This window comes from Cornus florida, unplaced genomic scaffold (genome assembly GCF_030987335.1).
Source record: "Cornus florida cultivar Cherokee Brave unplaced genomic scaffold, ASM3098733v1 CherokeeBrave_3.0.0_Hap2_Chr03, whole genome shotgun sequence".
Lineage (NCBI taxonomy): Eukaryota > Viridiplantae > Streptophyta > Magnoliopsida > Cornales > Cornaceae > Cornus > Cornus florida.
This window is the reverse complement of record NW_026775573.1, coordinates 38,053,971-38,119,640: the sequence shown is the minus strand read 5'-3', so window position 1 is coordinate 38,119,640 and position 65,670 is coordinate 38,053,971. Positions and strand designations below refer to the sequence as shown.

The 65,670-nt window shown below is 33.9% G+C and overlaps 1 protein-coding gene across 6 annotated transcripts; it reads left to right on the top strand.

Annotated features, from left to right (window-relative positions):
- Window positions 1–25,168: 25,168 nt before the first annotated feature.
- On the top strand, window positions 25,169–59,582 carry LOC132300297 (uncharacterized). Of its 6 annotated transcripts, none has more exons than XM_059797319.1 (6): window positions 25,169–25,236; window positions 52,760–53,006; window positions 53,094–53,341; window positions 55,203–55,415; window positions 55,719–55,859; window positions 59,023–59,582. In XM_059797319.1, the coding sequence occupies exons 3-6, from the start codon at window positions 53,234–53,236 to the stop codon at window positions 59,110–59,112; spliced, it is 552 nt and encodes a 183-aa protein (XP_059653302.1). In that variant the 5' UTR covers window positions 25,169–25,236; window positions 52,760–53,006; window positions 53,094–53,233; the 3' UTR covers window positions 59,113–59,582. The 6 variants fall into 6 exon arrangements, 3 of the variants coding, with proteins under 3 accessions (XP_059653302.1, XP_059653303.1, XP_059653301.1); XR_009480390.1 differs by lacking the exons at window positions 25,169–25,236; window positions 55,203–55,415 and adding exons at window positions 50,948–51,334; window positions 51,438–51,525 and having other exon boundaries at window positions 51,625–53,006; XM_059797320.1 differs by lacking the exon at window positions 25,169–25,236 and adding an exon at window positions 51,013–51,334.
- Window positions 59,583–65,670: the final 6,088 nt, after the last annotated feature.

Genomic DNA, 65,670 nt, shown 5'->3' with positions numbered 1-65,670 from the left:
TCTCCAAATACACAACACTTGTCTAAAATCTTGTTATTTGTACACATGTAGCTTAATGAAACTTCATGCTTTGACAGATTGTGTAATAGTGATATTAGTATTTTTTATTGTTGGATTGAAAGGAAATGCTTATGTTGGACATGTTTCAACAATTTAATTGCAAAATACTGATGCATTGTGTTATATACTTGGCAGTTAACATATTGTTGCTATGTAGCATGCAATGTACATCAATAGTCTCTGTCTATCATATCTAATTGTGGCTTGAATTGAATTTAGGTTTTCAAATGGGTAGGTTGAAGACTGTAGCGCGTAGCAAAGGGAAAGGGAAAAGGAATATTATACCGGTTCTAAAGAAGATAAGTATCCCGAAGAGCGGTGAGGTTGGTGAGAGTTTGAGAATGTCGTCTGAGAGCGATTCTGATTATGTGCCATGTGAAGAGGAGGTACATGAAGAGGAATATGAAGATGATGATAAAGAATTTGAGTCGAAGGCAAAGACTACTACATCCTCCAAGACCAAAGAAACTATGCCGCGTCGTCCTGCTGGAGTGTTCGTTATGTTCAAGTATGTATGTATTAATGTTAATTTTGCAATTGAAATTTGGTTTGAAGTCTAAAGTCATGGAAAAGTAGGAACAAATTGGGAAGTTATATGAAATTTTTAGTTTTCTGAAAATAGAAGATATATGAATTTGAGAGTGGAGAACATAAAAAGTAACTTGTGATGTATATGTATTTAAATCCTTATGCTTGGTTTACTAATGGTTGATCAGAGCGGCATATATGAGGAAATACCGAGAAGATCATGGATTGACGGATAAAATCAAGATGTCTCTAAAAAGAGAAATAGAGACTGAAGCTACGCATGTATGGAAAAGAAAGAGCAGTGAAGAGAGGGCCTCATATTTTGAGGAAAAAAGTAAACTTAAAATGGAGTTCCAAAGGTCCGGATGTAAAGTTGTAAATAAAAGAAGGAAAAAAGGTAATGTGTTAAATCGAATTATTTGTATTTATTTCATTTAACATAGACTTGAGAATTGAATTATAATGTTATTAGTTTTTCAATGGTATAGAAGAAGGCAGAATACAAGATTAAGACCGGTTTCCACATAAGCTCCATTCAGAAATTCATAGAAATAGTTGCGAAATTGAACTTTGAGAAGAGGAAGGATGTGGAAGATCTCGATTTTGGATTTCTGTTGGACCTCAAGTGTTCCCATTTGTCGACCCCACTCTTCAACTACTTGATAGAACAATTTGACGTTGACAAATGTGGCATAAAATTGAAGGGTAATCAGTTGTTGCCCATAAATGCGTTTGAGGTGTGTTGCCCAATAATTAACTCTAGAGGGGGGTGAATAGAGTTAATGGCCAATTTTCACAATTTATAAATATGATTACTAACTAGTCTCTTAAAAGAATTATGTAATAACCAAATAAACTTGATAATCAATTCAAAGCATAAAAGTAAAAGAGATAGGGAAGAGAAATTGTAAACTTTGACTCGGCAATTTTAGCGAGGTTCGGAAACTCCTACTCCTCGGCTCAAGACTCCTCTTGAGACTTCCCAATCTACTATGGCTTCTCCTTATCGGTGGAGAGCAAACCTTTACATAAAGTGTAACAACCCGGTTATTTGCCTCCCTTTCCTTTTTCCTGAAATTTTACGAATAAAATTTTTTCGTTTAATTTTCCATTTTGAACTCTGTTTCTTGTCACTTAGTGTCGTCTTGAGTGCTTGAAAATGATTTTTCAGACTCTTTTCCATGGATTGACAGCGTCCCTTAAGGACCGAGTTATTTCTGCATTTTCACTTTTCGAACACTATGCACTATTTCGTCATTTTCCCTATTCTGTCTTTTCCCCATTTGTCACATTGTTGGCACAACCTCACTTCTCATGCTCGGAGTTGGTTTTTGACTTTACGTGCCTTCATCTTGAGTGGTTTCCTCGAAATACGTATCTTTACTTTTGCAAGAAAGTATTCTGGTTGCTCCCGGTGCCTATAGGGGCATGGATGCACAATTCTTTAGAATCTTTTTTTATTTTTTGGGGTGTTTTTCATAAATATATTTTGAAGATATTTTTATTTTAGGGGTATCTAAGAAAATATCTTTTGGAAGATATTTTCATTCTGGGGCAATTTCGTAATTAACCCTTTTTGTAAGGGCCATTGTGCAATTAACGAAAGTTATTGCAAAATGCCTCGTCTAGAGCCTGGATCCTCGTACGGGATTCATTTGCACATTTTGTCAAGTCATGGACTCTCAGAATTCCGCTCTGGTCGTTTTTCTCCGGTTTCAGAGTTTCTGAACCTAGTTGCTGCCGAACTTATTCGAGGCGTAACTTTCTGCTCGGGACTCAATTTTTGATGCTGTTTCTTCCGTTATTCATATTTTCTCATTTTGAATCTTTTTTGTTCATGGAGTTTTTCCGTTTGAGCGCGCGTTTGCTTAAATTCCACTTTTTCAAACCCGGTAGGGCCCTTTCGGGGCACTTTTTGAGACTTAATATAAATAGGTGCCTTAAAGAAGAAAAATCAGATTTTCTTCATCTTCTTCCCCTCTCTTGGCCGGCCATCCTTGGCAGCCATGGCTGCCACCCTTTGACCTTCTCCTCCACTTGATTTCCTTGGTAGAAATCCTTCGGCCTTAGCATTTGTTGTTTGCCTCGTCGTGCTTTACCATTACCCCTTATTAGAAACCATTTCTGACCAAATTTTGAATTCAGGATTGAGGTCAAGTTTGGATTTTCATGGGGATTCTTGGGGATTCATATAGATCGTGTTATCCCCGACAAAACTTAAGAGTTTCGTCGCATTCGGAGCCGTTTCAATTCGGTGGGGATTTGGGATTTTCATCTCAAATTGAGGTAGGGGGTGTTATAATTTACTTTCTTGCTCTATTACATACTTGTGATGCTTATTCAACTCAATTGCATGCTTGGATATTAAATGTAGAATTTTTGATTATTTATTTTCTAGTATGAAATTTAATTTTCCTGGTGAGTTATAGCATGTTTTAAACTTGTGGCTTAACATTATGTTACACCTTGATATGTTGATTAACATATATTAAAATTGGAGCATTTGGATAAGAAATGAAGATTTTATTTAATATTTATCTTGAGTAAAATATTAATTCATGTGGCCTTAACTAGCTTGAAATTAATGTGTGATACCATATTATATTTGGCCTTAGCATGCTCTTCAACATAGTTGAATTTGAAAGTAATTGGAGGTGTTTTGAAAATTAGTAATTTTTAATTAATTTGATTAATTAATTTACCCCAAGTGCACTATTCACTCCATTTGAATTCTGACTTGATATTCTTGATCTACATGCCATATAGCTTTACATATATTTGATTTAGAATATTCGGTGAGGTTTTGAAACCTTTTATTTAATTAATTTCCTTGTTTAAGATTTAATCCTCATGGTGATATACAACTTAGAATTGAATTGTGGCATGTTAGACAATTAAGCTTTAGTATGGTTGTTCATATATATTAAATTGGGATTAATTGCATGAGAATTGCAACTTTTATTTTATATTTAACTTTAGTGAAAGTTTAATTCACATGGTCGTAAATTGAATGAAATAAACTTGTAATGTGATATTATATTAGTCATTGGCATGTTCTCTAAGATATGTTAAATTGAGAGCATTTGGTTAAGTTTGAAAATTTAGGGATTTTAATTAAAAGAATTAATTAAAATCTATTTAATGGCCCCCTTAGCTTAATTAAGTTCTTAACTTGATAATTGTATTGATCATGACTTGTTTACTAGCATATATTAATTTGGGACTATTAGAAGTTGTTTTAGAACATTGGGATTTAAATTAGCATGATTTAATTAAAGTTCTTCTTTATTGTTCCAACAACCTAATTGAGTTTTAGAATGGATATAGGTGATGACAATGCCATGTCCTTTAACATATATTAAATTGAGGTTATTTGGAATTGAATCGGAATCTAGAAAATTTAATTGTGTTTATCTATTTAAATTCTATCAAATTGCTCCATAATCTAGTTGTGTTTTAGAAGTTGTTTCTATATTTAAATCATGGACTTGGACTTGTTGTATATTCATTTGGTTATGTTTTGAACATTGGATAACATAGTAGTTATGTTTATACTCATGAGAATATGTTTTCCTTATTGAATATATTGTTGCCTTGTGTAATAATTTGCACACTTCGTATTTAACATCTTTCATGCATAGCGTGTAACGAATCGCACACTGAAGATTCGACATTCATCATATCATATTAGTTGTGGACTTAGAGCATGTATTGTATAGGTTTCCAAATTTGGTTGTGCTTGGTAGATAGTTGATTATCTTGTATATTCCTGTTGATATATGCATTGTTGCACAACTTGTTGATTTTGGAAACTTGGGGATGTTTGGCTATGGCTAGGACGTGGTTCTAGTACGGGGGATAGTCCCTCTATGTAGTCTAGTGCGTATATAGGGAGGTTTACCATGGGCTAGTAACCCTAAAGTAACCAAGGTGTCAGCCTAATCCGACTGATGTCCGAGTATCCACTTTGTTTGATTTCGCATTTCATTTTCAAGTTGATAACTAGATGATGTTGTAACTTGTTGTTCCTTATTTGTCTTTCCATTTTAAGTTACATGATATTAACTTTGCGAAATTGGGCTTTATGCGTTACATTAGAAGTTCCAATGTTGGTTAAATTGCATAAGTATTGTAAATTGTGTTTTGATGTTCTAATATAGCGTAGGAGTGATCCTATAGATACATTGTGAACATAGAAATTAGGTGGCATGACCCACTTCCGTTAATTTTATGCTTTAGATTTTAAGTTGAAGGCTTTAAAAGTTTATACTTGTTGCATTGTATAACTTGCTCTTAGGTTGTTGAATTGCATTGATAATATGATTCTTGTTAACTTGTATTCAAATATGCTTTTGTCATGCTGTATGGATTACTCTAGACCTAGTTCAATTACATTGAAAATGTGATTCATGTTAACTATAAACTTGTTGTATTAATTGGATTATTCCAATCTTAATTTGTTTCACATATGTACATATATCATGATTCTTATTGATATTACTCCATGGTAGCTTAGGATGCTCCCTGAGTCTAACCTTTGACATAGACGTTAGGTGACATGATCCCTTTTTGAAATGATTCATGTTGTCTAAAATTTTTGAAGAAATCGAGTCATGCATGCTCATCCCCTATGAATAAACTTGTTAGACTTATTTATTCACCCTGAGGTTACTGGGTGTTTTGCAGGTAAAGAAGCTTTGTTGTGGGATACACAACACTTTTAGATATGCTAGAAGTCTTGAAGTATTTTTGATGACATTGAATATGCACATGTTAGCATATCATGTTTACTTTTGTTTATTTTGACAAAATTTGTATTATTTGATTCCACATATGTAAAGTGTACATAAGTACACTCCTTTTCATTGTATTCAACATGTATAAGATGAGGCCGGAGGCCAATGACATGTAATTTGTATTCCATGTATTTTTCGACTTCATGAAATATTATGAAAATATTGAAAAATGTCAAGTATTTGTCTCACCAAGGTTGCATCGGGTGTGGGAATTCCATTTTCATTCTTTCATAGGGTCTCATTAATCATGTATGAAGTGTGGCCAAGGGCTAAATGGTCATTTGAAACCATTTCCAAATTTTGGTTTTCAATTTTCTCATTTCAAGTCCATTTTTGCCTTTTTGGCCTTTGGGGGGTTGGATTTTGACTCGGCCATTTTTGGGAGCCGCGGACCATTCCCACGCACTCAAAATCATAATTTACGTTTGTGTGAATGATCGTTTCCATGAAAAACCCTTTCGTTTGTGTTTTGAGCCTCCTATGGACTCATTTCACCTTTTTGTTGAAAAACTCGGCCCAAGGGCATTTTGGGGATTTTCTTTAGGAAATAAATTCCATTCTTGACTTCGTCACATAGAAAATGTGATTTTAAGGGGAGTTTCTTCACGATATTTTTCCGAAAAATGTCATCTTGACCTCAAAAATCGCACTCCGAACTCATTTTTCTGCTAAAACACTGTTTCTGTTGTTTAAGTTCAACTCTGGTCAAGTTGAACCGGTTCAAGAATGTTGAACTGGTTCAAGGTGTCATTTTGGTTCAACTTAGGCATTCTGCCAAAGTTAAACCGGTTCAAGTCTTCCAGAGTTTTCAATTTTGGACTTCCAACTTCAATCTGACGTAACTTCTTCGTTTTAACTCGGAATTGGTTTATTCTTAAGTCTAAACTGACCGCATCAAAATAAGCTCTCCAATGGTACCAATTTTAGCTTCAGATTCTTTTCCTTACTTAAGATATCCTCATTTTAGTGAGAGGGTGTCGGATTTGGTTCGAACCGGGATAGGGTTTTCGAGATTTCTCATCCTTTGGCCTTAGGACTTCATCTGAAGTTACCAAAGGTTGTTTTGGAATGTTTTTTTTTTATCTTGTTTGACTTGTTGGAAGTTAAATTCCTTCCTCTTAGGGTAAAATGACCATTTTACCCTTGGTCCTTCCTTCGGTAGGGTTTTCATACTCTTTTCTTTGTTTTGCTTCAACACTTTGTTCCTTCGGGTTCCGTGACCTCATGGAAGGTTACCAAAGGGTCTTAGATGTGTGCTATGCCTTGGGAGATCATTGTCTTGTTTCTTGCTTCCGCATCTGGATCCGTTAACGGGTCAATCTTCGGTTCATCACTGTAGTACCGGGTTGAATCAAAACCCGGGTCGTTACATAAAAGAAGACCTTGTTTCTTTTCCTTGCTAAGAGAACAACCTTCTCTTAGTTTTCCTTTGGGTCACACCAACCCTGTGGGTCAATCCAACCCTTACAATAGATAGTAGCAAGAATAATGAAGTACAATAGATCTCTCAAAGATAGTAGTACAATTTTCAGCTCACAACTAGAGTATTGATGAATATAAATGAAGCTCAAACTCTATGAATGAAATGAATGAGAGGAGATGACATAAGTGAAGAATATAAGCTCTTATAATCTCTCAAGTGTATAATAGAGCAAAAACTCTATGAAGATTAAAGCAAGAGCAAAAGCCCTTTGAGTGCTTAATTAAATCTCTCAAGATTTGAATATGAGTGAATGAGAGAGATAAAGAGAAGATTTGAGAACAAAAGCTCTCTTTAATGCAATGTGTAGGCTTTCAAATGATGTCTCTTGATTATTAAGACATTCCCTACTCTATTTATAGAGTTTGCAAGCTCAATATAGCTGTTAGGAGTTAAATGCACAAAGGTCGAGGAGAAAAGAGCCGTTACATTTTGAAATCTGCAGATTCGACAGGAACCGATCGACGTATAGCATAAACCGGTCGACGTCTTTGCATGAATCGGTTGATGTATGCTCCAAACCGGTCGACGTATGCATTAAACCAGTCGACGTATGCATCAAACTAGTCGACGTAAATGATATGTCCCTGAAATTTCAGTATTGCCTAGATACCAGTCGATATGAAGCTAGAACCGGTCGACATGTGTATCTGGTGCATTGACAGTTTTGACAGATGACAGCTTACGCATAGGACTTTCAGTACAGGACATCTGCACACAGCTTATTTCCATTGAAAACATTTAAGTAAATATCTTTACAATATTTATATGTCCATTTACTTTAAGTTTACAATGTAAATAAGGAAGTACCCCCCATTTGGATTCAATAAAAAAAACTAAAAAATTGAAATCCAACTAAATCAAAATATAGAAATTCTGTTTTAGTACAAATTTGGATTTCTGACAGTTTTGGTAAAAATGAATCCTTATATAGACCAATGAAGACTTGGTCAAAAATTCTGATAAAATCAGTTTAGGCTAGTTGAAGTATAAAGAGTTATTACCGGGAAAAATTATTTTGAAATAATCATTATTTCAAAAATCCATTTTTCACACTTAGCCAAAAACACAGTTTTTCATGACGTGCATTTTGGGGTCCTAATGTCTGTTACCAACTCATGGTAATAAAGGCTTCTAATGCCTTAATTGTTGACCAATATGAATTTTATGATTGATATGCATGGTTTTAGCATTTCTAGTACAAGTTATGAGTTCTTTCAAAGCTTATGCAAGCTTGAACTAACTCACTCTTTAGCAAAGACTCCATATGTTAATTGTATATGAATGAAGTGCACAGTCAATTGCTAATGGATATAGGGGCATACGAATGATGATATGATATGCATGGTCCTATAGAGATGAGCTTCAAATGGATTCATAAATACTTTGACATTGAATCCTAAACACTCACCATCCTATCTACCCCTTTCTTCATGCTTTGCATGATCGTGTAGGCTTTCAGGTGGACTCGCTTTCTTCCTTTCTTTAAGTTTCTTTCTTGCTCGTTGTAGTCTAAGCTATCTTTGGATGGACTTTACATTTGGTTCCTTGCAACTTCAAGTCTTCTTTGTATCCATTTCTTTCATTGATGTGATTTTGAATAATGGAATACTTGGAATGATCTTTATAGCTTCATTGAGGTCATTCTTTGAATGTGAATAATCTATATAACACTCAATGTAAACATTAGTCCTTAAACACCATTAATGGTTTGTTATCATCAAAACAACAAGATTGTTCTTGGATGAAATCCTTAAGGTCAACAAGGTGCAAAACATTTTGGGCTTACCTGCCGGTATAATGCCAGTGCCTACATCCTGTTAGTTTTCTATGGACTGGATAGACAAGGGTGGATATCGGGAGTCGTTGTCTGTAGGCGAATTGATGAAAAGGCTTGTAGAATGTCAAGCTGGAGATGACTTCAAAAGGGCCTTTGTATTATTCGCATGTGCAACTGTACTAACCCCAAACAGTCGTTATCATGTGTATGTACAAGAATTATTGGCGGTTAACAATGTCAAAGCAATAAGTTCTTATAACTGGTGCCTGTATGTGGTGGACCATGTGCTTGGTAGTTTGGGTGATGGCAAGCTGAAAAGAGAGTATATTGGTTGCTTGATTTTCTTGTAGGTATACAACTTTTAATTTAACTCCATTTGCAAATTGAAAGTTATGAATTTAAATTGTTTTGTATATAATATGTATCATGTCTAATCTGCTGCATTTTGTTTCATACAAAATAACTACTTTATTTGATGAGATGTCAAGTGAAGTACCCATGTTATCCTAATGGAGATAAAAACAGCCTAGGTTATTGGGATGATGGTCTCGTACTTGATTGATTGAAATGGGAGGAACAGATGGGAGGGATTGGAAATGGTCAGGTAATGTAGTATTTGTTAGCTATGTTGCAAATTTAAGTGCTTGTGTATCTTGATTTTATCATTCCAGCATCAGGTAGAACAACAGTTTCACACTGTGCGTAATTTAAATTTGGAACAGTTGATCACAGCTTGGGGCATAGTAGATCTGAGCAATGTCAATGTTGGCCCAACTACATGTCGTCCGTCCCAATCTTGGCCAGGCTCGTCCAATGCTGCATTGGAGGTAAATAAATATTTTAATGCTGCAGATGATGATGTATGAATGAATAGACTGCCCCGTAATTGTATTTCAATTAGTGTTCACCAATTACTACATTTGTATGTAGCGTTGTATTAAAGATATGGAAAAGGAAATAAGAAAAGATGCAGAAAATACAAAGACGTTGAAGAGAAAGGTTAAAGAAATAGAGACTTTAATGAAGAAGAAGTCAAGAAAGGATTGTAGAGGTGAGGAATAACAGTCTGCTGATGAGCTAAGAGATGAAGAGTATAGGGAAGATAGGAAAACAGGTGGTGAGGGGGAATCAATTGATGGAGATGTATTCGAGAGAGATGCAGGCCACCTTACTCCTACCACCAACCCTAAAATGAATGACCAGCAGGACTTAAGTGCAGCAGCAGTTGCAGCTTCCAGTAGTCAGCCAGACTTAAATGTTGCAGGGCCTCAAAATCCCATTAATGTTACGGATATAGGAGAGGATGAAGTCCTGGAAAAACTGAGACGAAGTAAGAGGACAAAAAAGCTAACAAAATATTACTTCTCTCCGTTTGTGCATAAGGGAGGTAATAAGATTAAATTGGGCATGAAGCAGAATAAATTGTTGAGTTATGCGGCATCGCGTGAGCATGATGAAAAGTAATTGCAACATACACTTGTTAAAATCTTTTGCACTTATATATGTGTCGTGATATGTCCATCTTCATATATTTTTAATTAATATAATGTTACATTGGAATGAATATTTTATTTTTAATTAATCTGTGCAGGGAGATATTGGTAGAAATGTATGGTGGGGCCCTTTCAAGGAGGGAGATAGCTCAATTGTTTGACTAGAATTGGGTGTCTAACTTCGTGAGTGATTGTAATCGCATGTTATTTGTAATTAATATTTATTGTTATGAATATAGTTAGTGAGTATAAGTGTTTACTTATTTCAGGTCATAAAATTCTGGGCAAATGTTTTGAACAAACAACAAGGAGACCGTATGACGAAGTACTACTTCACAACTACAGCCGTGTAGTTCTTTGTCGCAAAATAGTTGGTGAATTTGAAAAAGGTTAAGGAGCGGCGGGCAGCCTTAGAAGTAGTGTGGGAAAATTACAGAAAGTATGCGAAAATCAATGTAGACGTGGTGAAGAAGTGTGATTTGGTTTGTTTCATTTTTTCTTATTAATTTTATTTCAGTCGGTTGTATGTGCTATCTTTTTATGTCCTTACTTCATCTCTATTCACTGTGACACAGTATTTTTTTACTGCACTTGTCAAGAGTCACTGGTTTTTTCTCGTCGTCAACCGGTTAAAAAAGTCAGTCGATTACCTATGTTCGTTGGGCCGACCATATAGATACACTATATAAGCCGACTACGTGGTACAACTCTATGCTTACACCTTCAAATTTTTTTATCTATGTCTTCTACTGGCATTACTAATCAACACATGCTTTTTGAAACATCATATTGAATAGAATCGTAAATGGGATCATGTTATGTATGATAGAAAGAGTTCCTTGAGATTACATTAGGGGAAAATTGGCCAGCATACAAAACAAAGGTTGCAAAGAAAATATCAGTTCAGAATGATGGGTATGTATAGTTTAAATTTAAATATACCTTTCATGTGATAATTATTGAATGAAAATTGTGATAAAAAGTTTCATATTTTAGTATTCTATAAGTCACTAAATATATATGTAATTTATTCATTGGATGTTAGAAATGCTTGTGGATTGTTCGTGATGAGGTACATGGAGTTGTGGAATGGCAATGAATTATCAACTACCTTTCATGTAAGTTGGGTTATATTTTTGAACTTTATTCCATGCGTCGTAATGTGTAGACTACATAACATACTATTGTATACTTTTGATATGATACAGGAGGAGCCTAAGCCCCTGCGTTCGCAGTTCATCTTAGATTTACTCGACGATCCCAGGAATGCAAAACGAGATGACTTGTACAAGCTCGCGAACATTGAACAAATTTTAAAATGCATCTTAATGAGAGTTGGTTGGACAAGTTGCCTTGTACTAAGGCTTTGTATAATACTGCTTCACGTTGTGATTAGTATGAAATTGCTATTCAAATCTCCAAAGATTTTGCAGTGGGTCCTAAACCTTTGAAAATGGTGAAGTTATGGTGTATGCAGGTAAAAGTTGAATTGATCAGGTCTACTGTCATTCCTATTTTGCTCTATTGGTGTAATATTTACAACATTCCTATGGATGTGATTTAATCAATTGCAAAGACTCTGTATCATTAAAGTTTTGAAATTGGAGAGATACCGTCAACATTTGTATGCTGCTGTCTGATCACCCTCACCCTGATGAAGTGCGTAAGGCTTGCAGGTACTTTATGTATGTCTATCGATTCTTCAATCTTAATTATCCATGTTGTTGACTTAATTCATAATCCATCAACAGTAGGGATAGAGTGAAAGTGTCAGTAATGCAATTTTTGGTCTTTCATCCATAATGGAAGTACTCGTATGTAGATGGTAGAGTAGAGTATGTGACTTTACCCTTTGTTTGTTTTGACAATCCAAAGTGGGTTGGTCTAATTATGTTACGATTTGCTGATTTAATATTTGACAAAAACATGCACCAATAGTTTATTTTTAACGAAAATTAAATTGAACTACATACTACGCATAAGCAACTAGAGAACCGAACAGAGAAATGGTGAAAAAGGAAAATATGTAGTTGCAAGTATATTCCATATTCGTAATGTTTGACGCATGAAAGGGGTGCGGAAAATCATTATGCAAAATAAGCATAGAAGTAGATGATCTATTTTACATAAATTGGTGGTGGGCCTATGCTTGTTAGTTACATAATTGATGCATGATTATAATAATGTCTGCATATGTGGAAAATATTGATCCTAATCACATCGCAATTGTTGTCTCTGGTTTTGTAATGGGGGATTCAAACTTGTTCACTTCCATATGTTATGTATGATTATAATGATGTCCTTGTGGAATGGCGGTGAAGTATGAAGTACCTTACCCCTTACTTTATTTTCCAATCCAAATTAGGTTGGTGTAATTATGATACGAGTTCCTGATTTGTACAGGTTAAGGTTGATAGGTAAATGGATAAAACCTTTTTGCAGGTACTGTCGATGGATGATTAACAGCTGAGGTGAGGGTTTTATACATGTTAGGAAATGACACTGGCAAGGAAAAATAGTTACAGCAAAGAGAGGGAATTAGGAAGGCAATGTGTACCAAGAAATCAATGAAAAAAGCAGAGTATTGAGGGTTTTAGACATTCGGGATTGAATGATGTATTAGTAAAAGTAAAAGTTAAAAAATTCAGTAAGCAATGTTGATGTATTAGACTTTATCCATGATAAGCATTGAAAAGTGCGTATTTAAACCCCTTAAGCTTAAGCATTCTAGTACCTTTATCTATCTTTGTCGTTTTAGATTGATTTCGTATTATTTCCATTTTCAGGCACTTATCCAAAAAATAAGATAACTCAGCCAAATAAGAGCTTAATTGAAACAATTCTGAGATTAAACAAAGAAAGGAGCAAAGTGGAGGAAGAAAGAAGCAAAATAAAGCAAAGCAACAAGTTCGATCGATCTAAGTCCAAGGTTCGATCGATCAAACATTGATCGATCTCAGCACTTCAAGATAGATCCAAGCCTTAACCCAAAAGCACTTAAGTCCAAAAGTTTGATCGATCCAACATCATTCTTCGATCGATCGAACACCATTGTCCATATCCAAATGATTGATCTTATCCATAGCTGTCCACCCACTAACCACCTTTGTCCTTTTCCCAAAAGTATCTCCCAAAATATCTCGGATTTGTCTTTTCCCAAAAAGCTCAGCCAGTTGGATTGATCCAGCCTCAGTTTGATTGATCTTAGCCAGTTCGATCGATCCAAGTCCAAGGTTCGATCGATCGAACTTCTTCCAAGTGCAAAAAGTTAAAATTCTAGCTCATTGAAATTTGTCCTTTATCCAATCATTGGAGAATATTGTGTACACGACCCTAGCTCATTTGGGGAGTGATTTTAACCTACCTATATAAGGATAAGGATTGCTTTTTAGTGAGGAGACATGGGGGATATACTTGAATTTTTTTAGATATACCATCTCTAAGGAAGCTTGGAGGAGGAGGCTAAAGACACCGTTGGAGATCTTCATCAACAAGGAGCAAACTTCTTCCATGGAGTTAGCCCTTGAGGGTTAGAGCATCCTCATCATGATTGGCTAGACATCCTCTTGGGGCTAGAGTTAGCCCCAAGCATGCTTTCTATATCTTAATCTTATGTATTATTGAGGGATTAGTGTTGTAATTAATGTTTTGACACTTTGATATATATAGATCTTGTTTAATCAATGATTTGTGTGGTTTAATGCTTCCAATTGATCATTTCATTCTATTCATATGTCTATGTATACTAGAATAGATGTTCATGTGCTTATCTCTAGATTTTGTGTTATTGATGCATGTCTGTGTGTATTGATGCCATAAATTTAGAGGTTGTCAAAACATAGTGCTTAAAGGAATGTTCTTGTGATTCTCTAGATGGTTCATGCTCATTTCTTAATGGATTGTGTCTCCTTCTTAGTTAAATTAGTTTAATTTCAATGGCTTAATTGTAGTTTAGTGATAGTATAATATTAGATGGGGAGACAATCCATTCTAGTTGTTTGATGCTCCATACTTTTGAATGCAAGTAGCATATGTCTCTAATTTTGTGTTATGCATGGTTATAAGTTCAATAAAAAGGATTAATGACTTGCTAGATATGTTGTGCTTTTCACATGCTATTTAGACAATATATACTTAATTGCTAGATATATTGTGCTTTTCACATGTTGGTTAAACAATGTATGCTTAATTAGTTACCCTTGCTATTTGAATTAGCCAACACACACACATTAGTATTGTAACACACTAATTGCCCTCATTGGTCACTTGTCAATGATATAAAAATGCATTGCTTGGTGGTGATATCTAAACCCCAAGATCTCTCTCTCTCTTACTTACTCTCCATTGCATTCAATTACTTAGTTTAATTTAGTTGCTCTCTAATCTAATCAACCAACCAATCAATTGTTTGATCACTCGACCTACTAACCCTAATAGCGATTCCACAATCAACTCCGACTCCAATCCCTTGGGACGATCCCTACTCGCCCTAGCTATATTTATAGTGAATGGTAGTAGTGGCTTTTATAAATGTAAAACTTGGCCCTCGCCTAAATTACACGCTTCTCCAAGCTTGTGGTCACCGCGACCTAAAAAAGGACCAGCAAGTTTTTGGCGCCGTTGCCGGGGATTAGGCAACGTCGTAGTTGTGGAATCAATTAGGAATTAGTACTCTTTTGATCGTGTCTTTACTTGTTTTATTTTTCTTTTGGTTACTTATTGTGTTTGTTCATATTTGATAAGGAGCATTGAGTAAGAAGGCAAGCAAAGGAATATCCAAGCAAAGAAGCTAAGCAAAGAAAGGAAAAATGCTAAAAACTTAAAAATTGCTAAGCTAAGCTTTAAATTTGGAGTTGAAGTGCTAAAGGACCTTTGTGAAACTTTCTTTACTCAATCCCTTAGTTAAATCGTCGGCCCGCGTAGAGGCTAGTTTTTAAATTCTTAGATAGATCATGAGCCCGCGTGGAGGCAATTTACTTTTCTTTGCATGTTGTTCAAGCATGGGAGTGTGGGTACAATGTATGTGGAAGAAGTTTGTTGATGGTGATTTGTTGCAAAGGGGGAGTGCTTGCTTGTTTTGTGGTGATTTGTGTGTTATTTGTAGTCTTGTGTAAACCTCGCCATACCATTCCTGCTAGGCATTCACATGGAAAATATAGAGGGTAATCTTGGTTACTTAGACCCATGTTTCATGCAAAATCCACCTCTTAATCAACATGGTCTCGGAGTCCAAGCTCCAATTCCTCCAATGGTCCTTCGTGATCATTATAATCTTCATACATACCATACACCTACTTGCATTGTGTTGCCTAATTTTGAGGCTAATCAATATGAAATCAAGCCTGAGACCATTCAAATGTTTCCACTCTTTTATGGCTTAGATGAAGAGGAACCATATAGGCACCTTAATGAATTTCTTGAACTATGTTCCACCGTGAGGTACATGAATGTCCCGGAGGAAGTTCTTAAATTACTCCTCTTCCCTTTCACACTTAAAAACAAAACAAAGCATTGGTTCAATACTTTAAGGGTAAATTCAATATCATCTTGGGCGCAAATGCAAAATGAGTTTTTAAAGAAATTTTACCCCGTAAGTTTGACCAATGTAATGTGTGCTTCAATTAGAGAATTTTCTCAAAGGGAATGAGAGTTGTTGCATGAGGCTTTGGAGAGATTGAATGACTTGCTAAGAAAATGTCCACATCATGGCATTCCAAAATGACAAGTTGTCCAATACTTCTATGAAAGCCTATTCGATATGCAAAAGGACATTGTTGATACCTCATGTGGAGGCTCATATTTTGGGAAATATGAAGATGACATTTGGCACCTCTTTGAGAAAATGAGTGAGAATTCTTTGCACAAACATTACATTTCTTGGTTTGATCATCATTCTAAAGAGGAAAGTGAAAAAGTTTGCCAAATTGAAAGTTCAAGGGAAATTGTAGCCGAAGTCAAAACTTTTTCTCAAAAACTTGATCAATTCTTGTTAAGTCAAAGACCGGCTACCAATTCATCCCCTCTTTATCATTTTTCTCAATCTTGTGAGCCTTGCATGACATGTTCAAGTGTTCTACATACTACTTCCAATTGTCCCCATGGACATGTGTTTAATGAACATTTTGAACAAGTCAATGCTACATTTGCTCGACCTTATTCAAGTGCATATGTTCCAAAGTGGAATGAGAATCCCAGTCCTTACCCAATCAAAAATTTTCAAAGCAAATACATTCCACCTCATAAGAGGAATGGAGGGTCCCAAGGAATTGTTTCTTCTTCTCATCACCAAAGAATGAACCACTTTTCACATCCTCAAATGTATGACTCCCAAGTTGATATTTATTATCCTTATGCATTCTCTAGCAATTCAACATTTGAAGATAAGGTTTTGGTAGCTTTGGATAGCTTAGAAATGAATACTAACTTATTGCATTCCCATTCTCAATCAATTTCAAAGTTTGAATCCTAAATCGGGACTATAGCTAATGCATTGAATACAAGAGAGGTTGTGAAATTACCTAGTCAACCCGAGAGGAATCCAAAAGCCCAATTTTGTATGGAAGCAAACTCTACATCGGGGTGTTTTTCCCAAGCTCAAGCACAAGCCATCACCACTTTGAGAAGTGGCAAGCAAGTGGATAATAGGGTTGAACTACCAAAGGAAGATAGTGAATCGATGCAACCTAAAGTTGTCACCCATCCAATTCCTAATCTTAATCCTACTTCCTTGAATGAAAGTGTTCCTAACCGGAATTCTCAATCTTCTCCATCATCCTCTCAAATTATAAAGTCTTGTGAGCTAAAAGCTCCATTCCCTTATGCTTTAAAAGAAACTTCACCTTTAGGGAGGCAAGAAGGGAAAACACATGACGTGATGGAAGTTTTTAAGCAAGTCAACATCAATCTTCCTCTTTTGGATACCATTAAGCAAATCCCACCTTATGCAAAATTCTTGAAAGATCCTTGCACACAAAAGAGGAAGAGCAAGGGTCCAAGCCCTAAAAAAGTGTTCCTCACAGAGCAAGTGTGCTCCATTCTTCAACAAAACACTCCACTTAAGTTCAAAGATCCCGATGCTCCGACTATTTCTTGTGTAATTGGAACACATGAAATTTGTAGAGCTCTTCTTGACTTAGGTACAAGTGTCAACTTGATTCCTTACTCCGAATATGTCCAATTAGGGTTGAATGATTTGAAGCCAACCTCTGTGGTACTTCAAATGGTCAATAGATCCGTCAAAACACCTAGGGCATGGTAGAGGACATCCTTGTAAAAGTGGATAAATTCTACTTTCCGGTTGATTTTGTAGTTCTTGATACCGAGCCGGTTGCCAATCCTTCCACCCACATCCCAATCATCTTGGGAAGACCATTCTTTGCCACCGCAAATGCAATAATTAATTGTAGATCCGGGATCATGAATCTTTCTTTTGGCAATATGATGGTCAAACTCAATGTTTTCTATGCAAGTCGACATCCCACAGATGAAGAAGAGTGTTGCCTTGTTGATGTGTTAAATGAGGTTGTTGCGGAGTCAATTCTAACAATGATTATGAAGCAACCAATTGAGGATAGTCTTTCATCTCTTTTATCCGATGATCCTCTTGCTTCTTGTCTTCTTGAAATATATGGAAATTGTAGATTTGATGATGAAAAATCAATGAATGAAGTAAGTAATTCATGGAATCGGTTGCAAGCTTAGATTGTCCATCTTAGAGAACTCCAATAGAACCCCTTCCTCCACTCTCTAGCACTCCACCGGTCTCATCTTTAATCTCTCCACCAACTCTTGAGCTTAAAACTCTACCTTCCAATCTCAAGTATGCATTCTTAGGTCCAAAAGAGACTCTTCCGGTTATCATTTCTTCAAGTCTTGAAAAAGATCAAGAAGAGGCTCTCTTAAGTGTGTTTAAAGAAAATAAGGAAGCCATAGGATGGAGTGTGGCAGATCTTAAGGGAATTCGCATACTTATGGAAGATGAGACAAAACCCTTTAGGGACGCCCAAAGGAGACTTAATCCAAAATGAAGGAGGTAGTCAAGAAGGAAGTAGTCAAACTCTTAGATGCCGGAATCATTTATCCAATCTCCGATAGCAAGTGGGTGAGTCCAACTCAAGTAGTTCCCAAAAAATCAGGGATTACGGTGGTTGAGAATGCTAAAGGTGAGGAAATCTCTAAGCGTACCGCCAATTCATGGCGTGTATGCATTGATTACCATAAATTAAATGCCGCCACTAGAAAGAATCATTTTCCTTTGCCATTCATTGATCAAATTCTAGAAAGATTGGCCGGGCAACAATATTATTGCTTCCTTGATGGCTATTCAGGGTACAATCAAGTAGCCCTTGACCCATTAGACCAAGAGAAAACCACCTTTACATGTCCATTCGGCACATTTGCTTATAGACGGATGCCTTTTGGTTTGTGCAATGCACCTGCCACATTCCAATGATGTATGATGTTAATTTTCTCGGACATGGTGGAAGAGTATCTAGAGGTCTTCATGGATGATTTTTTTGTTTTTGGCTCCTTATTTGATGCATGCCTTAAATATTTAGATTTGGTGCTTAAAAGATGTTGAGAGACAAACCTTGTTCTTAGTTGGGAAAAGAGCCATTTCATGGTTTAAGAAGGCATTGTTTTAGGTCATGTCATCTGTGAGAGGAGGATTGAGGTAGATAAGGCGAAAGTTGAGCTCATTTCTGAATTACCTCCACCTTCAACGGTGAGAGAAGTTCGCTCCTTTCTAGGTCATGCCGGCTTCTATTGCCGTTTCATCAAGGACTTTAGCAAAATTGCTCGACCTTTATGCAATCTTCTTGCCAAGGAAACCCCTTTTGTCTTTGATCGAGCATGCCTAGATGCCTTTCATAAATTGCGTGCTTTATTGTCATCTGCTCCTATCATGCAACCTCCCAATTGGTCATTGCCATTCGAAATCATGTGTGATGCTTCTGATTATGCCATGGGGGCAGTTTTGGGGCAAAGAGTGGGTAAGCTTCCTTGTGCCATATACTATGCAAGTAAAACTTTCTCGGGAGCTTAATTGAATTACTCTACTACCGAGAAAGAGTTACTTGCCATGGTATATGCCCTTGATAAATTTCGATCCTACCTCTTAGGGTTAAAAGTTGTTGTCTATTCTGATCATGCTGCTTTGAGGCATCTTTTGACAAAAAGAGAAACAAAACCTAGGTTGATTAGATGGATTTTACTTCTTCAGGAATTTGACTTTGAAATCAAAGACAAGAAAGGCACTGAGAATGTGGTTGCCGATCATCTTTCTAGGTTATCAATAGAGCCTTTCCCTAGTCTACCAATTTGTGACTTATTTTCGGATGAACAACTCTTTCAAATTTCCAATGGGAAAATGCCTTGGTTTGCTGACATTGTGAATTATTTGGCAGTGGGCAAGCTACCAACTTCTTGGTCGAAGAATGAGAAAAATCGTTTCTTTGCCAACATCTGGAATTACTATTGGGAAGACCCTGTCTTGTGCCGATATTGTCCGGATCAAATTGTGAGGAGATGCATTCCGGAGAGTGAAATTCTGAGTGTCCTAGTGTTTTGTCATACTCTTGCATGTGGTGGGCATTTTAGTGCAAAGAAGACCACCTTGAAGGTTCTTCAAAGTGGGCTCTTTTGGCCCATTATTCATAAAGATGCCTACAATTTTTGTAAATCGTATGAGAGATGTCAAAAAATGGGGATAATGTCTAGAAGGGATATGATGCCGTTGACCAATATACTTATTATTGAAATCTTTGATATATGGGCATTGATTTTATGGGTCCATTTCCTATGTCCTATGGTTTTCAATACATTCTTCTTACCGTTGATTATGTTTCCAAATGGGTGGAAGCATGTGCTACCAAAACAAATGACCACTCCGTGGTCATTCAATTCATCAAATCCAATATCTTTGCTCGTTTTGGTATGCCAAGGGCTATAATAAGTGATTAGGGAAAACATTTTTGCAATCAATTCTTGAGGCACTTATTTCTTAAGTACTCCGTCACTCATAAGGTAGCCACTCCCTACCATCCTCAAACAAGTGGGCAAGTTGAAGTGTCTAACTAGGAAATTAAGCAAATTCTTGAGAAAATGGTTAACACAACCTGAAAGGATTGGTCAAGGAAGTTAAATGATGCTTTGTGGGCTTATTGGACGGCATATAAGACCCCCATTGGCATGTCTCCTTATAGGCTTATATATGGACAGCCTTGTCATCTCCCGGTTGAGTTAGAACACAAAGCCTTTTGGGCGGTTAAAAAGCTCAATTTTGACCTTGATAAAGCCGGAGAGAATATGCTTCTTCAATTGAGTGAGTTAGAAGAATTGAGACACAATGCTTATGACAATGCCAAACTCTACGAAGAGAGAACCAAAGCCTTTCATGATAAGCATATTATGAAAAAGACTTTGGAACTCGGTCAAAAAGCTTGGCTTTTTAACTATAGACTTAAACTCTTTCCGGGGAAATTGAGAACCAAATGGGATGGTCCTTATGAAATCATCTCTGTTGCACCTCATGGGGCGGTTGAAATCAAAAATTTGAAAAAGGGAAACATTTTTAAGGTTAATGGGCAGAGGTTGAAACCTTACATCGAGGGTCAAGTCTTTCAAAGACATTTTGAAGCTGCACATTTAGTTGACCCGGTGTATGAGCACATAGAACATTGTATTGACAAGGAACCAAAGACTCCTTTTGAGCTTAATCCAACAAGTTCTTCAAAGAATCGTTTGTTAGGAAAAGTTCAAAGTACTCATCACCCCAACAAGGAGGGGATGCATCACAAGATCTTTAATCCGGGCTAAAGGAGCCCAACATCTTGCTAGAGACGTTAAAGACTAGCAAAGACATTCGTAGGGTGTCAAAACCCTATTCCTCCCCCATTTCTATCTTTCATTCTATTCCTTGTGAAGTCTAGATACCTGTTTTTGGTTCCCATATGCATTGCAACGAACTTTGGTGAGGAATGCATAAGCTTTTATGTCATAATTGAGCATTTGGCAAAAGTTCGATCGATCTCACATTGGAGTTCGATCAATCGAACTGTGGATTGCACTCAACACTTAGAAAAATTTTCGACCTGCATCCACCTGCATCCAAAATCAGCTCTCGGTCCCATCGTTCGAACTCATTCTTAGATCGATCAGATATCTTCGATCGATCCAACTTCTAAGTTCGATCGATCGAACTCCATTCAGGACTCAACACTTAGAAAAATTTTGAGCCTGCAAAAACCTGCATATTTTAGCTCTCGGTCCCATCGTTCGAACTCATTTCATGATCAATCTAAAAAAATCTTCGATCGATCTAACTTTAAGGTTAGATCGATCTCAAGTTCGAGCACCTAGCCATTTTCTGAACCAAAAACCTACATACTCTTGCCTCTACTGGATCGATCGAATTATTGTTTCGATTGATCTCGGTTTTGCATTTCATTATTCTGACTTTATTTTGATTTTTTAAATTTCAAAAATCCAAAAACATTTTCATATTATTTTATTTTATTTCCATTTCAATTGTTTATTCAATAAATAAATAAATAAATAAATAAAATAAATAAAAAGTTCGATTGATCCAACACTACCTTTCGATCGATCGAACAAATGAGTAATAGTTTTTAAACAGAATTATACTATTTCATGCTCTCTCTTCTTGGATCTTCCTCCTTTTCACAGTCCATTTCTCCTCTCTTCAATTCAAGGTAAGATCCAAGACCCTAGAGCTGTCTTCACACCTTGCTTTGTTAAGAATATGCTTTCAGTGTCTGATTTGTTCAAATTTTCATGAAGATTATTGGCTATGGATGAAGCTTTAAGTCTTTCGTGTACATATGTCTATATCTATCTTTATGCCATGTCCATTGTCATGAGTTTTTCTGATTTTTGGGAGTGTGGACCATTCCAGGTGATTGGAATTGATGTTTATTGTGTACCTGGGCCCTCGAACATGTTCATGTGGGTCCCTTGCTTCCACAGTCACAGATCTGTGACTCTTTGTTTTTCACAGAACACAGTTCGATCGATCGAACTTGTGTTTTTGATCGATCGAATCTATGAGATCGATCTCACTTCTTTTCTGATCGATCGAATTTCACAGATCTCACATACACACTTCATTCATCTAGTATTCACTTCATACTATCATATTTTTGCCCAGTGCCTGTGATATTCCACATTGGAAGCATTTCATACTTATATTGCTTAGCATGCTTCACATCCCATCACTTGCATAGATTCATGTCATCTCTATTTTGTCTATCTTATTTGACATACATATTTCTATTGTGCTTTCAATTATTTATTCTAGCACTCACTCCCATTATAAGATTTCCTTTTGTAGATCATGACTAAGAATGACAGCTCTTCCACTTTAGCCACACCAGAGGCTCATGATCAGACATCACTACAAGAAAAAGGGTTATTAGTAACAGACCTTTAGGGACAGTACAAAAAACTGTCCCTAAAGACCTTATTTTTAGGGACGGACTTTAATTACTATCCCTAAAGACCCCATTTTTAGGGACAGGCAAAAAACTGTCCCTAAAGACCCTATTTTTAGGGATAGTCTTTAAGTACTATCTCTAAAGGCCCAAATAATTTTTTTTCCCCCTCCATGCCGCTTGTGGGAATCTTCGCGCCACATAAATGATTTTTTTTAATAGAAAACTTAATTAAAAATTAGTCTGTAGGGACGGTAAATGTACTGTGACTAATGTGTTATTACAAAACGACATAGTTTTGTCAATAGGTGTATATATATCATGCGTCCAACTTCCTCTACACATAAGCCCAAGCTTTCTGTCTCTCACGTTGAAGCCCTATCTTTCTCTCTCTTTAGACGAAAAACCCTATTCAAGTTATCTCTCTGGTTCACCTCTCTATTCGAGTTCTCTCTAGTTTGCCTCTCTATTCGAGTTCTCTCTGGTTTGGACACGACAAACGGCCATTTAGAGCCACAATTTCTTCGAATTCCAGACGGCTATACATATCAATTTGGAGCAAAAAATCAACGTTCGTCTATCCCTTTCTATATATGTATCTATTAGTTTTGATTTTTTGATGCAAATACGTATTATAGGGTTTCAAAATTGCAAGTGAAATTGTAGATTTATTGCAAGTGAAGTTGCAGATTTGGAAGAACTTATGCATGGATTAATGTAATTGATTGTGATTGATACATATGCATGGATTGATTATGATTTAGTCTCTCTGTGTGTGTAAGAGGAGATCGACGACAAGCTCATTAGCCCACTCTCCACCTTTTGAAATATGTACCAGCAAATTACAACTTAGAATTTTAGTCGATTCTTTTTATTATCTCTTTAATTTGATCCACTCCTATTGGGATTTCAGCAAAATAATAAGCTATCAATAATATTTGAAGCATGGTGTGGGTTGTGTTATAATATGATTTTAATATCACTTAATGTGTTGCACCTCTGAGTTTGAATCTCAGACTTGAAATTGATGGACCAGCAACAATGATAAGAAAAATAGTATATCTTGCAGAGATATATATATATATATATATATATATATATATATATATATATATATATATATATGTGTGTGTGTGTGTGTGTGTGTGTGTTCAATTTAAGTCAAAAAAAAAAAAAAAAAACAGAAGAAGAAGAAGAAGAAAACACTTGATGAAGAAGAAGTTAATTATAATGTTAGCGAGCGGCTAAGGCAAACCACCCTAGCAGAGCAGAAAATTTTATCCTTTACATTCATACTAATTATTTTGAAAGATTGTTTACGTTTATATGTGAATATTGAATTGTTTAATTGTTATTCAGATGTATTGTCATCTATTTAAAGTGTCCGAATGTTAATATAATTTAGTGGTATTTTTTTTACCTCTAAACGTGAATTCAATCCCCATAAAGAAAAAAAGAAGACAAATAGAATGTGAGTTTCCTCCATACAAGAAGAAGACGCATTAAAAAGCTTGACATACATTCTTGGAGTCCTTAGAGTCGGTGCGTACTGGTCAAGCCCAAGTACTGGCCACTTTGTTTGCTTGGGCCACCACCAAGCATTTCCACGCAGGAAATTATGAGTGGCATGCCTAGTTTTTAAATGGTATGTCACATAGTAATTTTAATTTAAAGTTTAATGCCGAGTCAACTCATTAAAGTTTGAACTCAACTGTATTCTATCTTCCCATATATGCATGGATTGATGTAATTGATTGTGTTTGATAGGATCACATTTGTAGTTGGATTTTGCTTGCTGCTCATTGGGATCACATCAAACTACAAATCAAAGGGATGGATCATGTGGTTTCACAAAACATCACAATCTGTCATAAGTTGGAAGGGCTATGTGCTTTCTTCATAGTCTGTCTTGTGTTGCAAATTTGGTTTTTACCCCAACCACTCTTCTCATTCATGAAGAAGCTAAAGCATGGAATTTGATTTCTCATAAATATAACTTCACTCACCCATCCCTTTCAAGCACCAGGACTTTACTTGTAGATTTTATCTATATAATTAAATGACAAAACCACCTTGTGTAAGTAAGGCCTTTAATAGTGAAAAAGAATTACCAACTTTGATCATGTGCTACTGCTTCCTCTTCTAATACTTTACTTTGATCACGTAACATTAAATGAATGATTTTGCGACATCCCTTCTCACTTTGTTCGTCTTTAAAATTATCAAAATAAATAAATAAGCAAATAGAAGTGTACATAATGATCATTTACAATATGAAAAGTGATATATTCTTAATTACATTATGTACTAAATTACATATATTATACATGGCACAGAATCCTACTCAAACATGTGGTACCCAGCAACATAAAGTTGAACATGGCCAAATAACACATCTTCATGTACTCTGGGAGGTCCTCCATGTCATTAATTTCCCATTTAATGGAACAAAAGAAATAACCAAAAAAACTCGGTAAGTTTGGACAACAGTACATGAGGAGGAGGAGGAGGGTGGCATTGGAATGGATTGCTAATACCAACCACTCTTTTATTAATTGCTTATTTGTTTCGTGCCATAGGTCTTCTCTACAAGGACTACCAGAGCGACCAAAAGTTTAGTGTCACTACTTGCTCTTCTACTAATGTTGTAAGTGTTTTTTATTTTTTATATTAAATTTTTTTTTTTCGTTCCTTCTTATATCTGTATATTTGCTTTTTGGATTATTATGACCTTGTACATACATGTATGTGTGTGTTGGGGGGGGGGGGGGGGGGGGCTATAACCTCTCTGATCTTTGTTTCACTTTCAACTTTTGGTCTATGTGGTTAATGCATAGACTTAAAACATGTATGTGTGTGCATTTATTATCATTTTGTTCCACATTAACTTTGGTATATGTTGTGCATGATTTTACTTTTTTAAAACTTTTTTATCACGTCTTTGTTTATCCATTTTATAAATTGGGTGCTGTTATGCTTTATAGTTTGCTGGCATTCTGGGATGTATAACTATGAACTTTTTGAGCAATTTTTGGCATTCTGGGAGCGAGTCCTTTATACTTTTTAAGTCACCTACTTGCCTATGCGTTGTATGCAATTTTTTATTTTGTTATATTAAGAACCAACAATGTCTACATTTCAGACACTTTTTTCTTTTTCCTTTGATGAGAAGATGTAATCTCCTGAAAAGAAGTTGGAACTTGCTTGTTTTTAGTCGTAACAAGTTATTGGATTTTCAAATTTTTTATTGGTAGAAGTTCTAAAACTTTTGTTTTTGTCTTCTTTTAACTTGCTTAATTTTTAAGCTCTACCAAGCTCTTTAGAATTTGTAATTAGCGTCAGGATCTCAATATCTATCATCATTTTTGTTACATGTGTTGTAAATTCTCTTAAATTAATTCAAGGATTTATGCATTAAGGTGTTTTCGTTTTTATTTTTGAATCCTGATTTATGGAAAAACAAGTCTTTTGGAGAGAGCGAACATGGTTTTAATACATAAACAACATGTTAACTGATCAATTGTAGAAACTACTTCTCTCTGATAATGTGAGTTGGAATTGTAATATAGATTTACATTATTGAATAGGATAGGACAAGCCCCCCGTCATGGAAGAAGTTCAAAGAGTTATCATATTGTTATACCCTCTCTGATCTTTGTTTCACTTTCAACTTTTGGTCTACGTGGTTAATGCATAGACTTAAAACATGTATGTGTGTGCATTTATTATCATTTTGTTCAACATTAACTTTGGTATATGTTGTGCATGATTTCACTTTTTTAGAACTTTTTTATCACGTCTTTGTTTATCCATTTTATAAATTGGGTGCTGGTATGCTTTATAGTTTGCTGGCATTCTGGGATGTATAACTATGAACTTTTTGAGCAATTTTTGGCATTCTGGGAGCGAGTCCTTTATACTTTTTAAGTCACCTACTTGCCTATGCGTTGTATACAATTTTTTATTTTGTTATATTAAGAACCAACAATGTCTACATTTCAGACACTTTTTTCTCTTTCCTTTGATGAGAAGATGTAATCTCCTGAAAAGAAGTTGGAACTTGCTTGTTTTTAGTCGTAACAAGTTATTGGATTTTCAAATTTTTTATTGGTAGAAGTTCTAAAACTTTTGTTTTTGTCTTCTTTTAACTTGCTTAATTTTTAAGCTCTACCAAGCTCTTTAGAATTTGTAATTAGCGTCAGGATCTCAATATCTATCATCATTTTTGTTACATGTGTTGTAAATTCTCTTAAATTAATTCAAGGATTTATGCATTAAGGTGTTTTCGTTTTTATTTTTGAATCCTGATTTATGGAAAAACAAGTCTTTTGGAGAGAGCGAACATGGTTTTAATACATAAACAACATGTTATCTGATCAATTGTAGAAACTACTTCTCTCTGATAATGTGAGTTGGAATTGTAATATAGATTTACATTATTGAATAGGATAGGACCAGCCCCCCGTCATGGAAGAAGTTCAAAGAGTTATCATATTGTTATACCCTCTCTGATCTTTGTTTCACTTTCAACTTTTGGTCTACGTGGTTAATGCATAGACTTAAAACATGTATGTGTGTGCATTTATTATCATTTTGTTCAACATTAACTTTGGTATATGTTGTGCATGATTTCACTTTTTTAGAACTTTTTTATCACATCTTTGTTTATCCATTTTATAAATTGGGTGCTGGTATGCTTTATAGTTTGCTGGCATTCTGGGATGTATAACTATGAACTTTTTGAGCAATTTTTGGCATTCTGGGAGCGAGTCCTTTATACTTTTTAAGTCACCTACTTGCCTATGCGTTGTATACAATTTTTTATTTTGTTATATTAAGAACCAACAATGTCTACATTTCAGACACTTTTTTCTCTTTCCTTTGATGAGAAGATGTAATCTCCTGAAAAGAAGTTGGAACTTGCTTGTTTTTAGTCGTAACAAGTTATTGGATTTTCAAATTTTTTATTGGTAGAAGTTCTAAAACTTTTGTTTTTGTCTTCTTTTAACTTGCTTAATTTTTAAGCTCTACCAAGCTCTTTAGAATTTGTAATTAGCGTCAGGATCTCAATATCTATCATCATTTTCGTTACATGTGTTGTAAATTCTCTTAAATTAATTCAAGGATTTATGCATTAAGGTGTTTTCGTTTTTATTTTTGAATCCTGATTTATGGAAAAACAAGTCTTTTGGAGAGAGCGAACATGGTTTTAATACATAAACAACATGTTATCTGATCAATTGTAGAAACTACTTCTCTCTGATAATGTGAGTTGGAATTGTAATATAGATTTACATTATTGAATAGGAAAGGACCAGCCCCCCGTCATGGAAGAAGTTCAAAGAGTTATCATATTGTTATACCCTCTCTGATCTTTGTTTCACTTTCAACTTTTGGTCTACGTGGTTAATGCATAGACTTAAAACATGTATGTGTGTGCATTTATTATCATTTTGTTCAACATTAACTTTGGTATATGTTGTGCATGATTTCACTTTTTTAGAACTTTTTTATCACGTCTTTGTTTATCCATTTTATAAATTGGGTGCTGGTATGCTTTATAGTTTGCTGGCATTCTGGGATGTATAACTATGAACTTTTTGAGCAATTTTTGGCATTCTGGGAGCGAGTCCTTTATACTTTTTAAGTCACCTACTTGCCTATGCGTTGTATACAATTTTTTATTTTGTTATATTAAGAACCAACAATGTCTACATTTCAGACACTTTTTTCTCTTTCCTTTGATGAGAAGATGTAATCTCCTGAAAAGAAGTTGGAACTTGCTTGTTTTTAGTCGTAACAAGTTATTGGATTTTCAAATTTTTTATTGGTAGAAGTTCTAAAACTTTTGTTTTTGTCTTCTTTTAACTTGCTTAATTTTTAAGCTCTACCAAGCTCTTTAGAATTTGTAATTAGCGTCAGGATCTCAATATCTATCATCATTTTTGTTACATGTGTTGTAAATTCTCTTAAATTAATTCAAGGATTTATGCATTAAGGTGTTTTCGTTTTTATTTTTGAATCCTGATTTATGGAAAAACAAGTCTTTTGGAGAGAGCGAACATGGTTTTAATACATAAACAACATGTTATCTGATCAATTGTAGAAACTACTTCTCTCTGATAATGTGAGTTGGAATTGTAATATAGATTTACATTATTGAATAGGATAGGACCAGCCCCCCGTCATGGAAGAAGTTCAAAGAGTTATCATATTGTTATACCCTCTCTGATCTTTGTTTCACTTTCAACTTTTGGTCTACATGGTTAATGCATAGACTTAAAACATGTATGTGTGTGCATTTATTATCATTTTGTTTAACATTAACTTTGGTATATGTTGTGCATGATTTCACTTTTTTAGAACTTTTTTATCACGTCTTTGTTTATCCATTTTATAAATTGGGTGCTGGTATGCTTTATAGTTTGCTGGCATTCTGGGATGTATAACTATGAACTTTTTGAGCAATTTTTGGCATTCTGGGAGCGAGTCCTTTATACTTTTTAAGTCACCTACTTGCCTATGCGTTGTATACAATTTTTTATTTTGTTATATTAAGAACCAACAATGTCTACATTTCAGACACTTTTTTCTCTTTCCTTTGATGAGAAGATGTAATCTCCTGAAAAGAAGTTGGAACTTGCTTGTTTTTAGTCGTAACAAGTTATTGGATTTTCAAATTTTTTATTGGTAGAAGTTCTAAAACTTTTGTTTTTGTCTTCTTTTAACTTGCTTAATTTTTAAGCTCTACCAAGCTCTTTAGAATTTGTAATTAGCGTCAGGATCTCAATATCTATCATCATTTTTGTTACATGTGTTGTAAATTCTCTTAAATTAATTCAAGGAATTATGCATTAAGGTGTTTTTGTTTTTATTTTTGAATCATGATTTATGGAAAAACAAGTCTTTTGGAGAGAGCGAACATGGTTTTAATACATAAACAACATGTTATCTGATCAATTGTAGAAACTACTTCTCTCTGATAATGTGAGTTGGAATTGTAATATAGATTTACATTATTGAATAGGATAGGACCAGCCCCCCGTCATGGAAGAAGTTCAAAGAGTTATCATATTGTTATACCCTCTCTGATCTTTGTTTCACTTTCAACTTTTGGTCTACGTGGTTAATGCATAGACTTAAAACATGTATGTGTGTGCATTTATTATCATTTTGTTCAACATTAACTTTGGTATATGTTGTGCATGATTTCACTTTTTTAGAACTTTTTTATCACGTCTTTGTTTATCCATTTTATAAATTGGGTGCTGGTATGCTTTATAGTTTGCTGGCATTCTGGGATGTATAACTATGAACTTTTTGAGCAATTTTTGGCATTCTGGGAGCGAGTCCTTTATACTTTTTAAGTCACCTACTTGCCTATGCGTTGTATACAATTTTTTATTTTGTTATATTAAGAACCAACAATGTCTACATTTCAGACACTTTTTTCTCTTTCCTTTGATGAGAAGATGTAATCTCCTGAAAAGAAGTTGGAACTTGGTTGTTTTTAGTCGTAACAAGTTATTGGATTTTCAAATTTTTTATTGGTAGAAGTTCTAAAACTTTTGTTTTTGCCTTCTTTTAACTTGCTTAATTTTTAAGCTCTACCAAGCTCTTTAGAATTTGTAATTACCGTCAGGATCTCAATATCTATCATCATTTTTGTTACATGTGTTGTAAATTCTCTTAAATTAATTCAAGGAATTATGCATTAAGGTGTTTTTGTTTTTATTTTTGAATCATGATTTATGGAAAAAGTCTTTTGGAGAGAGCGAACATGGTTTTAATACATAAACAACATGTTATCTGATCAATTGTAGAAACTACTTCTCTCTGATAATGTGAGTTGGAATTGTAATATAGATTTACATTATTGAATAGGATAGGACAAGCCCCCCGTCATGGAAGAAGTTCAAAGAGTTATCATATTGTTATACCCTCTCTGATCTTTGTTTCACTTTCAACTTTTGGTCTACGTGGTTAATGCATAGACTTAAAACATGTATGTGTGTGCATTTATTATCATTTTGTTCAACATTAACTTTGGTATATGTTGTGCATGTTTTCACTTTTTTAGAACTTTTTTATCACGTCTTTGTTTATCCATTTTATAAATTGGGTGCTGGTATGCTTTATAGTTTGCTGGCATTATGGGATGTATAACTATGAACTTTTTGAGCAATTTTTGGCATTCTGGGAGCGAGTCCTTTATACTTTTTAAGTCACCTACTTGCCTATGCGTTGTATACAATTTTTTATTTTGTTATATTAAGAACCAACAATGTCTACATTTCAGACACTTTTTTCTCTTTCCTTTGATGAGAAGATGTAATCTCCTGAAAAGAAGTTGGAACTTGCTTGTTTTTAGTCGTAACAAGTTATTGGATTTTCAAATTTTTTATTGGTAGAAGTTCTAAAACTTTTGTTTTTGTCTTCTTTTAACTTGCTTAATTTTTAAGCTCTACCAAGCTCTTTAGAATTTGTAATTAGCGTCAGGATCTCAATATCTATCATCATTTTTGTTACATGTGTTGTAAATTCTCTTAAATTAATTCAAGGATTTATGCATTAAGGTGTTTTCGTTTTTATTTTTGAATCCTGATTTATGGAAAAACAAGTCTTTTGGAGAGAGCGAACATGATTTTAATACATAAACAACATGTTATCTGATCAATTGTAGAAACTACTTCTCTCTGATAATGTGAGTTGGAATTGTAATATAGATTTACATTATTGAATAGGATAGGACCAGCCCCCCGTCATGGAAGAAGTTCAAAGAGTTATCATATTGTTATACCCTCTCTGATCTTTGTTTCACTTTCAACTTTTGGTCTACGTGGTTAATGCATAGACTTAAAACATGTATGTGTGTGCATTTATTATCATTTTGTTCAACATTAACTTTGGTATATGTTGTGCATGATTTCACTTTTTTAGAACTTTTTTATCATGTCTTTGTTTATCCATTTTATAAATTGGGTGCTGGTATGCTTTATAGTTTGCTGGCATTCTGGGATGTATAACTATGAACTTTTTGAGCAATTTTTGGCATTCTGGGAGCGAGTCCTTTATACTTTTTAAGTCACCTACTTGCCTATGCGTGGTATACAATTTTTTATTTTGTTATATTAAGAACCAACAATGTCTACATTTCAGACACTTTTTTCTCTTTCCTTTGATGAGAAGATGTAATCTCCTGAAAAGAAGTTGGAACTTGCTTGTTTTTAGTCGTAACAAGTTATTGGATTTTCAAATTTTTTATTGGTAGAAGTTCTAAAACTTTTGTTTTTGTCTTCTTTTAACTTGCTTAATTTTTAAGCTCTACCAAGCTCTTTAGAATTTGTAATTAGCGTCAGGATCTCAATATCTATCATCATTTTTGTTACATGTGTTGTAAATTCTCTTAAATTAATTCAAGGATTTCTGCATTAAGGTGTTTTCATTTTTATTTTTGAATCCTGATTTATGGAAAAACAAGTCTTTTGGAGAGAGCGAACATGGTTTTAATACATAAACAACATGTTATCTGATCAATTGTAGAAACTACTTCTCTCTGATAATGTGAGTTGGAATTGTAATATAGATTTACATTATTGAATAGGATAGGACCAGCCCCCCGTCATGGAAGAAGTTCAAAGAGTTATCATATTGTTATACCCTCTCTGATCTTTGTTTCACTTTCAACTTTTGGTCTACGTGGTTAATGCATAGACTTAAAACATGTATGTGTGTGCATTTATTATCATTTTGATCAACATTAACTTTGGTATATGTTGTGCATGATTTCACTTTTTTAGAACTTTTTTATCACGTCTTTGTTTATCCATTTTATAAATTGGGTGCTGGTATGCTTTATAGTTTGCTGGCATTCTGGGATGTATAACTATGAACTTTTTGAGGAATTTTTGGCATTCTGGGAGCGAGTCCTTTATACTTTTTAAGTCACCTACTTGCCTATGCGTTGTATACAATTTTTTATTTTGTTATATTAAGAACCAACAATGTCTACATTTCAGACACTTTTTTCTCTTTCCTTTGATGAGAAGATGTAATCTCCTGAAAAGAAGTTGGAACTAGCTTGTTTTTAGTCGTAACAAGTTATTGGATTTTCAAATTTTTTATTGGTAGAAGTTCTAAAACTTTTGTTTTTGCCTTCTTTTAACTTGCTTAATTTTTAAGCTCTACCAAGCTCTTTAGAATTTGTAATTACCGTCAGGATCTCAATATCTATCATCATTTTTGTTACATGTGTTGTAAATTCTCTTAAATTAATTCAAGGAATTATGCATTAAGGTGTTTTCGTTTTTATTTTTGAATCATGATTTATGGAAAAACAAGTCTTTTGGAGAGAGCGAACATGGTTTTAATACATAAACAACATGTTATCTGATCAATTGTAGAAACTACTTCTCTCTGATAATGTGAGTTGGAATTGTAATATAGATTTACATTATTGAATAGGATAGGACAAGCCCCCCGTCATGGAAGAAGTTCAAAGAGTTATCATATTGTTATACCCTCTCTGATCTTTGTTTCACTTTCAACTTTTGGTCTACGTGGTTAATGCATAGACTTAAAACATGTATGTGTGTGCATTTATTATCATTTTGTTCAACATTAACTTTGGTATATGTTGTGCATGATTTCACTTTTTTAGAACTTTTTTATCACGTCTTTGTTTATCCATTTTATAAATTGGGTGCTGGTATGCTTTATAGTTTGCTGGCATTCTGGGATGTATAACTATGAACTTTTTGAGCAATTTTTGGCATTCTGGGAGCGAGTCCTTTATACTTTTTAAGTCACCTACTTGCCTATGCGTTGTATACAATTTTTTATTTTGTTATATTAAGAACCAACAATGTCTACATTTCAGACACTTTTTTCTCTTTCCTTTGATGAGAAGATGTAATCTCCTGAAAAGAAGTTGGAACTTGCTTGTTTTTAGTCGTAACAAGTTATTGGATTTTCAAATTTTTTATTGGTAGAAGTTCTAAAACTTTTGTTTTTGTCTTCTTTTAACTTGCTTAATTTTTAAGCTCTACCAAGCTCTTTAGAATTTGTAATTAGCGTCAGGATCTCAATATCTATCATCATTTTTGTTACATGTGTTGTAAATTCTCTTAAATTAATTCAAGGATTTATGCATTAAGGTGTTTTCGTTTTTATTTTTGAATCCTGATTTATGGAAAAACAAGTCTTTTGGAGAGAGCGAACATGGTTTTAATACATAAACAACATGTTATCTGATCAATTGTAGAAACTACTTCTCTCTGATAATGTGAGTTGGAATTGTAATATAGATTTACATTATTGAATAGGATAGGACCAGCCCCCCGTCATGGAAGAAGTTCAAAGAGTTATCATATTGTTATACCCTCTCTGATCTTTGTTTCACTTTCAACTTTTGGTCTACGTGGTTAATGCGTAGACTTAAAACATGTATGTGTGTGCATTTATTATCATTTTGTTCAACATTAACTTTGGTATATGTTGTGCATGATTTCACTTTTTTAGAACTTTTTTATCACGTCTTTGTTTATCCATTTTATAAATTGGGTGCTGGTATGCTTTATAGTTTGCTGGCATTCTGGGATGTATAACTATGAACTTTTTGAGCAATTTTTGGCATTCTGGGAGCGAGTCCTTTATACTTTTTAAGTCACCTACTTGCCTATGCGTGGTATACAATTTTTTATTTTGTTATATTAAGAACCAACAATGTCTACATTTCAGACACTTTTTTCTCTTTCCTTTGATGAGAAGATGTAATCTCCTGAAAAGAAGTTGGAACTTGCTTGTTTTTAGTCGTAACAAGTTATTGGATTTTCAAATTTTTTATTGGTAGAAGTTCTAAAACTTTTGTTTTTGTCTTCTTTTAACTTGCTTAATTTTTAAGCTCTACCAAGCTCTTTAGAATTTGTAATTAGCGTCAGGATCTCAATATCTATCATCATTTTTGTTACATGTGTTGTAAATTCTCTTAAATTAATTCAAGGATTTCTGCATTAAGGTGTTTTCATTTTTATTTTTGAATCCTGATTTATGGAAAAACAAGTCTTTTGGAGAGAGCGAACATGGTTTTAATACATAAACAACATGTTATCTGATCAATTGTAGAAACTACTTCTCTCTGATAATGTGAGTTGGAATTGTAATATAGATTTACATTATTGAATAGGATAGGACCAGCCCCCCGTCATGGAAGAAGTTCAAAGAGTTATCATATTGTTATACCCTCTCTGATCTTTGTTTCACTTTCAACTTTTGGTCTACGTGGTTAATGCATAGACTTAAAACATGTATGTGTGTGCATTTATTATCATTTTGATCAACATTAACTTTGGTATATGTTGTGCATGATTTCACTTTTTTAGAACTTTTTTATCACGTCTTTGTTTATCCATTTTATAAATTGGGTGCTGGTATGCTTTATAGTTTGCTGGCATTCTGGGATGTATAACTATGAACTTTTTGAGGAATTTTTGGCATTCTGGGAGCGAGTCCTTTATACTTTTTAAGTCACCTACTTGCCTATGCGTTGTATACAATTTTTTATTTTGTTATATTAAGAACCAACAATGTCTACATTTCAGACACTTTTTTCTCTTTCCTTTGATGAGAAGATGTAATCTCCTGAAAAGAAGTTGGAACTAGCTTGTTTTTAGTCGTAACAAGTTATTGGATTTTCAAATTTTTTATTGGTAGAAGTTCTAAAACTTTTGTTTTTGCCTTCTTTTAACTTGCTTAATTTTTAAGCTCTACCAAGCTCTTTAGAATTTGTAATTACCGTCAGGATCTCAATATCTATCATCATTTTTGTTACATGTGTTGTAAATTCTCTTAAATTAATTCAAGGAATTATGCATTAAGGTGTTTTCGTTTTTATTTTTGAATCATGATTTATGGAAAAACAAGTCTTTTGGAGAGAGCGAACATGGTTTTAATACATAAACAACATGTTATCTGATCAATTGTAGAAACTACTTCTCTCTGATAATGTGAGTTGGAATTGTAATATAGATTTACATTATTGAATAGGATAGGACAAGCCCCCCGTCATGGAAGAAGTTCAAAGAGTTATCATATTGTTATACCCTCTCTGATCTTTGTTTCACTTTCAACTTTTGGTCTACGTGGTTAATGCATAGACTTAAAACATGTATGTGTGTGCATTTATTATCATTTTGTTCAACATTAACTTTGGTATATGTTGTGCATGATTTCACTTTTTTAGAACTTTTTTATCACGTCTTTGTTTATCCATTTTATAAATTGGGTGCTGGTATGCTTTATAGTTTGCTGGCATTCTGGGATGTATAACTATGAACTTTTTGAGCAATTTTTGGCATTCTGGGAGCGAGTCCTTTATACTTTTTAAGTCACCTACTTGCCTATGCGTTGTATACAATTTTTTATTTTGTTATATTAAGAACCAACAATGTCTACATTTCAGACACTTTTTTCTCTTTCCTTTGATGAGAAGATGTAATCTCCTGAAAAGAAGTTGGAACTTGCTTGTTTTTAGTCGTAACAAGTTATTGGATTTTCAAATTTTTTATTGGTAGAAGTTCTAAAACTTTTGTTTTTGTCTTCTTTTAACTTGCTTAATTTTTAAGCTCTACCAAGCTCTTTAGAATTTGTAATTAGCGTCAGGATCTCAATATCTATCATCATTTTTGTTACATGTGTTGTAAATTCTCTTAAATTAATTCAAGGATTTATGCATTAAGGTGTTTTCGTTTTTATTTTTGAATCCTGATTTATGGAAAAACAAGTCTTTTGGAGAGAGCGAACATGGTTTTAATACATAAACAACATGTTATCTGATCAATTGTAGAAACTACTTCTCTCTGATAATGTGAGTTGGAATTGTAATATAGATTTACATTATTGAATAGGATAGGACCAGCCCCCCGTCATGGAAGAAGTTCAAAGAGTTATCATATTGTTATACCCTCTCTGATCTTTGTTTCACTTTCAACTTTTGGTCTACGTGGTTAATGCGTAGACTTAAAACATGTATGTGTGTGCATTTATTATCATTTTGTTCAACATTAACTTTGGTATATGTTGTGCATGATTTCACTTTTTTAGAACTTTTTTATCACGTCTTTGTTTATCCATTTTATAAATTGGGTGCTGGTATGCTTTATAGTTTGCTGGCATTCTGGGATGTATAACTATGAACTTTTTGAGCAATTTTTGGCATTCTGGGAGCGAGTCCTTTATACTTTTTAAGTCACCTACTTGCCTATGCGTTGTATACAATTTTTTATTTTGTTATATTAAGAACCAACAATGTCTACATTTCAGACACTTTTTTCTCTTTCCTTTGATGAGAAGATGTAATCTCCTGAAAAGAAGTTGGAACTTGCTTGTTTTTAGTCGTAACAAGTTATTGGATTTTCAAATTTTTTATTGGTAGAAGTTCTAAAACTTTTGTTTTTGTCTTCTTTTAACTTGCTTAATTTTTAAGCTCTACCAAGCTCTTTAGAATTTGTAATTAGCGTCAGGATCTCAATATCTATCATCATTTTTGTTACATGTGTTGTAAATTCTCTTAAATTAATTCAAGGATTTCTGCATTAAGGTGTTTTCGTTTTTATTTTTGAATCCTGATTTATGGAAAAACAAGTCTTTTGGAGAGAGCGAACATGGTTTTAATACATAAACAACATGTTATCTGATCAATTGTAGAAACTACTTCTCTCTGATAATGTGAGTTGGAATTGTAATATAGATTTACATTATTGAATAGGATAGGACAAGCCCCCCGTCATGGAAGAAGTTCAAAGAGTTATCATATTGTTATACCCTCTCTGATCTTTGTTTCACTTTCAACTTTTGGTCTACGTGGTTAATGCATAGACTTAAAACATGTATGTGTGTGCATTTATTATCATTTTGTTCAACATTAACTTTGGTATATGTTGTGCATGATTTCACTTTTTTAGAACTTTTTTATCACGTCTTTGTTTATCCATTTTATAAATTGGGTGCTGGTATGCTTTATAGTTTGCTGGCATTCTGGGATGTATAACTATGAACTTTTTGAGCAATTTTTGGCATTCTGGGAGCGAGTCCTTTATACTTTTTAAGTCACCTACTTGCCTATGCGTTGTATACAATTTTTTATTTTGTTATATTAAGAACCAACAATGTCTACATTTCAGACACTTTTTTCTCTTTCCTTTGATGAGAAGATGTAATCTCCTGAAAAGAAGTTGGAACTTGCTTGTTTTTAGTCGTAACAAGTTATTGGATTTTCAAATTTTTTATTGGTAGAAGTTCTAAAACTTTTGTTTTTGTCTTCTTTTAACTTGCTTAATTTTTAAGCTCTACCAAGCTCTTTAGAATTTGTAATTAGCGTCAGGATCTCAATATCTATCATCATTTTTGTTACATGTGTTGTAAATTCTCTTAAATTAATTCAAGGATTTATGCATTAAGGTGTTTTCGTTTTTATTTTTGAATCCTGATTTATGGAAAAACAAGTCTTTTGGAGAGAGCGAACATGGTTTTAATACATAAACAACATGTTATCTGATCAATTGTAGAAACTACTTCTCTCTGATAATGTGAGTTGGAATTGTAATATAGATTTACATTATTGAATAGGATAGGACCAGCCCCCCGTCATGGAAGAAGTTCAAAGAGTTATCATATTGTTATACCCTCTCTGATCTTTGTTTCACTTTCAACTTTTGGTCTACGTGGTTAATGCATAGACTTAAAACATGTATGTGTGTGCATTTATTATCATTTTGTTCAACATTAACTTTGGTATATGTTGTGCATGATTTCACTTTTTTAGAACTTTTTTATCACATCTTTGTTTATCCATTTTATAAATTGGGTGCTGGTATGCTTTATAGTTTGCTGGCATTCTGGGATGTATAACTATGAACTTTTTGAGCAATTTTTGGCATTCTGGGAGCGAGTCCTTTATACTTTTTAAGTCACCTACTTGCCTATGCGTTGTATACAATTTTTTATTTTGTTATATTAAGAACCAACAATGTCTACATTTCAGACACTTTTTTCTCTTTCCTTTGATGAGAAGATGTAATCTCCTGAAAAGAAGTTGGAACTTGCTTGTTTTTAGTCGTAACAAGTTATTGGATTTTCAAATTTTTTATTGGTAGAAGTTCTAAAACTTTTGTTTTTGTCTTCTTTTAACTTGCTTAATTTTTAAGCTCTACCAAGCTCTTTAGAATTTGTAATTAGCGTCAGGATCTCAATATCTATCATCATTTTCGTTACATGTGTTGTAAATTCTCTTAAATTAATTCAAGGATTTATGCATTAAGGTGTTTTCGTTTTTATTTTTGAATCCTGATTTATGGAAAAACAAGTCTTTTGGAGAGAGCGAACATGGTTTTAATACATAAACAACATGTTATCTGATCAATTGTAGAAACTACTTCTCTCTGATAATGTGAGTTGGAATTGTAATATAGATTTACATTATTGAATAGGAAAGGACCAGCCCCCCGTCATGGAAGAAGTTCAAAGAGTTATCATATTGTTATACCCTCTCTGATCTTTGTTTCACTTTCAACTTTTGGTCTACGTGGTTAATGCATAGACTTAAAACATGTATGTGTGTGCATTTATTATCATTTTGTTCAACATTAACTTTGGTATATGTTGTGCATGATTTCACTTTTTTAGAACTTTTTTATCACGTCTTTGTTTATCCATTTTATAAATTGGGTGCTGGTATGCTTTATAGTTTGCTGGCATTCTGGGATGTATAACTATGAACTTTTTGAGCAATTTTTGGCATTCTGGGAGCGAGTCCTTTATACTTTTTAAGTCACCTACTTGCCTATGCGTTGTATACAATTTTTTATTTTGTTATATTAAGAACCAACAATGTCTACATTTCAGACACTTTTTTCTCTTTCCTTTGATGAGAAGATGTAATCTCCTGAAAAGAAGTTGGAACTTGCTTGTTTTTAGTCGTAACAAGTTATTGGATTTTCAAATTTTTTATTGGTAGAAGTTCTAAAACTTTTGTTTTTGTCTTCTTTTAACTTGCTTAATTTTTAAGCTCTACCAAGCTCTTTAGAATTTGTAATTAGCGTCAGGATCTCAATATCTATCATCATTTTTGTTACATGTGTTGTAAATTCTCTTAAATTAATTCAAGGATTTATGCATTAAGGTGTTTTCGTTTTTATTTTTGAATCCTGATTTATGGAAAAACAAGTCTTTTGGAGAGAGCGAACATGGTTTTAATACATAAACAACATGTTATCTGATCAATTGTAGAAACTACTTCTCTCTGATAATGTGAGTTGGAATTGTAATATAGATTTACATTATTGAATAGGATAGGACCAGCCCCCCGTCATGGAAGAAGTTCAAAGAGTTATCATATTGTTATACCCTCTCTGATCTTTGTTTCACTTTCAACTTTTGGTCTACATGGTTAATGCATAGACTTAAAACATGTATGTGTGTGCATTTATTATCATTTTGTTTAACATTAACTTTGGTATATGTTGTGCATGATTTCACTTTTTTAGAACTTTTTTATCACGTCTTTGTTTATCCATTTTATAAATTGGGTGCTGGTATGCTTTATAGTTTGCTGGCATTCTGGGATGTATAACTATGAACTTTTTGAGCAATTTTTGGCATTCTGGGAGCGAGTCCTTTATACTTTTTAAGTCACCTACTTGCCTATGCGTTGTATACAATTTTTTATTTTGTTATATTAAGAACCAACAATGTCTACATTTCAGACACTTTTTTCTCTTTCCTTTGATGAGAAGATGTAATCTCCTGAAAAGAAGTTGGAACTTGCTTGTTTTTAGTCGTAACAAGTTATTGGATTTTCAAATTTTTTATTGGTAGAAGTTCTAAAACTTTTGTTTTTGTCTTCTTTTAACTTGCTTAATTTTTAAGCTCTACCAAGCTCTTTAGAATTTGTAATTAGCGTCAGGATCTCAATATCTATCATCATTTTTGTTACATGTGTTGTAAATTCTCTTAAATTAATTCAAGGAATTATGCATTAAGGTGTTTTTGTTTTTATTTTTGAATCATGATTTATGGAAAAACAAGTCTTTTGGAGAGAGCGAACATGGTTTTAATACATAAACAACATGTTATCTGATCAATTGTAGAAACTACTTCTCTCTGATAATGTGAGTTGGAATTGTAATATAGATTTACATTATTGAATAGGATAGGACCAGCCCCCCGTCATGGAAGAAGTTCAAAGAGTTATCATATTGTTATACCCTCTCTGATCTTTGTTTCACTTTCAACTTTTGGTCTACGTGGTTAATGCATAGACTTAAAACATGTATGTGTGTGCATTTATTATCATTTTGTTCAACATTAACTTTGGTATATGTTGTGCATGATTTCACTTTTTTAGAACTTTTTTATCACGTCTTTGTTTATCCATTTTATAAATTGGGTGCTGGTATGCTTTATAGTTTGCTGGCATTCTGGGATGTATAACTATGAACTTTTTGAGCAATTTTTGGCATTCTGGGAGCGAGTCCTTTATACTTTTTAAGTCACCTACTTGCCTATGCGTTGTATACAATTTTTTATTTTGTTATATTAAGAACCAACAATGTCTACATTTCAGACACTTTTTTCTCTTTCCTTTGATGAGAAGATGTAATCTCCTGAAAAGAAGTTGGAACTTGCTTGTTTTTAGTCGTAACAAGTTATTGGATTTTCAAATTTTTTATTGGTAGAAGTTCTAAAACTTTTGTTTTTGCCTTCTTTTAACTTGCTTAATTTTTAAGCTCTACCAAGCTCTTTAGAATTTGTAATTACCGTCAGGATCTCAATATCTATCATCATTTTTGTTACATGTGTTGTAAATTCTCTTAAATTAATTCAAGGAATTATGCATTAAGGTGTTTTTGTTTTTATTTTTGAATCATGATTTATGGAAAAAGTCTTTTGGAGAGAGCGAACATGGTTTTAATACATAAACAACATGTTATCTGATCAATTGTAGAAACTACTTCTCTCTGATAATGTGAGTTGGAATTGTAATATAGATTTACATTATTGAATAGGATAGGACAAGCCCCCCGTCATGGAAGAAGTTCAAAGAGTTATCATATTGTTATACCCTCTCTGATCTTTGTTTCACTTTCAACTTTTGGTCTACGTGGTTAATGCATAGACTTAAAACATGTATGTGTGTGCATTTATTATCATTTTGTTCAACATTAACTTTGGTATATGTTGTGCATGTTTTCACTTTTTTAGAACTTTTTTATCACGTCTTTGTTTATCCATTTTATAAATTGGGTGCTGGTATGCTTTATAGTTTGCTGGCATTATGGGATGTATAACTATGAACTTTTTGAGCAATTTTTGGCATTCTGGGAGCGAGTCCTTTATACTTTTTAAGTCACCTACTTGCCTATGCGTTGTATACAATTTTTTATTTTGTTATATTAAGAACCAACAATGTCTACATTTCAGACACTTTTTTCTCTTTCCTTTGATGAGAAGATGTAATCTCCTGAAAAGAAGTTGGAACTTGCTTGTTTTTAGTCGTAACAAGTTATTGGATTTTCAAATTTTTTATTGGTAGAAGTTCTAAAACTTTTGTTTTTGTCTTCTTTTAACTTGCTTAATTTTTAAGCTCTACCAAGCTCTTTAGAATTTGTAATTAGCGTCAGGATCTCAATATCTATCATCATTTTTGTTACATGTGTTGTAAATTCTCTTAAATTAATTCAAGGATTTATGCATTAAGGTGTTTTCGTTTTTATTTTTGAATCCTGATTTATGGAAAAACAAGTCTTTTGGAGAGAGCGAACATGATTTTAATACATAAACAACATGTTATCTGATCAATTGTAGAAACTACTTCTCTCTGATAATGTGAGTTGGAATTGTAATATAGATTTACATTATTGAATAGGATAGGACCAGCCCCCCGTCATGGAAGAAGTTCAAAGAGTTATCATATTGTTATACCCTCTCTGATCTTTGTTTCACTTTCAACTTTTGGTCTACGTGGTTAATGCATAGACTTAAAACATGTATGTGTGTGCATTTATTATCATTTTGTTCAACATTAACTTTGGTATATGTTGTGCATGATTTCACTTTTTTAGAACTTTTTTATCATGTCTTTGTTTATCCATTTTATAAATTGGGTGCTGGTATGCTTTATAGTTTGCTGGCATTCTGGGATGTATAACTATGAACTTTTTGAGCAATTTTTGGCATTCTGGGAGCGAGTCCTTTATACTTTTTAAGTCACCTACTTGCCTATGCGTGGTATACAATTTTTTATTTTGTTATATTAAGAACCAACAATGTCTACATTTCAGACACTTTTTTCTCTTTCCTTTGATGAGAAGATGTAATCTCCTGAAAAGAAGTTGGAACTTGCTTGTTTTTAGTCGTAACAAGTTATTGGATTTTCAAATTTTTTATTGGTAGAAGTTCTAAAACTTTTGTTTTTGTCTTCTTTTAACTTGCTTAATTTTTAAGCTCTACCAAGCTCTTTAGAATTTGTAATTAGCGTCAGGATCTCAATATCTATCATCATTTTTGTTACATGTGTTGTAAATTCTCTTAAATTAATTCAAGGATTTCTGCATTAAGGTGTTTTCATTTTTATTTTTGAATCCTGATTTATGGAAAAACAAGTCTTTTGGAGAGAGCGAACATGGTTTTAATACATAAACAACATGTTATCTGATCAATTGTAGAAACTACTTCTCTCTGATAATGTGAGTTGGAATTGTAATATAGATTTACATTATTGAATAGGATAGGACCAGCCCCCCGTCATGGAAGAAGTTCAAAGAGTTATCATATTGTTATACCCTCTCTGATCTTTGTTTCACTTTCAACTTTTGGTCTACGTGGTTAATGCATAGACTTAAAACATGTATGTGTGTGCATTTATTATCATTTTGATCAACATTAACTTTGGTATATGTTGTGCATGATTTCACTTTTTTAGAACTTTTTTATCACGTCTTTGTTTATCCATTTTATAAATTGGGTGCTGGTATGCTTTATAGTTTGCTGGCATTCTGGGATGTATAACTATGAACTTTTTGAGGAATTTTTGGCATTCTGGGAGCGAGTCCTTTATACTTTTTAAGTCACCTACTTGCCTATGCGTTGTATACAATTTTTTATTTTGTTATATTAAGAACCAACAATGTCTACATTTCAGACACTTTTTTCTCTTTCCTTTGATGAGAAGATGTAATCTCCTGAAAAGAAGTTGGAACTAGCTTGTTTTTAGTCGTAACAAGTTATTGGATTTTCAAATTTTTTATTGGTAGAAGTTCTAAAACTTTTGTTTTTGCCTTCTTTTAACTTGCTTAATTTTTAAGCTCTACCAAGCTCTTTAGAATTTGTAATTACCGTCAGGATCTCAATATCTATCATCATTTTTGTTACATGTGTTGTAAATTCTCTTAAATTAATTCAAGGAATTATGCATTAAGGTGTTTTCGTTTTTATTTTTGAATCATGATTTATGGAAAAACAAGTCTTTTGGAGAGAGCGAACATGGTTTTAATACATAAACAACATGTTATCTGATCAATTGTAGAAACTACTTCTCTCTGATAATGTGAGTTGGAATTGTAATATAGATTTACATTATTGAATAGGATAGGACAAGCCCCCCGTCATGGAAGAAGTTCAAAGAGTTATCATATTGTTATACCCTCTCTGATCTTTGTTTCACTTTCAACTTTTGGTCTACGTGGTTAATGCATAGACTTAAAACATGTATGTGTGTGCATTTATTATCATTTTGTTCAACATTAACTTTGGTATATGTTGTGCATGATTTCACTTTTTTAGAACTTTTTTATCACGTCTTTGTTTATCCATTTTATAAATTGGGTGCTGGTATGCTTTATAGTTTGCTGGCATTCTGGGATGTATAACTATGAACTTTTTGAGCAATTTTTGGCATTCTGGGAGCGAGTCCTTTATACTTTTTAAGTCACCTACTTGCCTATGCGTTGTATACAATTTTTTATTTTGTTATATTAAGAACCAACAATGTCTACATTTCAGACACTTTTTTCTCTTTCCTTTGATGAGAAGATGTAATCTCCTGAAAAGAAGTTGGAACTTGCTTGTTTTTAGTCGTAACAAGTTATTGGATTTTCAAATTTTTTATTGGTAGAAGTTCTAAAACTTTTGTTTTTGTCTTCTTTTAACTTGCTTAATTTTTAAGCTCTACCAAGCTCTTTAGAATTTGTAATTAGCGTCAGGATCTCAATATCTATCATCATTTTTGTTACATGTGTTGTAAATTCTCTTAAATTAATTCAAGGATTTATGCATTAAGGTGTTTTCGTTTTTATTTTTGAATCCTGATTTATGGAAAAACAAGTCTTTTGGAGAGAGCGAACATGGTTTTAATACATAAACAACATGTTATCTGATCAATTGTAGAAACTACTTCTCTCTGATAATGTGAGTTGGAATTGTAATATAGATTTACATTATTGAATAGGATAGGACCAGCCCCCCGTCATGGAAGAAGTTCAAAGAGTTATCATATTGTTATACCCTCTCTGATCTTTGTTTCACTTTCAACTTTTGGTCTACGTGGTTAATGCGTAGACTTAAAACATGTATGTGTGTGCATTTATTATCATTTTGTTCAACATTAACTTTGGTATATGTTGTGCATGATTTCACTTTTTTAGAACTTTTTTATCACGTCTTTGTTTATCCATTTTATAAATTGGGTGCTGGTATGCTTTATAGTTTGCTGGCATTCTGGGATGTATAACTATGAACTTTTTGAGCAATTTTTGGCATTCTGGGAGCGAGTCCTTTATACTTTTTAAGTCACCTACTTGCCTATGCGTTGTATACAATTTTTTATTTTGTTATATTAAGAACCAACAATGTCTACATTTCAGACACTTTTTTCTCTTTCCTTTGATGAGAAGATGTAATCTCCTGAAAAGAAGTTGGAACTTGCTTGTTTTTAGTCGTAACAAGTTATTGGATTTTCAAATTTTTTATTGGTAGAAGTTCTAAAACTTTTGTTTTTGTCTTCTTTTAACTTGCTTAATTTTTAAGCTCTACCAAGCTCTTTAGAATTTGTAATTAGCGTCAGGATCTCAATATCTATCATCATTTTTGTTACATGTGTTGTAAATTCTCTTAAATTAATTCAAGGATTTCTGCATTAAGGTGTTTTCGTTTTTATTTTTGAATCCTGATTTATGGAAAAACAAGTCTTTTGGAGAGAGCGAACATGGTTTTAATACATAAACAACATGTTATCTGATCAATTGTAGAAACTACTTCTCTCTGATAATGTGAGTTGGAATTGTAATATAGATTTACATTATTGAATAGGATAGGACCAGCCCCCCGTCATGGAAGAAGTTCAAAGAGTTATCATATTGTTATACCCTCTCTGATCTTTGTTTCACTTTCAACTTTTGGTCTACGTGGTTAGTGCATAGACTTAAAACATGTATGTGTGTGCATTTATTATCATTTTGTTCAACATTAACTTTGTTATATGTTGTGCATGATTTCACTTTTTTAGAACTTTTTTATCACGTCTTTGTTTATCCATTTTATAAATTGGGTGCTGGTATGCTTTATAGTTTGCTGGCATTCTGGGATGTATAACTATGAACTTTTTGAGCAATTTTTGGCATTCTGGGAGCGAGTCCTTTATACTTTTTAAGTCACCTACTTGCCTATGCGTTGTATACAATTTTTTATTTTGTTATATTAAGAACCAACAATGTCTACATTTCAGACACTTTTTTCTTTTTCCTTTGATGAGAAGATGTAATCTCCTGAAAAGAAGTTGGAACTTGCTTGTTTTTAGTCGTAACAAGTTATTGGATTTTCCAATTTTTTATTGGTAGAAGTTCTAAAACTTTTGTTTTTGTCTTCTTTTAGCTTGCTTAATTTTTAAGCTCTACCAAGCTCTTTAGAATTTGTAATTAGCGTCAAGATCTCAATATCTATCATCAGTTTTGTTACATGTGTTATAAATTCTCTTAAATTAATTCAAGGATTTATGCATTAAGGTGTTTTCGTTTTTATTTTTGAATCATGATTTACGGAAAAACAAGTCTTTTGGAGAGAGCGAACATGGTTTTAATACATAAATAACATGTTATCTGATCAATTGTAGAAACTACTTCTCTCTGATAATGTGAGTTGGAATTGTAATATAGATTTACATTATTGAATAAGATAGGACCAGCCACCCGTCATTGAAGAAGTTGAAAGAGTTATCATATTCCCTCTCTGATCTTTGTTTCACTTTCAACTTTTGGTCTTTGTGGTTAATGCATAGACTTAAAACATGTATGTGTGTGCATTTATTATCATTTTGTTCCACATTAACTTTGGTATATGTTGTGCATGATTTTACTTTTTTTGAACTTTTTTATCACGTCTTTGTTTATCCATTTTATAAATTGGGTGCTAGTATGCTTTATAGTTTCAGGCATTCTGGGATGTATAACTATGAACTTTTTGAGCAATTTTTGGCATTCTGGGAGCGAGTCCTTTATACTTTTTAAGTCACCTACATGCCTATGCGTTGTATACAATTTTTTATTTTGTTATATTAAGAACCAACAATGTCTACATTTCAGACACTTTTTTGTTTTTCCTTTGATGAGAAGATGTAATCTCCTGAAAAGAAGTTGGAACTTGCTTGTTTTTAGTCGTAACAAGTTATTGGATTTTCAAATTTTTTATTGGTAAAAGTTCTAAAACTTTTGTTTTTGTCTTCTTTTAACTTGCTTAATTTTTAAGCTCTACCAAGCTCTTTAGAATTTGTAATTAGCGTCAGGATCTCAATATCTATCATCATTTTTGTTACATGTGTTGTAAATTCTCTTAAATTAATTCAAGGATTTATGCATTAAGGTGTTTTCGTTTTTATTTTTGAATCATGATTTATGGAAAAACAAGTCTTTTGGAGAGAGCGAACATGGTTTTAATACATAAACAACATATTATCTGATCAATTGTAGAAACTACTTCTCTCTGATAATGTGAGTTGGAATTGTAATATAGATTTACATTATTGAATAGGATAGGACCAGCCACCCGTCATGGAAGAAGTTGAAAGAGTTATCATATAGTTATACCCTCTCTGATCTTTGTTTCACTTTCAACTTTTGGTCTATGTTGTTAATGCATAGACTTAAAACATGTATGTTTGTGCATTTATTATCATATTTGTTCCACATTAACTTTGGTATATGTTGTGCATGATTTTACTTTTTTAAAACTTTTGTATCACGTCTTTGTTTATCCATTTTATAAATTGGGTGCTGGTATGCTTTATAGTTTTCTGGCATTCTGGGATGTATAACTATGAACTTTTGGAGCAATTTTTGGCATTTTGGGAGCGAGTCCTTTATACTTTTTAAGTCACCTACTTGCCTATGCGTTGTATACAATATTTTATTTTGTTATATTAAGAGCCAACAATGTCTACATTTCAGAGACTTTTTTCTTTTTCCTTTGATGAAAAGATGTAGTCTCCTGAAAAGAAGTTGGAACTTGCTTGTTTTTAGCCGTAACAAGTTATTGGATTTTCAAATTTTTTATTGGTAGAAGTTCTAAAACTTTTGTTTTTGTCTTCTTTTAACTTGCTTAATTTTTAAGCTCTACCATGATATTTACTCAAGCTCTTTAGAATTTGTAATTAGCGTCAGGATCTCAATATCTATCATCATTTTTGTTACATGTGTTGTAAATTCTCTTAAATTAATTCAAGGATTTATGCATTAAGGTGTTTTCGTTTTTATTTTTGAATCATGATTTATGGAAAAACAAGTCTTTTGGAGAGAGCGAACATGGTTTTAATACATAAACAACATGTTATCTGATCAATTGTAGAAACTACTTCTCTCTGATAATGTGAGTTGGAATTGTAATATACATTTACATTATTGAATAGGATAGGACCAGCCACCTGTCGTGGAAGAAGTTGAAAGAGTTATGAAATATTCTACAAATGCTTCAAATGATTTTTGTTTATAACTACTGATTTTTTTTCTTTCTGTTTTTTTTTTTTCTTTTTCTTTTTTTTTAGCCAATTACATGGATAAGTCTTGGATTCATCATCACACTAGGGGTAGTCGAAAGTATTTTGATGGCATAAAAAGCTTCATTAAGGTGGCTAGTCGTCATGCAGCGTCAGACCGTAGGTCTCGATGTCCTTGTCGTCGTTGCAAAAACATTATGGGGTATATTCAAATTGAAGAAGTTGTGCAGCATCTTTTAAGTTATGGGATGGACAGGGAGTATACCAATTGGATATATCATGGGGAGGTTCCTCAAAGCAGCAATAATGTTATTAATGATGCTAATGTTAGTGGGGAAGCTATCCAAGATGAAGATGGAAATGTGGATAATGTATTTGAGTTGTTGGATAACGTACAAATGGGAACCTTCGCTAATACACAACAAGAAGATTTTGCCTGAAATTGATGTGGGAGGAGGAAGCTTTGATAAATTGTTGAAAGATGCACAATGTGAATTGTGGCCAGGTTGTTCAAAATTCTCTAAGTTGTCAGCGATATTATAGTTGTTCCATGTGAAGGTTTCAAGCCGAATGAGCAACAAAGCATTTGACATGATGCTTGAGGCATATAAGGAAATGCTCCCTTATGGCAATGTGTTACCAAAATCTCATTACGAGATTAAAAGCTTGTTGCGAGATTTGGGTCTCGAATACGAGTGTATCCATGCATGTAAACATGATTGTGTTATATTTTGGAAGGAGAATACAGATAAAGAAAATTGTCCACAATGTGGTGAGTCGAGGTATAAACCTCACGAAGGTAAGGGTAAGAAAATCCCTCAAAAGGTTCTTCAGTATTTCCCTTTAAAATCAAGACTACAACGGTTATTTATGTCGAAGGATACAGCCTTAGACATGCGGTGGCATAAGGAGAAACGTGTGAAGGAGACAAATGAGTTAAGACATCCAGCTGATTCAAAAGGTTGGGAGGATTTTGATAATAGGCATAGCTGGTTTGCTGCTGATCCTCGTAATGTTTGTGTTGGATTAGCAACTGATGGATTCAATCCATTTGGTAACATGAGCAATGCCTATAGTATGTGGCCTGTGATGATTGTGCCTTACAATTTGCCACCTTGGATATGTATGACTGAACCATATGTGTTTATGTCATTGCTTATTCCTGGTCCAACATCACCTGGTAATAACATTGATGTCTATTTGTGACCTTTGGTTGAAGAGTTAAAAGAATTGTGGAAGGATGGTGTGATGACGTATGATGCTTATAGTAAATGTAACTTTAAAATGCATGCAGCAATGATTTGGACCATTACTGACTTTCCCGCCTATGCGATGGCATCTGGATGGATGACAAAGGGTTATCTAGCATGTCTGAATTGTAATGAACAAACATGCTCTTGTTATTTGAAACACGGACGGAAGATATGTTATTTGGGAAGTCGTATGTTTTTGTCGTTAGATCATGTTTTCAGGAAGCGTTACAAGCAATTTAATGGTGAGAAGCAAGACAAAGGCCCACCAAAGTAGTTGACAGGTGATGATATTCTGGAGCAACTTAAACTCATACCCGAGGTTAGTTTTGGAAAGGGACCAAATAACAAGAAGCGAACTCGTGAGGAATTTGAACTTAACTGGACAAAGAAGAGTATTTTCTTTGAACTACCTTATTGGCAGATCCTTTTGTTACGGCACAACCTGGACGTTATGTATATAGAGAAAAATATATGCGATAATATGTTGGGGACATTATTAGACATCGAAGGAAAAATGAAAGACACGTTCAAAAGTCGGTTGGATTTAGAAGCAATGAAGATTAGAAAAGAACTCCACCTTAGGCGTAATGGTGAAAAATTTGAGATGCCACGAGCACACTACACAATGTCAAAGAATGATAAAAGGCAACTGTGTGAATGGCTAAAATCGATTAAGTTTCCAGATGGCTATGCATCAAACATAAGTCGGTGTGTGAATGTTAATAACTGTAAGATATCTGGATTGAAAAGTCATGATTCACATGTTCTCTTACAGCGTCTCCTCCCCATAGCTATACGAGGATTCTTAGATTCTGATATTTGTAACACAATAGCAGAGCTTGGTTTATTCTTTAAGGAATTGTGTTGTCGAACTCTTAAACTGGATGTCTTAGAGGCAATAGAAAGGGACATTGCTATTGTACTATGCAAGTTAGAGATAATATTTCCTCCGTCATTTTTTGACATTATAGTCCACTTGGCTTTGCATTTGCCGCATGAAGCTATCATCGCAGGCCCCGCACAATATCGGTGGATGTACCCCATTGAAAGCTATTATATTTTTTTAGTACACCAACATTATTTTTATGACAAGTTTTATCGGTCTGTTATATATATAAAATTTTGTAATACTTTTAATGATTATGTAGATTTTTGCGTACTCTCAAATTGTGCGTGCGTAACAAAGCACGTCCTGAAGGGTCCATTACTGAAGCGTACGTGGACAGTGAATGCGTCACATTTTGTTCAAAATTTCTCGAAGGGATTGAGACACGGTTCAATCGAGAAGAAATAAATAGTGAGAGGGACTGCAACAATAATTGGTCCACTATTTCAGATCTAAAGCAAGTGGTTCGACCTCTAGGGGCACAAAATTTGGAGATATTACCCCGTGAGGAGTTGGAGATGGCTCGATTGTACGTGTTACAAAATTCTGGAATAGTTGAGTCATACGAAGAGTAAGTAACTCATTTCATGTTATGACTTTTTAGATTATGTGAATATATGGCGTATTTGTTAATACATGTACACAATTATATCTTAAATCATGTAATTGCTTAGAAAACACAAGGTAGAACTTGAGAGACAAGATCCGTGCAATGTTCCTAAAAGACATGCAAAAGAATTTTCGAGATGGTTTGAAAAACAAGTAAGTCCATCGTGTACATATTGGAATTAATTAAATCATACTCTTTAATTAATTTAAATGATGTCGTTCATTTGCTTAACACTATTTTTTTTTCAATAGATAAAGGAAATGCGTCATCATCATAGGGAAACAACTAGTGATGATTTATATTCTTTAGCATGTGGACCTCTAAGTCGAGTAAGTCGATATTCTGCTTGCATTGTAAATAGGATTAGGTTCCATACTAAGGAAAGGGAGCGAAATCGACGAACACAGAATAGTGGTGTGTTAGTGAAAGGAGAAAGCGAAGATTACTATGGTGTTCTAACATATATCATTGAGTTACGATATCTTTTGGGTAGACAAGTTTTTCTTTTCAAATGTGATTGGTTTGATGTTAGGAGTGGTATACATAAAGATACCTATTTCACGAGCGTAAATGTAGCTAGTAGAGCATACAAAAATGAGCCATTTGTGTTAGCAAATCAAGCAAAACAATATTTCTACGTCAAAGACAACAAATTGCAAGGAACATGGGAGGTAGTTCAAGATATAACAAATAGAAGCTCATTTGATGTACTTGAAGTAGAGGTCGAAGCCGGAGTAGAGGATGAAATGCTCAATGCTCCAGCATACCAAGAGAATGAACCAAGCATCGTTGATAGGGTGGTTGAAGCAGACTTGGACATGGATCCACTCCCATTGAACAGGGGTGATTTGGAAAGTGAAATTCTTGATGCTGAAATGATTCAAAAATGTAGGGGTGAAGCAGCAATTAATGAGGACTTTTGGGTTGTCGTGAATGATGATGGAACTGACATTGACTATAGTTCAGATGAGGAATCAGAATTACTGTCCGAAGATGATACTAATTTGGATGACATGTGAAACTTACGTAATGTTGAGCATGGACTTTATTTCCTTTGTTTTGATCTGGTTCCAGTTTGTAGCTAGTTTGGCTTTTTCTTTTGTGCCTTGAGCTTTTGGTTCCCCTTTCTTTTGATTGTTCACTCCTTTAATAGATATGCAACTTATATAAAGTTTTTGGCTGTAACTAACCATCCTCCAATCATATCTAGCAGAAAATGTTTATATCTTGTTTGCTCCTTTAATAGAATATGATGGCCGGACATATCATGGAATCTGATTCCTTAAAATAGATCTCATTTTTTATGTTGCTATAGTTTCTACCATTTGATTTCTATTAGACTATTTATAGATCACTAAATTTACATTTTCTGTTTATATTCTGAAGCATGGTAGTTTAATAATTATGGACACCTCTGAGGCCCCAATGCGTAGAGTATTAAGGTCCCGAGTGGCTCAAACTGAGCCACCAGATACAAGTTTACCTGCTAGCTTGCCTCAAACTGAGGCACCATCTATAAGTTTACCTGCTGCATAACAGAATGGAGAAGGTGGTGGTAGCAATTCAACAAATCAGCAGCTTAGTATTGAAGGTGACGGTAGTAATTCACAGACGAGGCCACAACCAAGTGGAGGTGATAATTATGCTTTATCATTGATTAACCATAAGCTCTTTTGTAAAATTACTATGTTTTAATTAAGATGACAAATTTATTTTTCAGGCCCAAAGCGAAAAGGCCATGGAAAAGCGAAGAATGTCGCCCTACAAAAAGCTAAGGCACTCTATGGAAAAGATGTTCCAATTCCAGTAGAGTTTGGGACGAGGTATATTAAACCCGTAGGAAAAAATAGCAAATTATGGATGGCAGAAGTTGGCATCCACACGAGAGATAAAGAAGCACTACTAAATTTCAAAACGTGGAGGGATATTCCAGAATCTGAGAGACAGGTCTGCTATGACCATTTTAAGGTAATGAGTTCTTTTCTTTTCACCTAAGAAACTACTTTTTTTTCTTCATATTTTCAGTGTCTCATAATCTTAAATAAAATGCATCTATAACTGAAAAACTGAAGGAGTTAAGAGGCGTAGAGATCTTGGAGTTTGCAATTTATATTTGTGCTTTCCTCTGCTCTTCTGTTGAATTTCAAGCAGTGACTTTGGCATACGTGACTTGGCTCTGGTGGTCTGATCGCTGTGAGGAGTATGGAGATTTAGTTTTATCAAAACAAAAGAATTTCAGAAGATTTTAATGTAATAATTTTTTATATGCTACAATATATATGCTGCCTAAATTTTGCTGTGTTTGTGCTTTCTCTTTCGATACTATTGTTGATTAGGTGAGCTCATAATTAAGCTAAATCTTATTTGAATTTGATTTTAATTTACAATTAACTTGGTGATAGAGAGACAAGTTCAGAAGATTGATATTTATATGCTTGTAACAAACTAGTTTTTATTTCTTTGTTGTCCATATACTTCCATTGTGTATATGAATTGACTTCTAAACTGACAATTAAAATGGTCTAACCCACTGTAGTGTTGATTTCACTACAGAGTGTAGACAAATAAACCATGACTGGCACTAAAAGGTCCCATGTTACCAAACCAACACATGCTATGTTATACATGAATCCCTACCCAATAAATGCTAGAATTAAAAGTTGTCTCCAGCCTTGTTTATATATAACCACTTCCATTTGCTTTGGCATTTTTCTTTCTGTTGCTCTACTTTGATTGCTATTTCTTTCTGTAGATTCATATTCATTTGCTTATTTAGCATTAAGTTCACTAGCTAGTGACAATATTTGCTTATTAATTTTTCCTATAATTTCTCCTATAACCAACGTTTTACAGCAAATATATAGTTATTAGTAAGCTTAAAGATTTTCAACATATTGTCGCTTATTTAGTATTAAGTTCTTTACAAAATCAGGAACCTATTCCTCCTCCTACCTGCTGCAACATCAATCTAAGTGCAACCATCACAGGATAAAAAAGGTGTCCTAGATCGGAAAGAGACAATCTAACTGCATCTACAGCTTCAAAGCATGCTTCCATTGCTGCATCTTGGTTGTCTGTACCCATTGATGGGTATCTTCCCTCTGTTTCTTAGCCTTTCTTTGTTATATGAAAAGCTAAAAAAAAAAGGGTGTACGAATAAGATTAAAAGGAACTGGCAAGTTGCTGTCATGATATCTAACAATTGAATGTCTCCAAATGGAAGGTAAAGAATATAGGTCAGTATTTGGGAGTATGCTGTGATAACTCTCAAAATCGAGTCTTTCTAGTACGCTTGAGATACACATCGCAATTCACCATAGTTTGCGAATTGGTAAGTGAGATTGGTGAGAAAAGCTTGGAACATCTCTCCTAAATACAAATTAAGACACAAGTATAAAACATTTAATGGGTTGGTGCAATTAAGAGATACCACAAACAAATTTGCAAAATTGCAGTATAATTAGTGAGTTTGAATCTCTCTCAAAAAAAAAATTTAATTAAACAAATGACTATAAACGGATTCTTAAAGGTATGCCTTCTTGCAGAACATCCACTAGTTTAAGGAGGAAAAATAAAAACAGTAAACCATCTCTCTTTTCGTCAATGGTGAGTCAATTTGGCATAGGGACCTTTTGGTATGAATGGTAACTTTTAAGGTATGTGTAAGCTTTATTTTAAAGGTAGAGCCCTAAGCCTCCAGTGCAAAGGGATGATACATTTGTGTGTTGATATTTATAAGATTTCTTATTTTTTTCTTCATATTTTCTGTTTTGTTTGTTGTGTGAATCATTGGGCTCCTTTTAACTTAAATTAATTTTTCATTATAAAGGAGATCTTTGCAGTGGATGCACATGCTAGTGAAATTGATTTTAAGCGAGTAACTGGTGGAGTTTCTGAAAGTTTGAGAAAATATAGACATAGATTGAAGAATCATTTTGACAAGCATCTTCCATTTGAGAATGCACGCTTGCATCCTTATGTAGGCATTCATATTGATCTTTGGAAAAACTTGTGCGATTGGTGGATGTCACCAGAATTTCAGGTTTGGATTGTTAACCACTTGTTTTAACTATGTATTTGAAATCATTGATTATAATACATTGATTCACTAGCTATATTTAGGTTTGTTAACTTTTATTATTCTTTGAATTACTATGGAAAAAATAAGTGAAAAAAATAAAGCTAACCGTTCGAAGAATGACATTCCACATGTTTCAGGATCGATGTCATTCGTTAGACGTTATGATGGTTATGTACGTAATATAAAACAATAATTATTCAATTTCAATCTATTATCCATCTAAACCATATATTTTCCAATCCTAACTATTACTTTGTGTTGCAGGTAAAAGAAAGTGAAGAAAGGCAGAGTGAAGAGGATGGGGAAGTTGAAAGTCACCAGGAGGGTCCTGCTATTCGCCTGTACAAGGAGACACATTGTAGGGAAGAAACTGGATGGGTACATGAGAAAGCTAAGCGGAACTACGTAAGTTAAAATATGCCTATTATTGATAATTTTACAACTTGTGAAAAAAAAAAAAAAAAAAAAAAGAAGTTTGTTTGAGCATTGTTTTATTAACATACATTAAAGTATAAGCTGTATGATAAACACTACAACAAACTTTTGGTGCAAGCATGTTGATTGTGATATGGTTTCACGGACCTCATTTTCTTCGAATGGTCTCCTTTCTGGTCTTCCATTATATTTAGTTGGGATATACATAATTCTATTTACTTCACCAGCATGTCTCATACTTGGAGAGTTTACCGCAATGCTTAATCTGTCTAGGATCTGCCATTACTTGGTGCAATGGTCCCAGCAAAAGGAAAAAGAAAAACATAAATCACTTTTAGATGAAGTAGCTGGGTTCCACCATATTTTGAGTAGGCCTTACCGGTCTTTTTCCTTTTGGTGGGACCATTGCACCAATTTTTTAGCATTGCAGCAGTACGATTGTACTGCTGCCTATTCTCTTATATGGCACCACTCTTATAATGCATATTCTTTTATTCTTCAAATAGGTCATTTATTGGTCCCATTAGAGCCTTTCTTTAGAGAATTCTACTGTCATCAAATATAAAGGGGTATTACTCTTATGCCATGTTTGGTTGCATGAATCGGTGCATTGGAATTATAATTGAAGAAAATTTAGTTCGAAGTTTAAAGTGCCTTTTTTTTTTTTTTTTTTTTTAATTCCAAATCCATGAAGTCGGTACAGCGTTAGTAAAATTTATAATATTTGATCGTTTCACCCTACTTCTTTACTTCAAATAATGCGAACAATTGGGATATTATTTTCATTACTGGATAAAATAAAGTTAAACAAATAAAATGATAAATTTATCTATATTTATATGCATGTGTAAAATTTTTTTTTTTAAGGGGAAGCTTTCATTCTCTCTCATTTTGAACTTTTTGAAGGTGAATCTGTTTTGGGTTCAAAAAAAATTTAAGTGTTTGCTTTCATTCTCTCTCATTTTGAGCCTTTTTAAGGTGGATCTGTTTTGGGTTTCAAAAATTTCCAGTGTCTCTTTGCAAATATGCACTAAAAAGTTTTCTATTCAGGTTTAGATTTCTTGTAATATGTCTTTTTGTATGTTTGCTTGTATTGGGTTTTGGTCATTACTGTTTTGCTTAATTTTGGCATGAATATATATGTGTGTTGTGTGTGTGTGTGTGTTCATACTCAGATGTGCTTATATCCCAAGAGCAGCTCTTGGAAACAATTTTTTAGCATAGCAGCAGTATGATTGTACTGCTGCCTATTCTCTTATATGGCACCACTCTTATAGTGCATATTCTTTTATTCTTCAAATAGGTCATTTATTGGTCCCATTAGAGCCGTTCTTTAGAGAATTCTACTGTCATCAAATATAAAGGGGAATTACTCTTATGTTATGTTTGGTTGCATGAATTGGTGCATTGGAATTATAATTGAAGAAAATTTAGTTCGAAGTTTAAAATGCTTTTTTTTTTTTTTTTTTTTTTTTTTTAATTCCAATTCCATGAAGTCGTTACAGCGTTAATAAAATTTATAATATTTGATCGTTTCACCCTACTTCTTTACTTCAAATAATGCGAACAATTGGGAAATTATTTTCATTACTGGATAAAATAAAGTCAAACAAATAAAATGATAAATTTATCTATATTTATATGCATGTGTAAAAAAATTTTTTATGGGTAAGCTTTCATTCTCTCTCATTTTGAACTTTTTGAAGGTGAATCTGTTTTGGGTTCAAAAATAATTTAAGGGTTTGCTTTCATTCTCTCTCATTTTGAGCCTTTTCAAGGTGGATCTGTTTTGGGTTTCAAAAATTTCCAATGTCTCTCTGCAAATATGAACTAAAAAGTTTTCTATTCAGGTTTAGATTTCTTGTAATATGTCTTTTTGTATGTTTGCATGTATTGGGTTTTGGTCATTACTGTTTTGCTCAATTTTGGCATGAATATATATGTGTGTTGTGTGTGTGTGTGTGTTGATACTCAGATGTGCTTATATACCAAGAGCAGCTCTTGGAAACAATTTTTTAGCATAGCAGTAGTATGATTGTACTGCTGCCTATTCTCTTATATGGCACCACTCTTATAGTGCATATTCTTTTATTCTTCAAATAGGTCATTTATTGGTCCCATTAGAGCCGTTCTTTAGAGAATTCTACTATCATCAAATATAAACGGGAATTACTCTTATGCTATGTTTGGTTGCATGAATTGGTGCATTGGAATTATAATTGAAAAAAATTTAGTTCGAAGTTTAAAGTGCCTTTCTTTTTCTTTTTCTTTTTTTTTTTAATTCCAATTCCATGAAGTCGGTACAGCGTTAGTAAAATTCATAATATTTGATCATTTCACCCTACTTCTTTACTTCAAATAATGCGAACAATTGGGAAATTATTTTCATTACTGGATAAAATAAAGTTAAACAAATAAAATCATAAATTTATCTATACTTATATACATGTGTAAATTTTTTTTTTTTAAGGGTAAGCTTTCATTCTCTCTCATTTTGAACTTTTTGAAGGTGAGTCTGTTTTGGGTTAAAAAAAAATTTAAGGGTTTGCTTTCATTCTCTCTCATTTTGAGCCTTTTCAAGGTGGATCTGTTTTGGGTTTCAAAAATTTCCAGTGTCTCTCTGCAAATATGCACTAAAAAGTTTTCTATTCAGGTTTAGATTTCTTGAAATATGTCTTTTTGTATGTTTGCATGTATTGGGTTTTGGTCATTACTGTTTTGCTCAATTTTGGCATGAATATATATGTGTGTTGTGTGTGTGTGTGTGTTCATACTCAGATGTGCTTATATCCCAAGAGCAGCTCTTAGTGTTTCCATCTGCTTTTCCTTCCGAGCAGCAATCTGATGGGTTTGTGTATGGATAAAATAGTTCTCTTCTTTTTTATTTTGTGCCTGTTATGTCTATAGATAGATGACATGTAGTGTTGTTATGTTGTTAGAAATTTTGAATTTGTATGGAACTTGTTATATTTTTGAATGATTAGTTATAAAAATTTTGTTTTAGTCCTTCCAGCCTTGATTTTATTAATGCGATCAGTTTAGCCTTTACTATTTTTCTAGTACAAGTCTTTCTCTCCTTAATTTGTATCTCAATTGTCAATTCTCAATTATAAGACTTATATGTCAATTGCAGGATGAAATGATGGATAAGCCTTCCCAAATTTGTCAAAATTCTGATAGTACCAGTCCAGTGAGAAATGATGTTGAGATAGTGCAAAACTAACTAGGTATCAGGAAAGGATATCCCTGTGGGTTCGGACATGGTTTCGTGATTCCAAGCCGTCAACGTGCATTCTCATCTTATGAAGAGGCTTCTCGTAAAAGTGCAGAAATTGCTGAGGAAAATAATGCACAACTGAAGGAGGAAGTAAAAGGTTTGCGGGAATATATGGAAAGAATTGAGAAGATGTTTCAACAGCAGCAGCAGTAGCAGCCGCCGCCATGGTGGCAATATCAGCAATCCTCATCAGATTCCCAACAAGAAGCAGCCCCGCCAAGCGGGTATGAGCATCCATCACCCCCAGACTCTCACCTTCAACAGTCGCCACCACTATGATGGCAATATCAGCAGCCGCCGCCACCATGGAGGCGATATCATAACCACCTGCAATACCCCTAATTTTAAATAGGATAGTTCTGGAATTTATTTAAATGTTTAATTGTGTTTTTAGTTTATTTAGTTGGTTATTTGTAGTTGTTGTGTTTGTTTGTTTATTTAAATTGTTATTTAGTTGAATTTTTGTTTTGCTTTAATTGCTTAAATTGATTATTTGTTTTATTTTAAATTGTTTTATTTTAAATTGATTGTTTATGTTAGTTAGTATTTATTTGAATTAAGTTAAATGTTTTATTTATTAAATTAGGGTTTTATCAGTTTAGGGAAACCACGTATTTAGCCGACTTATTTTTTTTTCTGTCTAGTAATAGGATTAGGGTTTAATTGCACCTAGGTTTAGTTAGCCTATATATATATCTGTATAAGACTGCCAAGGGTTTAGAACCCTAACCACACGTATTGGAGGCAGAGGTATCAGGGGAGTTAGGAGAAGGTAGTTCGCTGGAAAACTTAGAAGAAAGACGTTGAGATTTTTGAACCGAATCTCACAGGCAAGTTTTATTACTAACTCTATCTCTTTGGCCTGTGTTCTTTGCATCTCTAATTCAGTTCCAGGAAGAAATAAAGCTAAATTAATTTGGTTGTAATTATTTGTTTCAAACAGTATGGGTTCTTGTATGTATTTTCCGTTCGTGATGCAACTGTTTGTGCTTGTTCTTGTTTTAATTGAATTTGATTAACAAGTAATGAACTTAAATAACTTTAGAGCACTTTGGGACTTAGTTTTAATCCATAGGAAACTTGGGTTGGAGGAAAAAAGTTGCCAAAGTTGGAGAAGAAGTTGAACAGCATGTTTCCTTGTAGGTGCATGTTAACCGTTTTTAAATTATTTTGTTTAATTCTTGTTTCCACTGAATGTGATTATTAATCAAGGAAGTTAATTAACTTTTGAACACCCAAGGACTTAATTTAAATCAGCAAGAAATTTAGTTTGGAGGACCAACACAGCCGAACACAGTCGGAATTAGAAAAACGACGCACAGGGGAAGGAGCCTGCTCTATTTCAAGTAGAGCAGGCTCAATTAAAAAGTGGAGCAGGCTCTACTTTGTGGTAGAGCCGGCTCTACTTGGTAGTGGAGGCGGCTCCACTTTGGGTGGAGCCGGCTCCTTTGTGGGTTTTCATTTTTTTTGGTTTTCTGCGAGACTGCTAGCTACTGTGCTTGGGTTAATGGGTTTCCAGGGGCAACTGAGAGTTTAATTAGAGGTTCTCAGTGATGTTTAAATTCTACTAAAACCTCAGAAGGCATGAAAATACATATTATACCATAGAAGGTTAGTAGAATGGACGTTATGAAACTGTTAAGAAAGTTTACATGGTTGCCTTGTGCGGATGATTCAAGTTGTTTAATTTTAATTTAGCAATTGAATTAGGAGTTTGATATGTAAATCATATATCAGTGGTATGGGATTAAGCCTATTAACTAATAAAAATTCAGTTGATACTTAATACGAAACCAGTTGACGTTACCAAGAATTTATTTATGTCAACTTATGGGATGTTGTGGAATAATTACAAGTAAGCATGTATATACTATTGTTATTATTATTATGCTTATGGTGAGTTACAGGATGGTTATATTTCTTCTCTGCATTTAAAAATTTGTCAGAGAATCAGGTACTAGATGTATGGAACAAGCATGCTAATTAAACATTCTTGTTATGCTTATGATTTGATATGTTGATATTGATATGTTATGCTATCATATATATATATTATCAATACTAGATGGATGGTTTGTATGCACCGGTATGAGACGGTGTCATACTAGGGGGATTAGCTCAAAAATGCTAAGTCCTACCTACTCTGGATTAAGGGATGGATTAACTACAAAAGTTAAGTCCTACCTGTCTTCTGTGTCAAATCAATAAATAATTGAGCGACACTTTGGTTTGGAACGGAATTTAAATATATTTTTATGATGCCACGATATAAGCCTGAGTCTCAGAGTCATTGGTTAGGGAGTGTATATGCATTAGGATGCATAGCTGGCTATGATGGTTGGATGTGTACCCTGCTAGGACTACGTAGTCATGCCCACCTTTGGGTGCGTTTTCGCATGGTGCCTACTAGTCAGGTTGAGACAGGCCTGTAGTCCAGTAAGAGTCCTGCAGTGTGATTATATATATATATATTTATCTACGGACTATTAGCTATTGTTGGATTGGTTAGGATGTACATGCGTATCGGGTCTCTGCTTGGGTAGTAGTAGTATAAAACTTGCATGTGGGCCTAACCCACTCATCATTTTTCAGGTATCGGACATTTCCAGTCTAGAGCTTGTTCGTGCTGAGCAGAGACGATCTTCCATTCTACCAACGACGTAGGACTTTTTTTCCAAATATTAGATTTGGATTTTATTTTCAGTTTTACTTTCATTTAGTTTGGGATTTTTATTAGGGGTCCACTAGAGATGGATTCCCGAGTTGTTAAACTGATGGAGTTTTGGATTTTACTTTTAGTTTCTTCCAGCTTAAACTTTATTTATTAAATTTATTTTGTCATCTGTGTTCGATTAAATATTAATTGTTTGATATCCTTCGGATCTGTGCTCGGACTTGATCACCCGTGGCTCTAGAATCGAGGGGTATCACACTACCCACGAGCACCACCACCATCACCACCACCACAACCATAACCACAACTACAACCACAAATCGAATGACGAATATGATGGCCGGAGCTAAATATTTTGGTACAAAATTATGAAGCTTTCTTATGACTTGTTGATATCTAGCCCTTTTTGTCTTTTAACTATAGCTTTCTTATGACTAGTTGATATCTAGCTTTTTTTGTGTTTCAACTACAGATTCTATTGGGCATTTAAAACTAATGATGCTTTGATTTTTGAACATATATGTTAGAAGATGTTTAAAGTTTATTTTTATATTCTATATGTCATATGCTTTTGATATCATCTATGGTGCATGATTTGAGTTTTCAGTTAAGAGTTTTGAGTTTTTCTTATAAAGAACTTGAGAAGAAAAAAAACATACAAACGTCAAACATAGCTGGGGAACATACAAACGAATCAAAATTAGCTACACCCCCACCAAAAAAAAAAAAAATTGGAGTAATAGGGACGGTTTCTAGTTGTCACCATTGTTAAAAAATAAAATAAAAAACTTGTTATTAGGGACGGAAAATACTGTCACGAATAGTTTATGTATTAGTGACAGTCCAAAATTGTCCCTAATATATAACTTATTGGTGACGGTACATTCTGTCCCTAATAACTTTTCGTGACGGGATTATTTGGGACAATAAATATTGTCACTAAAGACCCTTATTTTTTGGGACGGGATTATTTGGGACAGTAAATACTGTCACTAAAGACCCTTATTTTTTGTGATGGTATTTTCCGTCCCTAATAACTTTTAATGACGGTATTATTTGGGACAATAAATACCGTCACTAAAGACCATTACTTTTTGGTGACGGTACTTTCCGTCCCTAATAACTTTTACTGACGGGATTATTTAGGACAGTAAATACCGTCACTAAAGAGCCTTATTTTTTGTCACAGTTATTTTTTACCGTCACTAAAAATCTTTTGCGACGCTCTAACTAGTGACGGACGATTTTGATTTTTAGTGACGGTTTTAGGGCTTTTAGTGACGGATTTGACTGTCACTGAAGACCTATTTTCTTGTAGTGCATGTCGCTTAGAAGATCACCTTCAGAGTTAGGAGGATATGCTGGTTGCCCTTAAAGCTGACCTTGCTACCCTTCATTTAAATATGATGGCTGCAATTAGAGCTGACGTTGCTTGCTTCCGTACAGAGATCTTGACTGCTGTTGATGACTTAGCCAGGGAGATCCACGGAGTTCACTCTACTCGTCCTGCCCCCTCTGCCTGAGACTTCTAGTCTCTCTATCTTTTTATGCTCTCTATATATGTTGTGTGTCTGCTACACTTGTGATATTATTATTTTTGCAGCCAGGTCTGTCGGCTTTGACATTGGATGTATTGCACTTTATTTTTATTTTTTATCTATGATGGATGTCGTATGCTTTTATTGATACATCTATCCTTTTAACTCCATCAGGTGCATCACAGTGACTTCAGTAAGAGAGTGTTACCTAATTTTCAGGACCACCCTTTTACCTCTCTCATTTTTCTATTTCTTTATTCCATCTACACTTGCATGTCCTCTGTGCACTGATTACCCCATTTTGTTATCTGATGAATTTATCCAAGTGCCAAATTTTAGGACCACAGTTCATCCCAAGTTTGGGGGGGCCATGCCACCCACTTCGGATAATTCAGACCCGATCATTCTATGCTTTAGTTGCACTGGTATACTCTTTCCTTTGTTCTCTTGCACATTGAGGACATTGTGCCATTGAAGTTTGGGGAGATTATGTTTTGCAGTGTTAGCTTTAAATTTAAATTTTTAGCATGACTTGTGTATTTGAGAGATATTTTTATGATTGGTCCATATCTAGCAATGATTTTGATCTTTTGAGGACTATATTGCTTAAAATTTAAAAATTGCTTGACTTGAGAGTCCAATACTCCTTGTATGCCTTGTGGAAGCCATTTAAAAGTAATTTTTTCGAATGATCGACATCTTGCTTACACTTGTGGTCCACATCATCCTGATTTTGTGATTGTTTTGAGATTTATTCTAGGATTCTACACTAGCACAGGCGCACACTAGCATTCATTTGTGGGGTACATACTTTGTTGATTATTGAATTGGTTATATCCCAATTGGGCAAGTAGTGCATTGAAAGCTTTCATTCTTGATAAAGGTGGATAACAACCCCTGGATAACAACCCCTTTTCACTAAGTAGCTGGGATTCTTGCCTTATTAAATATTGAACTTCTCGCGCCGAAAGGTGGAAGGCCCAAACTCTAGGTTAATAATTGATTGAAAAATAAATAAATAAATAAATAAAAGTGAGGACTTCTCCCAAAAAGGTGAGAAGTGGGAAATGATTAGATGGAGGTTGTCTTGATTTGTAGCCTAATTGATTTGAGCTTGTAAGTCCGTAGGGGTGTTTGAACACCTAATGCCCTAAAGCCGTCTGGTTTGGGAGTCATTAACCTAACGCTCGACCTCATGAATCGCTAGAAAGCTTAATAGATGAACACATTGCACCATGCTTCCATCATTGATCCTATTTAAAAAATAATAATAAATAAATCGAGTGAAAAGAATAAACGCACCTAGAACAATAAAGTTTTAATAAAAGGTCCACTTTTTGCCTTGATGATCGGTACTAGATTTGTGTGCTAGTTTGAGGGTAAGGATGTGATTAATTCTTTAGTTGGCTTAGATAGCAACATATTTGATGTCAGTCCACTCAAAAGAATTCTAGAGTTGTTTTGATTTGCATGATCATTTTCTTGATGTGTGGAGTACCATACTTGTTTGCTTGATGTTGAAATTTTGGGAGATTGCTTAGAAATATTTGAAACATTGCATACTTGAGGTAGTTTTCTCCCAATGCTTGTTTGCAACATTGGTGCCTCTTTTGAAAGAATGAGCTTAGTGTTTGTGGGTATCATTTCTGGAAACCCTCACGAGACTTCACTCGTCCACTAGGGGTAACCTAAGGGTTTAAAAGGCTTGTTGCATATGCTAAATGCAATCGTGTTCCCTACGAAAGTGGCGTTATCCATTTATTGTTTTCTAGTTTATACTTGTATAGTTGTTCATCTCATTCCTTTACTTTCTAGTTCATTGCTAGGGACTAGCAATATTTAAGTTTGGGGGTGTGATCAGCACTTAAAAGTGCGTATTTAAACCCCTTAAGCTTAAGCATTCTAGTACCTTTATCTATCTTACTTTGCCGTTTTAGATTGATTTCGTATTATTTTCATTTTCAGGCACTTATCCCGAAATAAGCTAACTCAGCCAAATAAGAGTTTAATTGAAGCAATTCTGAGATTAAACAAAGAAAGGAGCAAAGTGGAGGAAGAAAGAAGCAAAATGAAGCAAAACAGCAAGTTCGATCGATCCAAGTCCAAGGTTCGATCGATCAAACATTGATCGATCTCAGCACTTCAAGATAGATCCAAGCCTTGACCCAAAAGCACTTAAGTCCAAAATTTTGATCGATCCAACATCATTCTTCGATCGATCGAACACCATTGTCCTTATGCAAATGATTAATCTTATCCATAGCTGTCCACCCACTAACCACCTTTGTCCTT

Excerpts from the sequence above, each read along its gene's own strand:
- LOC132300297 (XM_059797319.1), top strand. The coding sequence starts at position 53,234 with ATGGCAGAAGTTGGCATCCACACGAGAGATAAAGAAGCACTACTAAAT. Across the intron at positions 53,342-55,202 it reads TCTGCTATGACCATTTTAAG|GAGATCTTTGCAGTGGATGC; the intron begins GTAATGAGTTCT and ends TTCATTATAAAG. Across the intron at positions 55,416-55,718 it reads GGATGTCACCAGAATTTCAG|GTAAAAGAAAGTGAAGAAAG; the intron begins GTTTGGATTGTT and ends TTTGTGTTGCAG.